The 72,089-nt window shown below is 45.9% G+C and overlaps 2 long non-coding RNA genes across 4 annotated transcripts; both read right to left on the reverse strand.

The window, feature by feature from the left end:
- Positions 1–11,443: 11,443 nt before the first annotated feature.
- LOC144104085 (uncharacterized) lies at positions 11,444–23,102 on the reverse strand. The gene is made up of 3 exons (XR_013308430.1): positions 22,903–23,102; positions 14,145–14,357; positions 11,444–11,563 (listed from the first exon to the last, which is right to left on the reverse strand). It is a non-coding gene; the product is annotated as an uncharacterized LOC144104085 (long non-coding RNA).
- Positions 23,103–32,650: 9,548 nt separating this feature from the next.
- On the reverse strand, positions 32,651–50,424 carry LOC144104205 (uncharacterized). Of its 3 annotated transcripts, none has more exons than XR_013308457.1 (4): positions 50,269–50,424; positions 35,604–35,663; positions 35,482–35,526; positions 32,651–32,848 (listed from the first exon to the last, which is right to left on the reverse strand). It is a non-coding gene; the product is annotated as an uncharacterized LOC144104205 (long non-coding RNA). The 3 variants fall into 3 exon arrangements; XR_013308455.1 differs by lacking the exon at positions 50,269–50,424 and adding an exon at positions 39,987–40,071; XR_013308456.1 differs by lacking the exons at positions 35,482–35,526; positions 50,269–50,424 and adding an exon at positions 39,987–40,126.
- Positions 50,425–72,089: the final 21,665 nt, after the last annotated feature.

Consider the following 72,089-nt stretch of genomic DNA (forward strand, 5'->3'; position numbering starts at 1 on the left):
CTTAGATGCCTTTGCGCCATAAAAATCCATAATCATCATCAGCATGCGTGATGTCTAGAAAAGCAAGAGCTAGAGGGCGTTTTTTTCCTTTGCCGCAATTGCTATCACCTCAGTGATCACTAAGAGGTTGTCTGCTAGACAGCGGTTTCGGCGGAAACCATTCTGTAGCTCTCCCAGGATCTATGTATTCTCTGGCAAGCACTGCAGGCGTGCCCGCAGAACGTGGCCGAACAGCGTGTACATGGTAGACGTCACCGTGATGGGGTGGTAACTCTCTGGAAGGTATTTGTCCGTCCAGTTTTTTCATATGAGCCGGACCCGAGAGCATCCCCAGCTTGCAGGCACTTTACTTGTCTGCACGACATCATTTAGGGCTTCCAGCATGAGCTGCCGTGTTTCTTTTTCCACTCGCTTTAACAATACTGGAGCGATTCCATCCAGACCGGCCGCCGCCTTTCTCGACAAGTGTTTGATGGCTAGCTCCAGCTCCCTCATTGTTAGTGTGCCGCAGGTTTTCGGTGCTACCTGTAAGGATGATGCAGGCTCTTCCTGGGCTGTTGGGGTACATGAATACAGTTCACATGACATAAAAGCTTCCATGCATCCTTTAGCTTGGCAGATTCCAGTGAGGATGTGGGGTCCTGGGAGCGGATGTAGAGCCGTAATTTTTTATCAGCATCATCCTGCAGTTCCAATTTCTCTGAGGAGCTTCCTGTTTACTGCCTGTATCTTTAGATGTACTAGCACGGCCTTGTTTTTTGGTAGTTGGTATACTCATTGGCAGCACCATTATTACCAGCCTGGAATGTGTGCCATTTTCTTCGACGCCGCTTGGTTGCGTCTAGCTTGTTCAACAGTACTTCACAGCAAAATGCGTGTAACAGGTTGGTCATGTATTTTGCTTTCTTTTCAAAAACAAGCTCCGTTGGGCTTTTTCCTGGTGGTGCACTTGGCAGTATATGTTGCCAAGATAGGGTGCTGGAGAGGTTAAACTTTATGCTTGTTCCTTACAGCCACTGGAGCATTGGCTTCAAGTAGTTGACATCTCATGTGCATTTATTCATTGAGACATTCAATATGTTGAGTACCACCTGTTTAAATGCTCCATGTGCTCCTCTTGGTTGTTGTGAGAATTTTATTTTAGTATATGCAGTGTGTGGTTGTCTGCCTTTTAGTCTTTGGATATGGCCTGCTTGTATGACCTCGCATGTGAGTGCACATGTTGCATGGTCCATGCTGTCATGGTGCTACTGTGCAGTTTGAGCAATGGGACTTATATGAAAGCACTTATATGTCGCCTCATGGCTGCATGGTATATGCAGTATGCTGATCAGTGTGCGCCTGTTCGCTACTACTGTGGTACCTCTAGGGGTTGGAATTTTGAGGTGTAATGCTAAGAAAAATCCAGCAGACCTTTGTTTCATGGTGTACAGTTGAAGGGATAGACACTCATTGTCGGTGTATACTAAAAGCATGGTCTCTATGCTGTACAGCTGTACTGCTTGTATCCGTGTTGAGAGCAGTTGTGGTATGACAACTCCTCAGTGCCTGCCACCAACCCTCATGTCTGTACATAAAGGTTTGTCACCATTTAACACCTTTCCAGTATGCTGTTCATTGCTGAATGCTCAGACTGCAAAACATACAGCATGTTCTCACATTCACTGCCATGTGACTGTATTGATAGCCACAAGTTGTCCTCTCGATGTGTGTGTGCCTTAGTGTTTTTTGATCACATTGCTTGGTGTTTTCATTACCATTGAGCGGCTACAAGCATACGATGTGTATGACTTATAACTTGTCTCTGCCACATACTGTGCTTATGAAAGCAAAACTGAAAGTTACAAGCTGGAACATATTAAAGTTAATAGCCTCTGTAAGTGAGCACAAAGGTGATTCATTCCATCTTGAAGAACTTCATTTTTGCAAATAGTTGAATTTTTCAAAATATACTTTTCCCCAAACACATAACTTTGAAAATAATTATGGAGCAAAATAGACCAGCTCTTCACAGACAGCACTGCCGCCTTCTTTAAATTTAGTGCGTCATGGCATTATCCTCTAAACTGGTCCTTTCAATATCCAATATCTAGTTCTGATGTTTAGTGCGTGTCTGGCCATTTATTAAATGCCGCACCCACCCATCATCTTACTTTGTTTACTCATACACACGTGTAGGCACTGAGATGTGTTAGTGAAAATGGTGCACTTGAGACAGCATTAAAATAATCACATATCTATGTCTAGGTATTTATGCTGCCAAGTGCAAGGTGGCTGCAGTGAAAGGTTCCAACACAAAACTCAATATTTATTTTTCGGCATCAAGTTTATCAAGAAGCTTTTCAATGAGGCGCCGTTGCGCCTCTTGGTATAAAAAATTCTGCCGCCTTTCGGCCTACCTGTCACACGAACCACTTCGTGTATATTTACGTGCGCTTACACGGCACCGCTGTCACCCGCTGACGAAGATTTTTGATGAGCGACCGGACAGCAGTCTTGCACGCGCACTGCGCTTCCATCGCTCCGAATTGCCATCAGACTATGTCCTGCCGCATCATTCCTTGCAGCCCCCATGGGTAATGACTCAGCCTTCAGTCTGCCTGCATGTCCCTGGCATAATCAAGAAGTTTGAGATCCCGGTTAGCGGACTGAAGCAACTCGCACTTGCCTACATCTGGTCAGAATACCACAAATGTGTGCACGTCTACACGGATGGATCTGCGTCTCCAAATGCATCAACAGCAGCTTTCGCAATCCCTGCACAACAGACGACCCGTAGATTCATTTTGGGACACAAGTCTACTTCAACCGCTGCAGAGCTTGTGGGCCTTCGGGAATCGATTCGCCACATCTGCGGAGAACCGCCTCACGAGTGGTGCATTTTCACCGACTGTAAACCTGCGCTACACATTTTAGGTTGCTTCCTGCGCCACACAGCCTACCAAGCTCTGGCTCTTGATATGATTAGTCTCGTATCATTTGCTCAGGGAAACGGCCACCGTATAGTGTTTCAGTGGATCCCCGGACACTGCGGACTCGATGGAAATGAGACCGCCGACGCTGAAGCAAGGAGCGCCTTCAGCAGTGGCCTGCGTACAGCTGTACCGTTCTCTATAGTGTACACGACTTGTCTCCTTTCGGAATTGATGAGGAGGGCGACGGCTAGGTACTGGGCCCTGCCAGACACCCACCACATCCGCCTTAAACGGCTAGATCCGACGATGACCTTTTCAGTTCCTCGCGGAATACCTCGCCCTATTGCATGCGTTATCCGTAGACTACGTTTAAACGTGGCATTCACGCGCAAATACTTGCACTTAATAGGACAAGCGGACTCCCCGGAATGTATCACATGTGGCGTGCTAGAGACTATAGAACATGGTTTAGTGGCGTGTCCAGCGTATGCACGTGAAAGACTCATACTCTCATCTGCTCTGAAGCCTATGGACACATCTCTATTCTCTGAGGATTTGATCCTCGGCGCTTGGCCAGATAGTTTTAGAGCTGTAAAGGCAACGCAAGCGCTCTCACGCTTTTTGAGCGACACGGACCTTGTCTCGCGTTTGTGATTGCAGAAAGTGTGCCTTGTTTTTTTTAAGTAGTTTTTCATCTGCCTCCTCCAATCATCATCGTCCCCCATCGTGACCTTCTTTTATCTCCTCTTCCCGTCCCCCAGAGCAGAGTAGCAGGCCAGATATTTATTTTTCAGGCCAACCTCTCTGCCTTTCCTATCAATAAACCCTCTCTCTCTCTCTCTCTCTCTCTGCCGCCTTTCCTCTGCCACCATGCGCCATTCTTCAGCAAGATCTTCACGCTCTTGGCGCCGCTCTTCAGCGAGAGCTTCGCGCTCTTGGCGCCGCTCTTTAGCGAGAGCTTCACGCTCTTTCTGCCATTCTTTAAACCATGCCGCTCTTTCTTCAGTGAGGTTCTTAATTTCGAGCTCCTTGAGCCTGATGTCTTCGGCATGCTTTCGCTCATTCAGCTCTGCCTTCCTATCTTCCAGAACCAAGCGCTGGCTTTCTAAATCGTGCTCTCGTTTTGATCTCTCCTCTAAAAACTGTAGGGTTGATTCATTTTGCCTCTGCAGACCTGCAAGAGATAAACTGAATTCAGGATGATAGCTGAGCACTAGAGCTAAAAAGCACTGCATTATATGACGCAAAAGTGTTCTTTACGTATACCTGAACACACATAAAACACACTCATGCAACTGTTACACTCGCTGAGGACACAGCTGATATATTCTTTGGTTTACTGGAGGCATCGTAACCTGCATGCTATAGGGACTTAAACGCAGGTTTTTATTAATGATGGTCAAATGAATACGCTGATGTTCCTTCATTTACCTCTTAACAGCGTAGCCCGTGTACAGGGGGCACGCACCAGCTGCATGCTTGGGGGGATGGCCCTTGTCCAGGTGATGCAGTTGCCTGTAGTTCTTCAAATGTTAGCACGAAATGGCATTACTTCATGCAGACCGTCCATCATCTGTTTCACAGTTTCCAAGTGTACATTTTAAGCAGTAATCCAACATCCTCATGTGGGCAGATTCATAAAATGATCCGGAGTTCCCGGGTTCGACCCCAACCGGGGCGGCTGCGTTTTTATGGAGGAAAAACGCTAAGGCACCCGTGTGCTGTGCGATGTCAGTGCACGTTAAAGATCCCCAGGTGGTCGAAATTATTCCGGAGCCCTCCACTACGGCACCTCCTCTACCTTTCTTCTTTCACTCCCTCCTTTATCCCTTCCCTTACGGCGCGGTTCGGGTGTCCAACGATATATGAGACAGATACTGCGCCATTTCCTTTCCGCAAAAACCAATTATTATTATTATTATTATTATTATTATTATTATTATTATTATTATTATTATTATTATTATTATTATTATTATTATTATTATTATTATTATTATTTCGGTAGCTGTATTTTTTTAGTGCAGCAGAATATAAACATAAAGTACCGTCCTTGAGGTTCAATACAGCATGCAAGGCAATCCACAACCAGAGTGCTTTCTGCAAACTACACCGCACAACCACTTCAACTCTTACCTAATGAAGTGCTGCAGTTAGCTATCTGGTCTTCCATGGAAGTACAAATTAAAAATGTTTGTTGAAGTAATTACAGGTCACTTATATTAAGAGGCACATTTCTTCATCTGAATAAAGAAGTCCATTTGTATACACTTGCGCAGCTCCAATCGTTCCTGGAAACTCTCAAACACTGACAGTTTCTGTTGTCACGCTTCCCGAAATTGAAGTTAGCAATGCATGCATTTTTTCACATCAAACGTAGGAGAGTCAACAAATATCATGACAGAGGCTGCTGTAAAACAATGAAATTATCTGGCCGTCCTCTCTGTAGTGACACCAATTGACTGATTATAAATACCTGGCTATAAATGTTGGTGCAGATGGCACCATAAAGTATTTGGGTCTGCACAATGAATACAGGCATGGCAGAACATGGCACTATAAATAATGCTGGCATGAATGGTGTGTTCCATGATCGCAGAGAATGGTGAATGAGTTGTCTTTTTGCTACTCATTTACTTTAATCTGCAACCTTTCGTTTACTGTAGCTCCCTACTAATGCTGATTCAGCGGTCGTCCATGCATAGCTTCTGCATCAAAACAAAGGCTAAGCTTTTGGCCAGGTTGCACACTTGATGCTTGGTCACTCATTTTGTGCCGAGGCAAACAGCCAGTCGTCAGGGCAGTTAGTCTCAGCAGACTCACATGTTGAAGTGATCCAGTTTGTCGACGTATTAAGATAAGAAAGACTTACAGAAATAAGCTGTGGTCAAATACTATGTGCTGATATACAAATGTCATCACCCCTCCATGGCACTGACCGCAGCCTTGGTGTGGTTGAAGAGGGCTCTGTCCGAGGCATGGTTTCGCACCTGCTTGTATCTGCTCGATGGAAACAGGCAAACAAATCAATCAAATGCTTCCGTATGTATGAAATAAAAGATTTTTTTCATGTCTACACATTACTACAATGTGAAAGGCCGGTGCATAGCACTGTGAACTGTTTATGCATAACATTGACACACAGCGTAAGGGGGTATGGACGTCACGGGTGCAAGTTTGTTGTCCAGCATGAAGCTTCAACACTGCAGGTCAGAACACGTGGCAAAATGCAAATCAGATGTGTGCGTGGCCTTGTGCCGTGCTCCTCGAACAACTAAACGGTGCGCACTGCGAGTCAGTGAACACACCCTATTATGTTGTAAGTTGAGTGCCGAATACTGCAGCCATTTTTTTATTAAACTTTATGGGCTGCATTAAGAGTAATGAATGACTCAAGAAAGAACATAACATTTTGTGCCCCGCCGCGGTGGCTCAGTGGCTAGGGCGCTCGACTACTGATCCGGAGTTCCCGGGTTCGAACCCGACCGCGGCGGCTGCGTTTTTATGGAGGAAAAACGCTAAGGCGTCCGTGTGCTGTGCGATGTCAGTGCACGTTAAAGATCCCCAGGTGGTCGAAATTATTCCGGAGCCCTCAACTACGGCACCTCTCTCTTCCTTTCTTCTTTCACTCCCTCCTTTACCCTTTCCTTACGGCGCGGTTCAGGTGTCCAACGATATATGAGACAGATACTGCGCCATTTCCTTTCCCCCAAAAACCAATCAAATTAAAAAAAACATTTTGTCCTTATGTACTTGATGTGCTCAACATGAATAAATGTTGAAAATGAATATTGCTAGTCTACCAACCACTGAGTTCTCTGCGTCATGCCCAGGGCTTGCGGGATCGGAGTAATTATTCGACATCATCCTCTCTAAAATTTCTTGAGCCGGGAAAGGCGGCTCATTTTCATCTGAAATGGAAGAAGCATATACGACATGGACCACTGTTAACCAACATGCATGTATGATCAGACTGAGCAGCTGGAAATTACACAGGGACACTAGCACTACATAAGAACACTGCTGCCGTCCGTCACTGTTGTGTTCTCGGCTAGTGTCCTTGTGCCATTATCAGCTTCTCTGTGCGAACCCAGAACGAAACACAAGCACAATTCCTACCACCTTCAGCTGCTTGGAATTTTTTGCTCAAAGGGCATAAATGATCCAGTACATATTATAATGTCAACTGCTGATGCAGGGACATCTGTTTGTAGCCTGTGGTGTAGTAGATAGAACTGTCTCACAGGACCTTTGTTACAATGTTTGGTTTTAGCTCTGCATTCAACGTCGGCCTAGTAATGGTGCCAGGAAAGTGCACTAGCAGAAGTAAAGCAAACAATCTTGGGATCACCTAGCATTTATTCTGGCTCCGCGTTCTTCAACACTATTAAGCCGATGACTACAATTCGGCAAAAGATACAGAGGCAACGCTTAGCCTAGAGATCAGAATGGATGCGTGTACGAACAGTACAGTTTGCATGATAAGCATTGTATCACGCAGTCGGAGCCAGTTATTATATAAATCAAGACTATCGTGTTTCATGAGCTGCCTACATCACGTGGGCACAAAACTGCTTACGGACAACACCAGAAGGTAGCGCGGCCTTACCAGGGCAAAGCTGCCTATCGCATGTGGCGGCACGTGCAGCTTGTTGGGCCGTAAAGTCGTGCGCGAAGGCCTCCATGTCCGCTAGCACAGTGGAACACTGACGGCCTTAATCCTTGCTCGGACCAGCCTCTTTGCAGGGCGCCGATCCTCTGCGCTGCACTGCGCGAGGTTTGTAGTGGCATTCCTCGCCACGTCGCTGACTTCCTGGAACAGCACTTCACGGCTCGCGTATTCTTCTTCTGTTCCAGACCTATATAGTATTAATAGAGTGCCTTCATCAGCATCCTTAAGCAGAGTTGCAGTGCGGTGTACTCAATCGTTTCACTCAGGAGAGATTTAAAGTACTCACTTCCTCAAGTTCTTCAAGTTGTCTGAAACGAAGTTCAAAAGAACCAGGTCGAACCTTTCTTTTACACTTCGCACGCTGAAATCTTTTCCTGTGGCGGCTAACAGCGTCGTGGCGATCTCGGTCCATTTTGCGCCATCGCGCATGGCGTTTATCTCCAAGAGTGCCTTTAAAAATGAGTATGTCGTCGGCCGAGCAGAAGCGCTTGCGCGTTATACTGCGAGGCGCAGGTAAAGGCGCAGCTACGTCTGCCGCGGCCATTGCCTTCCTTCCCTCGGCGCCTCGGGATACTGGGGATAAATTCACGCCTCGATGCCTCGGATATCTCGGGTAGTGTGGCTTATCTCGGGGGACTCTCGGGACGCTTTAAGGCTCAGCTTGGCTCGTCTTGTCTGTTTGGATCAAATCTCGTGAGGTGCTGAAAAAAAAATCTTGGCTTGGCTCGTCTTGTCTGTTTCGAACAAATCTCGTGAGGCGCTCGCGTTACACGTGACTTTGCGATATTCCGGTAAATTCGACGGCAGACCTCATACGTCTGCGGAGTGCGTCTCAAACGCCTGGACGCTCCGGTAAAGTGCGCGCACGCGCAGTAGGCATCCGGTAGTACGGTATACGTCTCCGGTAATACGCCTACGGCATTCAAAAAACGTCTAATGCCTCTTCAAAAACGCAATTCTTGCTGAGGCTTAAATAGCAACTTGAAAAAAAGTACAGTCACAAAAGACAAGGGACAAGAAAAGGAGTGTACACGCCACAACGACTGGACTGTCAACTGTGACAGTTGACAGTCCAGTCGTTGTGGCGTGTACACTCCTTCTCTTGTCCATTGTGTTTTGTGACTGGTTGTTTCAAGCTACTATGAACCAACTGGCCCGCATTTCAACTCTTCTGCTTCAATAGCAATGTTTTTTTTTTGTTTCTTGTTTAAATAATCCCAAAACTCTAAAACTCAGCCATGAGTTTGATGGTTCAAAGGTGGACAAAAGCGCCTCTAGTGAATGCGGGGTTGTCTTAGAAACGTGCATGCAAATTACAGAAGTCGCAGTTAAGCGAGTAGCGAAGTACGTTTCCGCTACATTTATTCTGCGCTTGGCGCGCATCATCAAGCGGAAACCAAAGAAGACCCCTCCTCACAATGTGCCGCGCTGCTCCGACAGATGGCGCGCCACTCGCCCGCTTCTCCCCTTGGTCTCGTTGCGTCACCTTGGCCGTGCGGGGACCGGTGCGAGGATACCTCAGTACCCTTGCGTATAAGTTTTCTCGTTCTCTCCCCTTCCAACTTTCAGCGTGCGTCACAAGGCGGCTACCTTGTGCGTCACCCCAACCCTCGTGTTTAGGCGACGCGGCTGCTCTTTCCGCTCACAGCGCGTTCCTAGGTGCGGCGTCCGATGCGGAACGCCTATGCCGTGATCGCTGCGCTGTAGCGCGTCTGGTGGAAAAGCGTCCCCTGCGATGTGTGCCGTGCTGCTGGCGAGGAGTCATGCGTCTGCTTGGTGCTCCCAAGCGAGATAAGGACGTTTCGATCGGGGCATTAGCCCCGTGACCGCGTCCGCATTCATGGCGCGTCATTGTGTGATTCAAGAGCATGCCGAGCGAATCAGTGGGCGGTGCCAACGGGGTGCGATACCTCTATCGCTTTCCTCTCTTAAAGGCGAAGCTTAAGCGTCCTCCAACTTTTTTGCTTTTGCTGTGCAGGACGTCAACGACTAATGCTAAAATTATCTACCTTCTAAAGTACTGATCAGCGCGCTAACCTTCTTTAAAAGTCGCTCCCCATCAGAAGTCTTAAAGGAGTATAGACACCTAAATTTTTGGTGCTCGTTTTCTTTTTGTTATAATGCGTAAGGGATCATTATACATTGATTACCACCTGGTATTCTCTCTACAACCTCAAAATAACTTAAAATCGCATTTATTTCTCGTGCTCTTTCGGTTTCAAGAGCCGAATGAGGACTATATGACTTCAACGTGTACTTACAGGTCACGTTAGACATAAAAAAACTGCGATATAATCGCTGCTTCCTCATTCGTTGTCATTCAGGCTCTCGAGAAAAACTGGCTTCAGCACTGCAGTGAATTAAAACGATGACGCAGCGATTTCATGGACACTTTTCCATGCCTCATTTGACACAAAAGCACTCTTCGACAACACAGCCATCCTTCGGCTGTTGAAACCGAAACGGAAAAAGCATGACAGAAAAAGTTCCATTATAAATTATTTAGCGGTCGTTGGCGAATATCACATAGTGATTCATGCGCAGTAATGTCTTCCGCATCATTGTAGAGAAGAAAACATGTTACCAAAGTTAGGTGTCTATACTCCTTTAAATATTGAGCTTTCATACCTAGTTGCTATAACATTCGTCGTTCCATAAAACTCGATTCCTGCCCCTGTCTGCTTTAATCCAGACCGTTTATAATTAACAAGACAGTTGCGCGCATTGCTTTTATTCCATCCAAGGCTCGTATTCAGCGGATTTCTCTTGTTACAGCCGGAACTCACACTTTCGACAGTAGGGTGTTTATTTTTGTTCTTTCTTAACCCTTACAAGAATTTCTACCTAGTTTTAATTAAACACTTATTGACTTTTGGCTATAAAATATTTTGCGATACAATTCAGAGCTCATATACTTTTTCTGTTGAGTTACAATTTGAAATTGGCCACCGTATTTGAATTGACTGCTTATTAACTCGATAGATCCAAATTGAGATTTTATCTACTAGCAATACGCCTTTTACTGACTGTTTATAAACCTGCAGTCCACATTTAATTCCATGTCTATTAACACTTAATTCATAATTGCCTGTAAGTTTACATTTAATTGACTGGTTTATTACTTGCCATCCTTATATATTGATCTGCTGTTCACATTTCATTGTCTGATTATTGAAAGCTCTAAATGCATCCAGTCGAGAGTTTATTGGGTGTTTATTACCTTGCCACAGTGTTCCAAGCTGTATATATAGTGCATCCATTTTGAGCATGTGGTGGTCTTAAAATTGCAAGACTGTGATATGTGATACTCTTGCACAAAAGAAAATTTGCATTTATCGTGTCTGGTGTTCCAAGACCGGTATTTCAGACATGGTTCTTTGACGTGGTGTAGTGTGTTCTCATCTGGCGTGGCCCGGCCGGCTCATACCAGCTCTGGCGTGCTTGTGTTTCCTGTTTCCTGGTGTGGTCGGTGTACCATTCCGGTGATATCTAAGAAAGGAAGCATCCAGAAAGAAATTTATTACCTAATTTTCTTTAAAAAAATGCTCAATGTTAGGACATACTATCGTGAACAAAATCAAGAGACCTCCACAAGTGTATACTAAAATGTGCGAGATTGCATACGGGCCTCGGTCTCAACGACAGGATTGCTTCACCAGGCGGCACCCGCATGCATTTTGACACAGTTCGTTACGCGCTCACAGGGGTCTCTTAATTTTGAGCACTATAATAGACAGGAGCATGCACGTAATTACGTGATTCGTGTTCTTGCCAAGCATGAAGAGCAAGCACGTATTGAAAGAATAAAAACGTTCATATTTGCCCAAGAACACCGTTGGGTTTATTGGCAGGCGAAAGCAGCAGTTGAGTCACTCTGGAGGCCGCTTGCGTCATAGCGTGCATCTTTTCCTAGAAAGTGAATTATCTTTCATTGCCTTGATGGCGACTTGAATCCAGCTGTGTGTAGTCACAGTGCCTGAAGATTAAGAGACAAAAATTATGTTTATTATGAACTACACCACTATATTGATCACTGTACGAAGGTAAATAGCAAGCGCTGCCATTAAATTTAGCGCTGTGGTGCAAACATGTACTCCACACTCAATATGGCTGAACCGATTAAATATAATTATGAACAGATTGAGCCTTCTGCCTTATAGTAAATCAATGCTTCTCAAATAGTGCACTAAACTTAATTTCAGTGTGTTTTTATTGCATTCGCAGCTAATTTCACATATTTACACGCTCTCAATGCTTCGCGAACTGAGCTTTTGCCATATTCATGATGTTGCAACTCATATTGCAAGCTTTTCGAGACAATGACAAACAATCTAGCATATCTTGCAATTTCATTCACTACCAGGCCCACAGATTATAATGGTTTGTAACCTGCAGAAATAAATTGAACACATAGAAAAACAGCTGCAGGACACTGATTTTGGGAGAAATTACAGAAATGATTAGAAGACGCTCATAAGGATGTTCACAAATCGATATATGCTGCAGTTCGTGTTAAAACAGATCTCATAAGAGTACATTTCATGGCGAAAAAATCCATGACCTGACACTTTTTGCATCTCCAGAGGGTACTGAACAGTAAAGCGCTGGCTGGCTGTTTCTATTAGAAGACCATTCTTCGTCATTGCTATTTTGGCAGAGAAGCATAAAGAGTTGACTAGAGGAATGTGGAAGTAAAGATGTGCAAATTTATATCAAACATTGTGCCCACACAAACCAACAAGGCTAGGACGTTAAGCAGTGAAAAAGAAACTTTGCCTCTGTGCAACTGAATGAACATTCAACAAACTGCTTTGAATCCTGGCACTCAGAAAACCACAGCAGATGTACAAACCAAAGCTGGCAGATTATTTTTACGATGAGTATATGCAAACCAAATGTGTCTGAGAACACCAGTTTTGTTTACGTATAGCCTGTTGTTCACATCAAGATCATCTGGGGCAGGTCATTGCATAGTACCTGCAGGAACTTGCACACATACAAAACCTCACAACAGACTACGATTACTGGGCATTATTCGCTATGGTGCCTGGCACTCCATGCCTTGCGGCAAGATGCACTTCTGTTGGTCAATCCATGTGTTAAGGCTTGAGTTATAAAAAAAATGTCAGTGGACTACAACTTATGTGAATAACCTTAACAAGGTGCTTTACTGGTTCTGAGCAGGCAGATCACTTGCAGGAGGCACATCCTGCAGCAAGTCAGATAGTAAAACTGCAAATTGTGTCGCTTTGGGACCCCGGAGTGGAACACCCCGGATTAATTTAGACCACCGACGGTTCTTTAACCTGCGCCGATTTCGCATGGCAGACAGGCGCCTTTTCCGAAGCAGCCGTTTTTACTGCCATGCTAAGTACATGACGCAAAAGTAGCGTTACCAATACCTCTCCCACCATGCAGCGCTTCCAGCTAATTCTCTACAGAACCACGCTGGGACATCCCTGCTAAGTGTAGCACAAAGTGGACAAGACATGGTGTCATATTTAATAGCATAAACTATTTTACGAAGCGTGCAGCAGAACTAGCTATACTCGCAACAGTTTATTGTGGGTTTGCAGCCAAGGTAGGCAGGAAAGGGAAGGAGGCGCACATTTGTCCACGAACTGTGGGGGATTGGTTGGAGATGGTGCAGGCTGGCGAAAGCTGAGATAGGTCACTCCCCATGACAATGGAACAAAAACCTGTCCCTCTTCTTGCCTGCCTAGCCACAAAAAGCTCTCCTGAAGTATAGTAAGCATTGGCTCGAGCACACCAATGCTTGAGTAAAACCTAGCCGCAAATTTTTTGACATGTTAGCTCAAGTAGCCCAAGGTGATTAGAACATGAATGGCAACAATGCATGCATAAGAGCTAGATAATAGGTCAGCCAACATTCATTTCAAGCTAATTTTCGTGTGAAATACTCTTAGTGATAGCTACAAGTTGTATCGCTTACTAATTTTTGCCGTAGATTAAGTGGAGACAACTGGAGGATTAAAAGAAGAGGGCCAAAGTGGCATTACCTATGAATGCCGACACTGAATCAGAATCCCTTCGGTCTCAACAATTCTAAAATTCCAAGCTTCACAGCACATGACTGCCAAGTCTTCTTTCTAAAGTATGACAGCTAAGTATTGATGAAAATTGTTAATTTCTGGATAATTCTACTGCTCATGCGCTGCCCCATATCTCTCAGAGCCTCATCACATAGGCTTTTTTTTTCAATTCAATTCAATTCTTTTATATTTGCAGAAATAATGGAATATATCCTTCACACGAAGGATATATTCCTTAAATATATATTCCCCAAATATATTCCATAAATATATTATCCTTCACACGACCTACCTATTGTGCCCATGAACTAACCCCCTTGCAGAAACCTTCACATGGTGACATACCTACAATGAATCAGTCACTAGCTCTCATCCCGTATGTTTGTCATCGTTTGTCTTGTGCTTCCTAATAAACCGCTAACAAAACCTGACTTGCAATGCTCGAATACATTGAAGGAGTGAATATATACTTCTGTGCGAAATCTAGCTAAAACCAGTAATTACCTGTGAGTGCACCCATTTTCACTTGATTGAGCGCCTTCTGCATGGCCTTTTCCTAGCGTTCCAATGTCACCCCCCTGAGGAGTTGCCAATGAAGCTGCGTTGCGCCACTGATTCTCTTGTCCAGACCATTTCTTGAGAAATACTGCATCTTTTGGGATTCCGTCCAGGGTGTGTATATGGACTTCTCCATCTTCAAATAATAAATGAACACACCTACATGAAAAAGAATATATGCATAAAATCTAGATGCTATATTGACAGTAAGAAATGAAACTAATGGCATTTCTTGATTGCATAGTGTCGTATGGAAATACGTTTTAATGCCTGTTAATGAGAAGTAAAAAATAATGTAGTAATTTTAAATCAACACAAAACTTACCCCTTTATATTGACCGAGTCATGGAATAGCATTAGGCTATGGTAGCAGAGAAAATACAGAAGGTTACTGCATGCTTTGCCTTTTTATGTTTGCAGCTCTAACTTTACAAATCCTTTAGAAAATGACTTCAAACTTATGAAAATCCCAGATTAGTGTGTGTAATACCAAAGACTCCAAAATAAAATAGAATGCAACAGTACGAGCACTGTCTGTGTTTCACACGGGAGGCTGTGCCTGCTAAGAGCAATTCTGTAATTCCAGCTCTTCAAGATGCCCTTATCAAGGAAGGCACGAATGCTGCTTAACCTGCAGTAATGTAAAATGTCCTCAAAATGCCGGCCATTTCTGCATATTTGAGCAGTCCGAAATGAATGGAACTTCATGTGACAGCAATCATTGAGCTATCAATACAAGCAAACAACTTGGTGCCTCCTTAAGCAGAAGCAAAAAACGTGGGAACTTAAAAGTCAATTTAAAACTGATAACATTTAGGCACGGGTTTGTATGATCGCTCACATTTATGCCTCCGGTTACCTGCATTTTCCGCACACATTTCTTTGAAGAAAAGTTTTTAGGCAAGGCGATTTGGTTCTCAGGCATAACAGCATACAGATTAGTTCACAACGAACAGCACACAAGCACAGCTGCTGGACTCGCAACTGTTTCCTTGTACGAAACCACAACGGAATACATAGCCTGTGCTATTCATAGCCAGAAATATAAAATAGAAATGAATCTTAAGCAAGAAAAATGAGACAAATGCTGCTTAACACATTATATGATATCATAGTACATGCTATAATGAAGTAGTTAAATTAGTCACTTTGCAACTGATAACACTGAGACGTGAAATAGCTAAAAAAATTTAAATGTGATAAAGCAGGAACCGTAACCCAAACTAACAACACACTAGTAGACAGAGGAAGTAGAAACACTAATGCAATAACCAGCACTACAACGCACTGGCCTTCAGAACAAAACATGATGGCCTTAGTCACGTCAAGATGCAGTAGTTGTTGGGCTGTTGGTAAGCCATGATCTAAGAGGAACCATCGCTAAAAGGGCAACGGAAAAGATAGAAGGAGGACGACACGGACAGAGGCACTGAACTTCCACCTTTTAGTGCAAGTTTAAAGTTCAGCGCCTCTCTCTGTGCCGTGCTCCTTCTATCTTGTCCATTTTACTTTTAGCGCTGGTTCTTCTGAGATCAAGACTCAGAGCCATGCAAAACAAGGCAGTTTCTTAGCGTGGCAGAAGCACACACAGACTCTAGTGCTTCTAAAAACATGTGCATGTTACAAGTGAAGTCAAATGATTCGTTATTGCTATGCCATTTTTCACTGCGACCATTGCCGCTAGGTGCATGAGAAAAAGAGGTAATATTCTTGCATGTTTTTTTGTGTTTGCTTTTCTTTGTATTTGGCTGTATTCTATATCTGACTGTGTGCAATACAACCCACGAATTATGGAAAACACATATATTCCTTGTGGAATATATGTGTATTAGTGCAAGTATACTCACTGAAAAAGTAAAAAATGCACCAAATCTCGCTGAGGGAACGTTTTGAGTTGAATATGCTGAGTGATGCAAAAATGACTACTTAGCATGCACCCTTTTCCATTTACCACTTTCATCTTTTCTGTGCATAGACTGTGTGAACAGTACACAGTACTTATTTAGCACTCTGATCCGGTGGCAGTACAAATATAGTAAATACAGTGAGAGGCTATACATTGCAGCCAGATTAATATTTGCCCTTTACGAGAGAAACTGTCAGAAAAGCGGGTCTGAGTAAGACTCACAGTTCAATTACTTCTTTGCCTGTACTATAATGCCTTTCATCTTTTGCGCCTCAAGTGAAATCAGATGCCTTTGTTCAGTGCCATGTGACACTGACCTTAAAGCAGAAGGATGACAGAGTTATCCTACTGTCAAGATATCGTGGGCGGCTGTGGTGTTGGTTGGCGCCGAAGTTACAATTAATCGGGCCAACCTGCCCACCACTGCACTCTCCGTAAGTTCGGAGGGGGAGGAGCGACAAACTTCTCCACCCCGCGTGCGAAAGATTGTGATTCGACTGCTGACCGGCGATAGGGGCCACGCCTGATTAGTCGTTGACCGGAGGCATGAGGCGTAGGCAAGTTCCGTAGCGAAATAATTTAATTAGGCAAACAACAACCAAGTATTACAATATGCCCGACAAGGTAACGCCGTACACTGACGTGACGCAAATAACAGAAGCACCAATTGAACACCTTAACACAACAATTAACACAAAGAAAGAAACATCGGGGCGATTGCTACACAAAAATGTTACGAGACGGAAATACAGTACAAAGGATTACAACGAGAAACACAGAAAGCAAAAAATACAAAGATAAAACAGTTGAAGTGAGTGGTGAGAAACGATGGCTTAGCTGCGGAGTGGCAAGTTCCGGTCGCAGGGAGCGTCGGGCTGCGGTTGCTCGTCGAGGGGCTGACGAACTTGGGCCTCGCGTCTTCGGGACCACCGTCGCCGCGCTCTACGCGTCATATCTCCGCCAAGGCTCCTTACCGACCACTTCCCTGGCTGACCTCACTCTCGACCGCACGCACTGTAATATCCAGACCAACTGCCAGCCCGGGGCGTTCCCGTCGCCCCCTTCGCATGGCAATGAATGAAAAAAAAAACAACGCAGGGAAAAAAAAAGGGCTCTTCAGGAGCCACGCACAGAGGAATGCAGCTCCTAAAAAGAAAAAAAAGAACACATGAAGGAATGTCGAAAGAATTCGGCACAATGCATTAATCCCACGAGGAGTCATTGGGGGCCGCGAAGAGTGCCGGGGCATTCAATCCGCTTCTGCTGTTCCCAACACGTGCAAGCGCTTGCCACCTGTATGGCAACAATACTAGGAGGGGGGGGAGTAGTTTTGAGTGACCCCTACAGCGCTATGGTGAGAATGCCGTTCCCCCGCGGGGAGGGGGAAATAGTCGTTGACGCCGCTCCGCGACATGTTTCTGGGAAACAAAGGTCAAAGCTGGACAGGGCAGGCACGAACTTTGTGACACAATTCCACGAAAAGAATGATATTCTCAATAACATTCACAAACAAAACACAAATTTCGTGCATGCACACACGCTCCTGGCGGACAAGCCACCTCAGATGAAAGACGGGCCCATCACTGTCACCAGCGCGCACCACCTCATCGTATCACCAGTTTTCCACGAAGGCTCGCAGGATAGCGCACCGACACACGCCTCACGCACTGCCACACCTCACGCACTCACGTCCCAGTTAATCAAAACAGTTCGACACTGCACATTCGGTTGTAACAGTCCAACACTGAAACACGACCATACGCAAACATCTTGCGCTGCATAGCATTTCAAATCACTACCAACAATGCGCAAAATAACACTAAAAAGAAATTTCTAGCTAAGAGTGAAACTGGGCCGTCGCAACCCGTTTAGTTCACCCCATGGCTATTCACACCCGGCTGAGGTAGTCTGCGCCGACGTTATCTATTCCCTTAATGCTCTCGACCCCGAGGTCGTACTCCTTTAGGAGCAGCGCCCAGCGAAGCAGCCGTGAATTCATGAACTGAGCCTCGTTCCGATATTTCAGTGGCTGATGATCTGTCTGGACGGTGAATCGTTTGCCGTAGAGGTAGAAACTGAAGCGCTTGATAGCCCATACAATGGCCAAGCACTCCTTCTCAACTGCTGGGTACGCCTTCTGTCTGGGAAATAGCTTGCAACTCGCGTACGCGACGGGATGCAGAAGTCCGTCTTTTTCCTGCAACAGTACTGCCCCAACCCCTTGATCTGAGGCGTCGGTACGCAGTACAAATGGCGTGCTGAAATCCGCAACCTGTAGGATGGGGGCCTCTGAGAGCAGTTGTTTCAGGCTGTTAATGGCTTGTTCTTCGTTATCCCCCCACCTAACGCTGTTTGGTGCGAGTTTTTTGGTCAGGTCTGTCAGAGGTGCGGCAACAGTTGCGTAACTCGGGATGAATTCACGATAGTATCCCGCTACGCCCAAAAAGGCTCGTACTTGGCGTTTGGTTATCGTTCGTGGGGCTTGGCGGATCCTGTTCAGTGTTGATTCCATCGGGCCAAGGGTCCCCTTTCCAATCGTGTGACCGAGAAAACACAGTTTATCGACGCCGAGTTCGCATTTCTTCGGGTGTAGGGTCATCCCGGCCTCCCGGATTAGCGTGAGAACCTGCTCCAGTGACTTGACATGGTCCTCCCACGACTCGGTCGCTACGAGCAGGTCGTCGTAGTAATGATAGACGTTGTCTATCCCGTCTAGGAGCTTCCTCATCAGTTTAGCAAAGACGGCTGGGCCGGTCTTGATGCTGAAAGGCATGTTCCTGAATTGGTAAAGGCCACTGGGAGCCGAAAACGCCGTCTTTTCCCGTGAGTGATCGTCCAGGGGGACCTGCCAATAGCCCTTCGCGAGGCCCATCATAGAGAACTTTTTGCCTCCCACCTCCGCGATGAGGCAGTCGGCGCGGGGGATCGGTTCGGCGTCGGCAACCAGTACCTCATTTAATCTCCTGAAATCTACGCAAAAGCGGTTCGAACCGTCGGGCTTCTTTATCAGGACTGTTGGGGCATTATACGGTGAGCGTGACTTCTCGATCACGCCCATCCGCAGCATCGCGGCAAACTCCCTCTCAACTTCCTGACGCACTGCGAAGGGAAGCGGGTACTGCTTGACCTGGATGGGCTTGTTGGTGGTAGTGGCCAAGTTGCACACGGCCCACGTGGTGTATCCGGGCCGATCGGAAAGCAGCTCCTTATGTCGAGAAATGAGGGACTGCAGCTCCTGTGCCTGTGGTGGGGTCACTTTCTAGGATGCCGCGACATCGCGGTGGTCGGCTTGTTCCCCGAGAGGCCACACCAGCGCCCCATCGTCTATATTGGAGGCTAGCGACGCAACCACCGGCACGTGAGAGTCGGTTTCAGGGACCCGACTGAAGTATTTCTTCAGCATATTGACATCGAATGTTTTTGGGTTGCCCTCAACATCTACCACATAGTCGACTTCTCCCTTTTTCCCTTTGACCACATAGGGGCCCTTCCATTTCATCGTGAGCTTATTGTGCTCGGTGGGGAGCAGTAAGAGCACCTGGTCTCCAACCTGTAATGCACTCGATTTAGACCCGCGGTCGTAATACCGCTTGTATCGCTCACCTGCCTCTTCTAGAGCCTCATGTGCCATCTGACAGGTCGTTTCGAGCCTCTCTCGCAGGTCTGTCACATACTGGTAGGTCGTCTTGGTCTCCTCTTCCAGTTTGACCCCCGTCCACAATTCCTTCAGTATAGTGAGGGGGCCTCGTACGTTCCGCCCGTACAAAAGCTCGAACGGGGAGAACCCAGTGCTTGCCTGGGGGACCTCCCTGTAGGGGAACAAAAGCGGCTCGATAAACCGATCCCACTCCTTGGGCTGTTCTGAGCACATGCGGCGGAGCATCTTCTTGAGCGTCCTGTTGAGCCTTTCCACGAGGCCGTTGGCCATCGGGTGGTAGGGCGAGGTGGTCTGCAGGCGAAGAGACAGCAGACGGCCCACTTCTGCCATGAGTTCTGAGGTGAAATTCGACCCTCGGTCGCTCAACATCTCCTCCGGAACACCCACTCGGGCGAAAATTTGTAAGAGAGCTTCGGGCACCCGCTCGGTCACGATGCTGGGCAGGGCGACGGCCTCTGGGAACCGGGTCGCATAGTCGACTAGCGTCACGATGTAGCGATTCCCCTTCCGAGTTGTGGGCTTGAGGGGCCCAATAATATCGATAGCCACCCGGCGAAACGGCATGTCAACCAGAGGCCTTTTCTCAAGGGCACCTTTATGACTGATCCCCATGGGGCTGTCTTCTGGCAGCTGTCGCACGACGCCAGAAACCGACTAGCGTCACCATGCACGCCGGGCCAGAAGAAATCAGCCAGAATGCGGTCACAAGTCTTTTTGTGCCCCAAATGACCTGCCATCAGTCCGCAGTGTGTGAGGCGGAGAACCTTGTTTCGGTGCTGAAAGGGGACAAAAAGCTGTAAAGTACCCGAGCCTGACTGTGGTAGGAACTGGCGATAGAGCATGTCATCTCTTAGCAGAAAGGTGTACGAGCCCCCTCCCTTGCACCGGACCTTTCCCTCTTCCCTCTGCATCTGAAAACAACGCCGGAGGGTCTCGTCCGCTTGTTGGTCTCGGCTAAACTGCGTCGGGGTGACTTCTGCCATCGCGGTTGGTACTCGTAACTTGCGGAACATCTCCGACGATTGCTGCATGGACTATTGACGGGTGGTCACGGCCGCCGCGGGTGCGGGCTCGTCCGGGGTACTTGGCTGTCCCTGTACGGGACCCGATGCACCCGCTTCGGCCCCTTCGATACTCAGGGCTATTCCCCTCCAAGTCGCGTCGGGCTCGGACGGATGCTTGACGGCGTCGATAATCCCGAGAATTAGGTCGAACAGTGGCGATTCCATACATCCGGCCAGCACCTCTCCCCTATAGTAAGGCGTATCAACTTGAATTCGCGCCTCGGGTAGCGTTTTGGCCGAGCGGTCCACCAAGTAAACGGCTCGGTGTCGGCCAGTAAGTTGGTACTTTTTTACAAGGTCTCGGTTGACAATAACAATGTTACACCCCGTGTCTCTCAACACCTTTATCCTCTGCCCAGCAATGAGGCCTTCAACGACGGGAAGGACCTCGGACTCTTGGGCCCTGCCGAGGTTCACCACTGGCAGGAACTGGCCATCTTTCAGCTCTAGATAGTCGTTTTGAATTCAGGCCGACACGTCCTTTGCTCCCGGGCGTGCCCGGTTGCCCTTCTCAGGATTTCTCCGGCTCTCCTTGCAATGCGCTGCGACGTGCCCCGGTCGAGCGCAAATGTAGCAGCGTGGTGTGGATGATACTGCCACGGGTAGCGGTTTTCCCTGGTGGTCCTTGCGCTCAGCGTCGGAGGACTTGTCTACGGGCCGGTCCTCACGTTTTAGTTCACGCCGGCCAAAGTATGTGGATCCCCTAGCAGTGACATAGTTGTCTGCCCTTTGTAGCAGCTCATTCTGATCACCCGCCGTTTTCTTCAGGAAGGTAGCCATCGACGGCGTGCAGGTCTCTAGAAACTGCTCGCTCAAAAGGAGGCTCTTGATACCCTCGTAGGTCTGCTCGCACGAAGAGAGCTGTACCCACCGCTCCCAGTAATTCTCTAATCGGGAGAAGAACTGGGACGGGGTTTCGTGCTCGTGGGGGGCTTCTGTCCGGAACTTCTGTCGAAATCCCTCCTCCATCAAGCGGAAACCAAGCAGAAGAGCTCGCTTGACCTTGTCATACTCTACCGCATCCGCTCCCGGCATGCGGCCAAAAACGCTCAACGCCTCTCCCGCAAGGCACGTGCTAAGGGCAGTAGCACACTGGTCTCTCAGCCACTTCTGCGCCTCTGCGACTCGTTCGAACCGTGTCAGGTAGGCGTCCAAGTCGTCCGTTTTATTTTTAAACGGCGCCATTAGCTTATGTGGACTGACGACCGTGAAACGCGATGTAGGTTCGCTTTGAACCGAAGCGGAATCTGAACTAGCGCTCCCGCCACCCTCGCCTCTCGCGTGGAGAATTTGTAGTTCAGCGTTCAGTTCGAGCATTCGACGAGCGGAGCGCGCCTTGTCCCTTTATTCCTCCTCGAGCAGCCGCTGCTCTTCTTCTTTCATTTGCTCGCGCTGTTTCGCGGGATCATCTCTGAGGAATTCCTGGAGGGCGACCCCCTCGAAGCCTAGCTGCTTCCCGAGAGCAATTACTTTTCTAACTCTGCCATTGCACCAACGGTACTTTGTTCTCAGTTCTGACAGTACGTGAGATATTACTTGAACGCCATGCCTCGCGGTCACGGCCAATCGTGGTCAGCAAGTCCGGTCGCGGACGCCAGTTTGTCAAGATATCGTGGGCGGCTGTGGTGTTGGTTGGCGCCGAAGTTACAATTAATCGGGCCAACCTGCCCACCACTGCACTCTATGTAAGTTCGGAGGGGGAGGAGCGTCAAACGTCTCCCCTCCGCGTGCGAAAGATTGTGATTCGACTGCTGACCGGCGATAGGGGCCACGCCTGATTAGTCGTTGACTGGAGGCATGAGGCGTAGGCAAGGTCCGTAGCGAATTAATTTAATTATGCAAACAACAACAACCAAGTATTACAATATGCCCGACAAGATAGCGCCGTACACTGACGTGACGCAAATAACATAAGCACATACTGAACACGTTAACACAACAATTAACACAAAGAAACATCAAGGCGATCGCTATACAAAAATGTTACGAGACGGAAATACAGTACAAAGGACTATAACGAGAAACACAGATAGCAAAAATACAAAGATAAAAGAGTGGAAGTGAGTGGTGACAAACGATGGCTTAGCTGCGTAGAGGCAAGGTCCGGTCGCAGGGAGCGTCGGGCTGCGGTTGCTCGTCGAGGGGCTGATGGGGGCTTGCGGATACGGGCGAACTGGGGCCTCGCGTCTTCGGGACCACCGTCGCCGCGCTCTACGCGTCAGATCTCCGCCTAGGCTCCTTGCCGGCCACTTCCCTGGCTGACCCCACTCACGACCGCACGCACCGAAATCTCCAGACCAACTGCCAGCCCGCGGCGTTCCCGTCGCCCCCTTCGCATGACAAAGAATGAAAAAAACAACACAGGGAAAAAAAAAAGACTGTTTAGGAGCCACGCACAGAGGAATGCAGCTGCCAAAAAGAAAAAAAAGAACACATGAAGGAATGTCGAAAGAATACGGCACAACGCCTTAATCCCACGAGGAGTCATTGGGGGCCGCGAACATTGCCGGGGCATTCAATCCGCTTCTGCTGTTCCCAACACGTGCAAGCGCTTGCCACCTGTATGGCAACAATGCAAGGAGGGGGGGGGGAGTAGTTTTGAGTGACCCCTCCAGCGCTATGGTGAGAGTGCCGTTCCCCCGCGGGGGAGGGGGAAAAAGTCGCCGACGCCACTCCGCGACATGTATCTGGGAAACAAAGGTCAAAGCTGGACAGGGCAGGCATGAACTTTGTGACACCTACTGCTACGACTGTTTACGAAGAGTGCTACGTGACACAGGTATTAGTGTAGGAGGATAACACGGTTTTCCTCCTGTTGTAATATCGCCTTATAATGGTGCTCTGTAGCCCCACCACTTTATACTTTATACCACTTTATACTAAGCATAAAAGGTTTAAGATTTGATGTCGAGCTATTGAGAAGAAACCCACCTATATTATTTCAAAGAGGAATGCCAACATATGCCTTCAACGCTCTGGTTCAATGCAGACAAGTGCAACACTGATCTCAACACCGATGCCTAGAAAAACACACTTTAGAAAACTCAGTACATAGATGTGCTCTGCAATACACGTTAAACGGGCACAGACAAGGAGAACAGCCCCGTATTTGGAGAGCGGAGACATCTTCTTCAATGACAGCTCTTTTCAGGCCTCTTCACTACTGAACAGCAGGCACTTCAACTGCATAACATAAATTCGATTTCAGTCTGTGTATTCTCTGGAAGATGAAGTACCCACAATGACTTGTACTTATGGGTAAGGATTCATATTGCTGGCCTTTGACACAAACACAAGGCAAAGTTTAAACAGACGAAAGTGCACTTGCTCACACTTGTCTCCATGATAAGCTCTGCAGTGTTTAGGTTTCTTCAAAAATAATAACCCGAAAGGGCTGTATGAAAAGGTTACAAAAGGTTACAGCTGCGCATGGGCAGCTGCAGCGGCACAGAAAAGGCACATCTCTGACTGCTCGTGTACTTACAGATCGCACTTCTTGAGCGGATTGTGATAAGCTTGGCTTTCCTGCTGCTTCCGTCACATCCAGCTGACCTGGACCTGCGCACATCGGCCACCGCCGGAGTTCTGCGCTTCGCCTCTGCTGCTATATAAGAAGCTGCCATCGACTTGCCTGGGCACATGGGCAGCTGCAGCGGCACAGAAAAGGCGCATCTCTGACTGCTCGTGTACTTACAGGATTGTCACTGAACACTTGAACCTATCATACATAGGTTACCCTGTGCTGCTGCAGCACTGCCCTGTAGCTTGTCAAGATGGGTAGTGAGCAGGACGATAGATGCTTTGAGTATGGCAAATCTGTTGAACCTGATGATGACTGCATGGTGTGTAATGAGTGCTTTTGCTCGTATCATTTGGGTTCTTGTTCAGGCATTTCAGAAAGAACGTACAAATCAAAGGAGGAATCTGCACGAAAACAATGGCGTTGCCCAACCTGTCGAGGGTTCAAAATTGCTGTGATTGCAGAACTTCAAGAAAAAGTAAAGTCGCTCACAGACACTGTTGTTTCTGTGGAAGAAAGCGTTCAGGTGATGTCTGAAAAGTTTGACAAATCACTAGCTGAGCTTAGCCAACATGACCATAGCCTGGCTGATATGAAAAAGCGGATTGAACAGTTTGAGACTAACCAAAGCAATGGACAGATTGAGGAGATCAGGAAAGAAATCAACGAACTAGAGAGACATAACAGGAAGTTAAACCTAGAAAATCACGGCATACAAAAAACAGATTTTGAAGATCTTGTCAAAGTCAACGCCTCTGCTACTTCTCTTGAGCATCCGCAGCTTACGACTAGTGACGTCACAGCAATTCACCGATTGCCATGCAAACCCGATAAGACGCCTGGAATCATTGTTCGCTTCGCTCGGCAGGCTGTTCGTGATGACTGGTTCAAAAACCGAAAGAAACTGAAGGATGCACATGAAAATGAAAATGTGTACATCCAAGATAATCTGACTAAACAAACCCGATCACTTCTCCGGGAGGCAAAGCAATGGGCACGTGACAAGAACTATCGCTTCGTTTGGCAGAGTGGCGGCAAAGTTCTCGTTAGACAGAAAGAAGGTGACACAGCCATTGCTATCAAGTCTAAAAATCACTTGATGACGCTTGCATAAGTGTTTCTACAAGTGTCGCGACCAATCTATGCATATTACTCCTGACAAACTAAAGTCGCATCTTGGTAGTAAGCGTCTCAAAGGTTTAAAGGTTTTTCATTTGAATATTCAGTCTGCCGGAAATAAACATCAGTATTTATATTTGTTTTTTGATAGTATTGGCTTTTCTTTTGATGTCATTATGCTCTCAGAAACCTGGTATACTAGTAATGACAATGTTTTTTCAAAACCCGGAAATGAGGTGTTCTACCTGAATCGCTCTTTACGCCGTGGTGGCGGCGGTGCCTTGTTAGCGAAAGAAAATCTCAGGTGTGACCTTTTGCCTGATTTCACCTCTTCGAAATCTGAATGCGAAATGTTAACAATAGCAATGTGTAGCCATGTCTTTTCTGTCGTGTACCGACCCCCTAATGGTGATCACGCTACATTCTGTGCTTCCGTAGAAACTCTGTTTCCATACTGCATAACTAATAAGCTTAACTTAATTTGTGGTGGGGACTTTAACATTGACTTGACTTCTAATACTCGTGAGTCAAAAGAAATGATATGGTTATACGAGAGCTATGACCTAAATAATGCTATTTCTTCTCCAACTAGAATTACTAGTACGTCTTCGACGCTAATAGATTTCTTTCTCCTCAGCTCCTCCATCAAAACTTTTGCATATGGAGTCATAGCTTGCGATCTTAGCGATCACTTACCTGTATATGTAGTCATCCCACATCATGAAAAAGAAACTAGCCTTCCGATCCCTTCTAGAAATGTTTCATCCAGAAACTTGGAAAATTTGAGCCAAAAAATATGAACTGTATCTTGGGAGAACGTGCTTTCTTCATCTGATGCAAACATATCTTTTGATATCTTTTTAAACTTGTTAAGAACTGCTTACGAAACAAGCTTTCCATTTTTGAATTCTTCCAAATCGAAAAAGATCAGAAAATCATGGATTACTCGTGATTTACTTGCTAAAATAAAAACAAAGTATACAATGTACCAAGCATTTCTTAAGCAACGGGATCCCGAATTGCTTAAATCATTTAAGAAGTATCGTAATAAATTAAACAAGGAACTTAAGCATGCCAGAGATAACTATTTCAATATTCTTTTCTTAGGATCATCCAAAAACGCGTCCGTGACATGAAAAAAACTAAACTCAATATTTCAAAACGTGTAGGCATCAAAAGGAATTAGTGAAATGGTTGTGAATGGCACAACGATTTCAGGAACTGATCTAGCTAATGTTTTCAATGACTACCTAGTAAACTTGAAGTTTCCTGCACCGTCAGGAGACTGCACCCAATACTTGACTGGCAGTTGTCTTGAGACAATTTATTTGAGTCCAGTTTCAGAAACGGAAGTTTTCTCTATTATCATGAAATTAAGAAATACTAGCTCCAGTGATATCTTTGACATTCAAGTCCGACCGATTAAATTCATTGTTGAATTATTGCTGTCCCACTTGCCCATATTTTCAATATTTGTCTGTCAAGTGGAGTATTTCCAGCACAGCTACAGTGCGCAAAGGTTTGCGTTCTACACAAAAAAGGTGACCAAAATAATTTAGCAAATTACATACCAATTTCTATTTTACCAATTTTTTCCAAAGTGCTTGAAAACGCCATCCATTGACGTCTGGTTTTATTTACAGATAAACATAACATCCTGACTGACTGTCAATACGGTTTTAGGAAACATTGTTCCACCGAACTTTTGCTTCATCAAAAAGTGTTCATTCTAAAAAAACTTGAAGAAAAACGATACGTACTGGGAGTTTTTGTAGACTTTACAAAGGCATTTGATTCTCTTAACCGGGGTGTTTTGCTCAGAAAATTAGAATTCTACGGAATTCGTGGTGTTGCCTTGAAGTTAATGGAATAACACCTTAGTACTCGCATGCAGTCTGTTTCAGTAAACAACAGCACCTCCACATTTAAATGTACTTCGTTTGGTGTCCCTCAGGGCAGCATTTTGGGCCCTTATTTATTTAATATATACATAAACGATGTTGTTAACATTGATGATGATACGAAATTCCTGATCTACGCAGATGACACCAGCCTGTTTCTCGAAGGTGACGATTACGAAAAACTTGTTAATCATGCAAACAACACTTTAAGCAAATTTCATGATTGGTCTTCCTGCAACGGCTTGGTTATTAATACCCAAAAAACTAAAGCAGTCATTTTCCGAGCGAAGGGCAGAGACATTGTTCCAAATAATATTCTTCAAATACAGTGTCAGCCGATAGAAATTGTGACAGAATTTAAAACTCTAGGCGTTATTTTTTTCAGAGCATATGCTGTGGAACTCGCACACTAATCATGTTATCACGACCCTAGCTCGCACTATAGGATTAATCTACAGGCATCAAGACCTATTTCCTGTAAGCACAAGACTGCTAATTTATCATTCACTGTTTTTATCGCGCATAAATTACTGCTTTTTAGTGTGGGGCAAGACAACCTCAACAAATATCAGGATACTGATGGTAATGCAAAATAAAGTAATCCGGAATATTTCATATTCTTCACCAGACTACTCAGTAGACAGCTTGCTTAGAAAGTTTAGACTAATTAGCATAGAGAACTTGTATAACTATCATCTTTGTAAAAAGTTAAGGGATGAAAAGAAACAAGGCATTAATCTCATAACTAATCTGGCAAACTTGCAAATGAATACCCATTATTATACAACTAGACATCCTGAGCACTGGGAAGTTCATCGTAACCGCACTAATTATGGTGAACAAATGTTACGACACACAGTACCAAGTGTATTAAATTATTTTTTTCGCAAAGAAATTGATGTGATGAGCATTTCGAAAACAGAATTCAGAGATTTATTCCTTTAGTTGTTGAGAAATAGGATTGAGAAAAGGGTAATTACTTTTTTTTCCTCTTTCTCAAATGCTACAATTGTACTACCTATGCACTACCTTTTAAGGAATTTTTTTTTCTCAGGTTTGATCTGTATGCTCTGTGTACCTGTTAATTCTTCTGTTTGGTTTTATAACTGCTGTTCTTTCAAATCTTTCAAGTATTTTCAATCATGCATACCTACACTGCGTTTCGTACCTATACATTTCACGGAAATTGTCTTTCACCAATTTTAGTGATGTATAAAATATCCATCAAAACATGTTTTTTTTTGTGTGTGTGTATGCTGATCTGTATATGTATATTGTATGAGCTGCTGTTGCCTATGTGAACAAGGGTGGGTGGGAGCCTGTCAAGTTGCTGTTCAGCAGCTTTTTCTTCCATCTCCTCATGTTTTGTACAATCATGAAAATAAACCGTATTCGTATTCGTACCTATTTTCGGGCTGGTTATTCCTCGACGTCCAACAATTATTTTTCTCCACGGTCGCCTGCCACTATCATTTTACAGCTACGCTGATAATCGAATAGGCAGTTCTCTCGTTGGGGAAGCCGCATAACTCCTCTATTTACGCGAACATGCGTCCATGTAGACTGTTGTTGATTGTGACTTTTTGAGCGTGTAACACACCGCTGCAAGGCGACTGCACTGACTGTCCAGCCTTTGGGGTCTAGGTGTTCATTCTGCTTTTGATTCCAACGCGATTAAACGCCTGCCGCAGTGCCATGTCGCTTGGTCTGTTGTTACGAACACGAGTAGCGAACATGAGCAGATGACGTATCGACCAGAGCAGTACATCGGATGTCGAGCCCTGACGCGTACTCATGTCGCATCAGAGACCGAATGGCGCGCGCTACCGGCAATGAAGGCGGGCGGTTAGCTCAGCTCGACAGCCTGTGCAATCATCTCGCAGAGGTGTGCTCAAAGCTCACGAAGCCACATCATGAAACTATATCGTTGTGTATACGCGCAGCACATGATGCAACGCTAAAGAGGCCAAGCGGGGTGCGCTATCGGCCAACCGCTGCGAGCGCATAATGAAGAAATACATGCGTGCAGGTAGCAGAGCACAACCACGTCGAACAATGATTTTATGTTATTTTCACGGCGTTCGCGTTGAAACGGATGTATTATGAACACAGACAGGCCAGGTAGTTAGTGACTCTGTGTAGAGTGCATTTTGCCGCTGCAGAAATAACCGTGCACAATGTCTACGGGTAACAAACGCGACAGCGCCTCAGCCCTTTCGTTCTCTCTTTAGCTGGTTAATTTGCGCGGAGGCAAATTGCGCGCATTCCTGCGTAGCACTACGGGACTTACCTGAAAACGAATTCTCGACGCCTTCCAGTTTCCGCTTTCTTCTTATGTAATGCGGTTTCGGTAAGACAAAAGACGCAGCGGCTTCCATTGTTGAAGTCCAACCTAGTACAGTCAAGACAAAAAGCCAGCACGCTTCCCGGCGCGGTCACTTCTTCACGAAGTACAAGAAGGGCTGGAGATTGTTCTTCAAGCGACGCCAAAAACTACGATCACCAGTCAACCCAAACACCGTGGTCCGGTTCGAACCCTGGTATTCCGGAACAGTAGCCGAGCGCCCTAACGACTGAGCCACCGCGGCGGGTCGCGTTGTTGTTCGATTGTGCGGTTTTGCGCCGGTTTGCGCGCTTCTCGGGGTCACTTCACGTTTTTGTTCACGTATGGTGACGTTCACGTATGGTGACGTTCACGTATGAAGACATTTTTAACATTCCTTGACAATTGGGAGAGGCCTGTAAAAAGTGGTCGTGGTTTTCTGAGCTCCTCAAAAGCCGCTGTATTCGTTTGAATATTTTCAGCACACTCCAACTGTTGGCATACCTGACAGGAAAGCAGAAGTACAGATATCTGATGATTTGAAAGCTTAGCAAAGATCCTCTTGAGAATCTGTTCGGATGGAATCATAAGGCAGACTTCAGGATGCAACCAACACCTTACACTGACCCAAATTTGAATCATAAGCAATAGCCTTTCATTTCATGGGCTCATATATAAAATGAGTATCGCCAGGTGATCATCCTGAGGCAGTGCTAGATTATCTGCTAGACTTTGAAGACAGATGTGATGGAGAATGCCCAGATAGCAGCCTTCAAATGCAGTGTCAAGGCCTTCCATCAAGAATAGAATTCAGCTCCAGCATTACTCCCTCATGCAATGCCCCTTGTGAACTTCTGAGGAATGAATAAACATGTACGCAGACCAGAAATAAAGTTCAATTGAAGGTCCGCTTAGCCATTTCGGTGACACCCACGCGAATGTCGCGATAATAATTCAATTCGTCGGCGTGGCTACAACGCCTACTGCGACGCCTGCCGAATGCGCCACTCGTTTTTACCGGTGAAGACGCGTGAAGCGCCACCCCACACCGCCGCGCCCTGTCGACACCGGCGGGGTCACTCTGAGCCGTGCCTGTGAGCACCCCGTAGAGTATCTGTTACGGGTCCAATTGGACTTGTTTTTGGAAATGTGGCGGAAAGTTTGAAGGTTGCTTCACTTGGGCCGCCGGTTGGCCCGGTATTGCACTGCCTCCGGGATCGGCCTTGTTTTTAGCGCGTCTTTACTATCCTGTCTTTCTATCCCATCTTTCAACTCTCCTACATCTAGCGATTGTGGCTCGGCTTGAGCCAGTTAGCAGGCCTGTGCATTTTCCTTTTCTTTCTTCCTGGCAACAACAGACAGACAGAGCACACTACACAATATTCCAGTTCACTATACCAGAACGGACGGCGTTGTCAGCGCGGTAGCGTAGTACCCGGATGAGACGTAACCTGATGAGACGTGACCCGCCAGCCTGCTGGCTTTATTTGAACGGCGTAAGCGGCGTTAGGAAGTCCGCGAGGGGCGGGCGCAGTGTACATGTTGCAGTAGGTATGCTGCATATTGGCCTCTCCATTGCTGTGCTGAATATTGTTCTCTCGAGGCATTTCAACATTATATATATTTATACACCATGCACCAATCAAGATGTTGCAATCATGGTGTCGGGGGACAACAGAAATCTGGTGGGTTGTCTGAAATATTAAGCTGGTAAACTAATTTCTGATAACTAACTTCTTAGCTATCACATATAGGCAACTGGTTGCAATTAGATATTTGTTGCCGGTCGATGGTGATAGCGATATCAGTTTCTAGAATTTCGAAAACTCATTTACCCTCGTTGGTGTGTCTGGACAAAATTTGGCTGCTTCGTGCTATAATACATGCGCTTTCGAAAGCCTGAAGGCAAAGCAACCCCTCCAGTGCACGTAACTAGGCAAAAAAGCTTACCTTTGTCGTGCCGCAGCGCCGAGGGTAATCGCGTTTTTGAAATTCTAAAAACTTATATGGCTAATAATAACGACCGGTTGCTAATATATAATAGCAGTTAGATGCCTATCTCTGCTAGTTAAAAGTTAATGATAACAGTTAGTTAACCAGCTTACTAAACGCGATTCACCGGTTTTCTGATGTCCGTCAACACTGGTAATGCCATGCCGCAAAAGCCATAGTTTTACCCCAAAAAGCCTAGCTTTGAATAGCACACCATTGTGCTGTCACATTTATGGATCAGTAACACGAGTTAGCTCTCTGCTACGTTGTGCAATATTAATCTAACCTGAGCAAACGTTTAATACCTCAGTTCTCTCATGGTACCGAAAAAAGAATATTGTTTTCAGTTATACGTTAAATTCTACATTGCGAAGCGACTTCCAGAGCAATATTATTCAAGTCACCAGCTACAACCAACTTCAACGTCGTGACCTATCCTATAGCTGATATAACATGAACAAAATCTGTTCAGCTGAAAGGAATCATTTTAGATGTGGTTACGGTTGGTTCCATAATCAGTAAGAAACCAGCTTGTAATTTGATTTTTGGTGCTTAGTTTAAAATAATTTGCAGTAAATTATTTTTGTATTGGGTCATATTAGTCAAGAACATATTCACTGTTTAATGACCTGAGAAAAGTTGACTGCGAACTGATTTTTGTTGCTTCAATTTTAATTAGGTTGTTGCAAATTAACTTTCTATTGGCTAATATCAATCAAGGACATATTGACATTTTAATGACTTGTGAGAAATTGGCTGTAAATTGATTTTTTGTTGCTTAAGTTTTAATTCACTTGTCAATTAACATCATATTGGGTCATATCAGTCAAGAAAATATTGACCTTTAATGACTTGTGAGAAATCGGCTTTAAATTGATTTTTTGTTGCTTCAGTTTTAATTCAACTGTAGTCAACTCTACATATTGGGTCATATCAGTAAAGAACATATTCACTTTTTATAGACCAAACTCAATAGGATTTGAGCTTTAATAGACTTTATAGACTCCATAAACACTCCATAAACAGTTAATTGCTTCTCAGTGTTCATTTTCGTAATGGATAATGCTCAGTCATTTTTGTCTGGCTCAAATTTTTGCCCTTTTTCTTGTCATCGTCTTCATCAGGTGGTTGGCCATGTTTGTCCTTCTCATCGCGTTCGTCAGGTTCCTGCAATGGGCGAGATGGAGACGAAGATTTAGTCAATTCGGAAAAAAAAAATTTCTGCCGCATTGGGTGGACCTTATTTTTAATAACAAGCCCATCCACGGCGGCTGGGTGCCATCTATCGTGCACGGCGGACCAGCAGACGCTGGGGGCCTGTTAAATGGAAGACAGCCAGTGGTCCTACGAGGGCTTTGGCAGGTATGTGAACAATTCGCGTACTACTATTCTCGTCACTGTATGGCTTTGTGTTGCCGGAGTCGTCATCTGTACCAACTAAATCTTCCCAGCTGAAATCACGTCAGGCCAGCAGCGCTTTGGTGGCGCTTTGCCACAATTGCACATTTCTCACATAACGTGGGTGTTGGATGGCGTCTTCCATTGGCCTTGGCTCATAAACCCTGTCTTAACGAAGCAATTCTTGATGATGTGCTAAACGAATCAGGAGACTTTTTCATCAAACGGCGGGAAACATTGATCGAATTTCGATGGAGACGAAATTCTAGAGGCTCCTGTGTTGCGCAATGTCAGTGTACGTTTAAGAACCCCAGGTGGTCTAAATTTCCGAAACCCTATACAGCGGTGTCCCTCATATCCTGAGTCGCTTAAGGATGTTAAACCCCCTCCTACGTCAACAGCTTCTTTGCAAATTGCTAATAACATGCACTGGTGACGTGCTCCCAATAGGACACCTCGATCTCGAGAATTATGCCCCTCTTAAGTCACTGGCTTTACCATTCGGTAGCAGAAGATCGTGGTCACCGCATTCAGAAAAAGCAGCAGGCTGTGCACCGCACTGTCGATGAGTCCGAGCATAACATTCCTTGTTTATTTTCGCCGTGTCAAAACCAATCTTAACAATTTACCTGTCATTCAGTTGCCTCCGCCTTCCATCGGTCTAGTTGCACTCTCGCCATACTAGATTCGTGCCTCATCTATTTTTTCTACTTCTACCTGCAGCGCACGAGAACATACTTTACAAATCACTCCGACCTGCGAGTCTTCCCGATGACGAACGGCATCCAGTTCTAGCTGTCGTTCATATTCATGCACAGTAGCTGGGCAACGCGAAGCTTGCTGCACATTCCACTTGCACTCGGCGTTTACCTTCAAGGGAAGAAAAGAATAGCTGTGCCTTCTATAGAGAAAATGTTTCCCAGAATGGCAGTTGGTTCATGTGGGTGCTGTGCCGCGAAAAAACCGCAGCCAGCTGCCCTCATCTTCTGTGCGAAAGACGAAAGCCAATATTTCTGTGAAGCACGGTCTCATCAGCTGGTCGCTCTGACATTTCATTGCATCCTTCAACGTGTTCCTTTTGAGATGTGGTGTCTGAAAGCAGCCAGTTTGTATTGTCGGTTTCGCTTAAAACTGTGCCGGGATATGCAGCAACTGATATAGTCCAGCAAGATACTTTGAAAATGATTATAAAAATGGTTAATTAGAAATTTTGCCCCAGTAAAAACTGTCTGCGTAACCGCAAGTATCAATGCATTACTGGGGCAGTGCGATGACGCTGCTTGGTCTGGTGTAGCAAGTGGATAACCACCCGGCGTCTTTGGTTCAAGGGGTTTCAGTTGCACGCCTTCAACATGCCCGGTGTTTAACTAGGCGCTAAATATATTGCATTATATGTGCAGTTTTTTTGCTGGTAGTAGGCGATAGACAGTAATTACAGCGACCTTGGACCATCGTCAACATCAGTACTGCAAGTATTGAAGTTCATCTTTTCACTTTCGGACCAAAAATCCCCTTTTTTATAGCCCAATATTTTGAAGCGATGGTGTTACAAGCCTCCTCGAGCCAGGTTCATCGGCGCGGTACATTTGGCATTCAAGAGGAGGAGGGAAATGTGTCAGCCACGTGACGTACCACCTGACTCGCCGCCACCGTTGCGCTGACCGCCTCCTCACCAGCTATGTCCACGTGACTCGCCGTTCGAAAGAAAGGGACGCAGCGCCGCTCTCGCGTGCATACATGTGCACACTGCCACGTCGCAGTTTCTCGCTATGGATGTCGCGAATCGGCGGCGATCGTCTACGCCGTCGGGACAGTCTCGTAGATGAGGGGCTGAGTCTGTTCATGCGGCTGACGCTGCCATTTAATGCTAAGTATTCAGCTAGAGGTAGGGAAATCAATCGTGCAAAGCTATCGCAGAGACCGAATAAGAGCGGGAGCATCGACTGGCTCAGCGGCGTTTGAAAGATGCCGAAAGGCGACAGCGAACCGCTTTGGAGGCAGCCGCTGCTGCTTCTGTCTCCGCTGATACTGCGGTTTCGGCAACGGAGGGAGAGGTTGCGTCTAACCTGGCTTAGCGACGCAACAAAACCGCAAAAACAAACCTTTCGCTTTAATAACCGGGCTTAGCCGAGCTAAGCCGGAGTCATTTTTTGCAGACTTTATTACACATGATCGGGCTCCGACACAACACTGAGTTCTTGTAAAGCATTTTTCCTTCTCAATTACTTCCTAAAATAGGAAGGCACGTTTCCGCAACTGAAGTAGAATAGAAGTTATGGAGACATTAAGACATGGCCTGATATATTCCAAAAAATGTGTTGCGGTGAACCAAAATGAATGCATTGCATTGTTTTTATCCCTATTTCATCAACAACGAGTGGTATGTGCAGTTTATGACTCACCGCCGAACGATTTTCCAGTGCTTGGACTCTTTTTTTCAGCGCATCCTGCAAACACAAATCGATGCTAACCTTGCTTTCCCTTTAAAACCGCAGCACACGCATTGGTTATTGCAAAACCTTACCGTCTCGTCTTCCAAATCTTTAATTCGCTCCTCAATTTCTTCCAGCCGTTTCTTCTCAGCCTGCGCACAGAACAATGAGAGAATAAGCCGCAGCCACAATAAGCGACGCACAAGAACGAAAGCAGGGAAAAGAAATGCAGAATTAACCTACTGAGTTATCAGTTTATAAAGACTTGTTCTCATATAAGTATGCGAACATGAATTTCTAGCTTGTCAAGCTTTTAAACAGTAACGAATTTCAGCTCAAAACCAGTTATGCTACTGTCACATCACTCGTAGATCACTGAAGGGTGCCCGACGGGACACACCCTTCGGAAAGCAGGACGCCGAATTTGTTTTCCTTAGCATAAGTGCTGTTACGTCAAATTCGTAGATGAAAACGAGAAAATTCTAGGGGCACTGACAGAATTTTCTGAATGTGAATTTCTTTAACTAAGCTTTCTATTCAGGTATGTGCATACTGCATAATATTGTAGGAGTGCATTGAGCTGGTTGTTTCAAATTCCGCATGTAATTAGAAGCATCCGGATTTCACAGCCTTGCATATTATTTGTTGTACAAGCGTACAAGCACAAATGGCCCTTACACGGTCTTCAGAGATTTCTTGGCATTAGAAACAAACGCTACGAACGATCAATTGGGTTGATACAGTGAAAATGCGATAGCGCCTTTCTTTCACTTGTCAAAAATGTTCCAAATTTGATTATATTTCAATTCAAATTGTATTCTACTTTTGGGAGATCGGGAGTCGGAGGGGGAGAGGATGCGGAGGTGCAGGAGTACGGCTGATAGGTTTGTTAGGTGGCAGGTCTGATTAGCTGAATGGTGTAACCACTGCAGTCGCGCCGTCGTGATGGCGCAATGGTTATGGCGCTCGGCTGCTGACTCGAAAGACGCGGGTTCGATCCTGGCTGCGGCGGTCGTATTTCGATGGAGGCGAAATTCTGGAGTCTCGTGCACTGTGTGATCTTAGTGTACGTTAAAGAACCGCAGGTGGTCGAAATTTCCGGAGCCATTCACTCCTGCATCCCTGATAAGCTGGGCCGCTCTGGAACGTTAATACTCCACCAACCGCAGTCGCCGTGGCTTCGCTCCTACGAGGCTCCTATTCCATCGAATAAAAAAAGACAAGAGCCATGAAATCAAATATCATGACGATATGGCAAAAACTGAAGGCTATCCTTTTTCATTCTTGGAAAACCAGGAATTAACTAAAAAGCTTCCACCGTCTGGAAGACGTTGAAGTGAAGAGCGTTAACGGAGCAATCGACGCCTAGCACCATCAGAGAAATTATGACGGCGTCTACCCGTTGTCGAGGTACCCCCTCAAGTTACGTCCCAAACAGAATTTGCTTCGTTTGGGGTGTCAATGTGGGCCCAGAATTCGGCTTACGGTGCGATGTGGTAACGCTTCAATTAGTAATTTCACGCATAACATCCATACCTATTATTTATTTGTGGTTTTATTTTTATACCAAGATCCATAGGGTTTTATTTGCTTACCAAATTCGGTACACAACTGTCCTTTGATGGGTGCCCCTTGTCGGAGTATGTATTGCGGAAAAAAATGAATATATAGTGGTCTCGTAGCGGTAAAGCTTTCCAACGCGTAATAGGGTAACTTTGGGGGGTTGAAGGGGGAAAGGGATGGGAGGGCACAACCAATTTTAATGCCCACCATCTTGGATTCGAGAAACACAAACTACGTCGCCATTTCGTCCCCTGACGTCATACTCATGTAGTTCCACCTCTATCCACTATATTGGACCATGATGTCTTCATTGGCACGCGACAGGTGGTTGTTTATAGGATGCTACTGCAGATGGCGCTAGAAGTCTCAATGTCAGATGTACTCTTTTCTAGTTGCTGCCACAAATGGCACTGTGATCTCAGGGTGGTAAGGAACCCCACGAAATCTCGAAACGTAATCAGTAAGAGCTCACGCTCTTAAAATTATTTAGTAGGAGAAAACACATCATTCGGAATGTTGGAAATCACCCTGTAATGGACTGCCTTCACTGTGACCTCTTAGATGATGATGTTGGATTCCCGTGTACCCGACACTTGAAAGGGACCAGAAAGTTCAACCTGGATTATGTATCAGCTCAGTCATCATCATTATCAGCCTGACTACGCCCACTGCAGGACAAAGGCCAATCCCATGCCTCTCCAATTAACCCTTCTTCTCTGCCAGCTGCGCCCACCCTATGCCTGCGAACTTCATCTCCTCTGCCCATCTAACCTTCTGCCTCCCCTGCTACGATTCGCTTCTCTTGGAATCCACTCCGTTACCCTCAAGGACCAGCAGTTATCTTGCCTTCGCGTTACATGCCCTGCCCAAGCCCATTTCTTCCTCTTGATTACGACTAGGATGTCATTAACCCGCGCTTGTTCAGTCAACCACTCTGCTCGCTTCCAGTCTTTCAACGTGACACAGAACCTTTTTGTTTCTATATCTCGCTGCGCTGTCGTTAACTTGAGCGGAACCCTTTTCGTTAGCCTCCACGATTCAGCCCCGTAGGTGAGTACTGGTAAGATACAGCTGTTGTATACATTTCTCTTTAGGGATATTGGTAAACTGGCATTCATGATCTGAAAGAATCTGCCATATGCGCTCCACCTCATTGTTTTTCTAGTTAATTCCCCTCATGATCCGGATCAGCGGCCACTACCTGCCCTAATTAGATGTATTCGCTTACCGCTTCCACGTATTCTAACTGGACTTATTCCTTTATCATTCATGGGAAAAAGAAAAAGGGCTCATTTTGTGCAGTCCTAAAGTTACTTTGATACGAGCATCCGCGTTACTCCTTGTTACCTTCTTGAGGGTTCTTCGTTGTCATCGCGGCGAGTTCATCTTAACGGGACCCAGAAAGGGGCTCTCAATAAAGTTGCGATATGTCTGGAATGTAGAAAGACGCCGATTCATAATTATCTTCCAGACAAAATTATATTAATGTGTTTTGTTGAAGCTGACTTATATGCAGACAAAATTTGAATTTCTGCATCTTCGCGCCTTTCCCTCTCCTCTCGCACGCCAGAACGGCGGCGCTCCTCCACCTGCCCTACCTACTCTGCCCCACCTATATCCGCTGGCTGCGGCGCGCGCGGAGTGGCGACGGCCGCAGTAGCGCGTGACGTGTGAAATAATTTGGCACTGTGAACCAATGATTACCCCTGGCTCCTGACGTCACTTGCACGACGTGACGTGGTATGCCAGGTTTTCGCGCGAAAGCCCGGCACCGCGCGCGTCGCCGCGAGGTACGAGAGCGGGGATTTTTTAAAACGTATTGTGAATTTTCCGCTCGCGTTCGAGGTCTCCTACGCGTCTCGGTGGCCTGTACTTTACATAGTTAAACCATTTTAAAGCCAAGCTCAAGCAGCCCTTCCAGTGGCCTTTTAAGACAATACGATATCAAGGCCAGCAGTAAGAGGCTGATGCATATCAACCGCAACAAGAAAGCCAATCTTCCACACCTTCCACACTAGCATACGGCCCGGCTGACTAGTGTAGTAAGCGGCTAAACGATTCGAAAACGTTCCTCTAGTTTCGGATTCTGGTGCGATGGACTTTACACAGGTTGCAGGAATGGAAGGCAACTTACCTGGTATTTTCTGTCGTGCTACTTACCGCTAGACAAGGAAAGAAAGCGCCACCGCTAGCGACGAGCAATAAATAACGCGCACTTTGAGCTTCCGTTACCAAAATTATTCTTAATCCACGGCTCTCCCTCACCCTCATCCTGATTTTTCGAAGTTATCCGACCCTCCCTCACCCTTACCCTCACTTGGAAAAATTTGCGGCCCTCCCTCGCCCTCACACCATCGGCCCTCCCTCACCCTGGCGAGATTACTGGCGACATTACTGAGTGATAAATACATAAGACAAGCTCTCCAGGCACTATTAAACGACAGGCCAGGTGCTTGTGTGTGCGTGTGCGTGCGTGCGTGCGTGCGTGTGTGTGTGTGTGTGTGTGTGTGTGTGTGTGTGTGTGTGTGTGTGTGTGTGTGTGTGTGTGTGTGTGTGTGTGTGTGTGTGTGTGTGTGTGTGTGTGTGTGTGTGTGTGTGTGTGTGTGTTTTGTCTGAGTTAATGCGTATGACAAGACCGAAAAAATCACAAGTTGAGCCATAAAATTTCACTCTGCTTTTACTTCTGGCAGGCACTACATCAATACATGTGCCCTGCACATACATAATTTCGATGTTATTTATATGCACTGCTAAAATAAGTGCGCGCGTATTTGTGCCTGTATAAAAAAACTAATGTACGCCAAGCATATTTAGAAAACAATGCAAGAAAGTTCTCTATGACAATTAGAAAAAAATCTAAGCGCAGAACAGACTCAGAACAAGGAAAGTGTAGGTCGCTTAATTGCCATTACCTGATGACATTGCGATAGCACTCGGTCGTCTGAATGTCTCTGCTTCGAATGTCTCGCCATTTCGTTCGGTTTACTGCATGCTTGTCTGATGGGGCTTCCAGGTGCACGGATGGAAGATGATGAAGACCACGCTTTCAAAGTAGACCGTGAGAGAGCGGCAGTTTAACACTCGTGATTGCGGGTACATGAAGAAGACAACATTACATGTACAGCTCGAGAGCCTAGTTAGCAGTTCGTAAAGATATGATGTTAAGATTTCTGACAAATGATTTTTCATCTGAGGGAAATTTACGAACAGACCAAGTTTAAATCGGAGTGGCACTGCCTCTAGGCGATGTGCTCATTTTTATCGGCTGTCTAGTGCTCGTTTGGTCTGTCATTTGATACGTATTTCGCGGCAGTCCCCGAAAGCTTTGTAAATAATTTAGTTAATGTAAATAGAACACGTTTTCAAACTAATATATACCATGCTCTAAATAAACTGGATGGGACACTTAAGCTCCGCCTAAAACATATGAGGCGATACCGTAGTGGTTTAGGCTTTCCATTCTGGGCAGTTTGACACCTTTGAACGCATTTTTCATTTTTTCAATTGCTTAAAATGTTTATTGATTGATCAATTGCACACTCTAAATTGAGTTAACTGGCCTCATCAAGCGTTTTCTTTTACTTCGGAGCATTTAGGCACCTTTTAACACCTTTTCCCATTTTTTCATTTTTAATTTATTCCAATAAATAAAATGATTTCATTAACTCGTCATCGCCTATCACACACCAATCAATCATCAGTCACTAGCAGCTTAAGCAAATTGATTTTAGGGCCCGTTGGTAATTCATGATTTGCACGTTATCTTAGCGCGAGACAAACAAGGACAAAAGAGGGACACAGGACGGGCGCTAAATCCCTCTCTTGTCTTTGTCTCGCGCTAAAAGTGCTCGTCCTGTGTCCCTCTCTCATCCTTGTTTGTCTCGCACTAAAAGCGCTCGTCCTGTGTCGCACTCTTGTCCTTGATTTTCTCGCGCTAAAAGCGCTCGTCCTGAGTCCCTCTCTTGTCCTTGTTTTCTCGCGCTAAAAGCTCTCGTCCTGTGTCCCTCTCTTGTCCTTGTTTGTCTCGCGCTTAAAGAGCTCGTCCTGTGTCTCTCTCTTGTCCTTGTTTGTCTCGCTCTAAAAGCGCTCGTCCTGTGTCACTCTCTTGTCCTTGTTCGTCTCGCGCTAGCGCTCGTCCTGTGTTCCTCTTTTGTCTCTTTTTGTCACGCGCTAAAAGCGCTCGTCCTGTGTCCCACTCTTGTCCTTGATTTCCTCGCGCTAAAAGCGCTCGTCCTGTGTCCCTCTCTTGTCCTTGTTCGTATCGCACTAGCGCTCGTCCTGTGTTCCTCTTTTGTCTCTTTTTGTCTCGCGCTAAAAGCTCTCGTCCCGTGTCCCTCTCTTGTCCTTGTTTGTCTCGTGCTAAAAGCGCTCGTCCTGTTTCCCTCTCTTGTCCTTGTTTTTCTCGCGCTAAAAGCACTCGTCCTGTGTCCCTCTCTTGTCCTTCTTCGTCTCGCGCTAGCACTCGTCCTGTGTTCCTCTTTTGTCTCTTTTTGTCTCCCGCTAAAAGCTCTCGTCCTGTGTCCCTCTCTTGTCCTTGTTTTTCTCGCGCTAAAAGCGCTCGTCCTGTGTCCCTCTCTTCTCCTTGTTTTCCTCGCGCTAAATGCTCTCGTCCTGTGTCCCTCTCTTGTCCTTGTTCGTCTCGCACTAGCGCTCGTCCTGTGTTCCTCTTTTGTCTCTTTTTGTCTCGCGCTAAAAGCTCTCGTCCCGTGTCCCTCTCTTGTCCTTGTTTGTCTCGCGCTAAAAGCGCTCGTCTTGTTTCCCTCTCTGTCCTTGTTTTTCTCGCGCTAAAAGCACTCGTCCGGTGTCCCTCTCTTGTCTTTGTTCGTCTCGCGCTAGCACTCGTCCTGTGTTCCTCTTTTGTCTCTTTTTGTCTCCCGCTAAAAGCTCTCGTCCTGTGTCCCTCTCTTCTCCTTGTTTTTCTCGCGCTAAAAGCTCTCGTCCTGTGTCCCTCTCTTGTCCTTGTTCGTCTCGCACTAGCGCTCGTCCTGTGTTCCTCTTTTGTCTCTTTTTGTCTCGCGCTAAAAGCGCTCGTCCTGTGTCCCACTCTTGTCCTTGTTTTTCTCGCGCTAAAAGCGCTCGTCCTGTGTCCCTCTCTTGTCCTTGTTCGTCTCGCGCTAGCGCTCATCCTGAGTGCCTCTCTTGTCCTTGTTTTCTCGCGCTTAAAGCTCTCGTCCTGTGTCCCTCTCTTGTCCTTGTTTGTCTCGCGCTAAAAGAGCTCGTCCTGTGTCTCTCTCTTGTCCTTGTTTGTCTCGCTTTAAAAGCGCTCGTCCTGTGTCACTCTCTGGTCCTTGTTCGTCTCGCGCTAGCGCTCGTCCTGTGTTCCTCTTTTGTCTCTTTTTGTCTCGCGCTAAAAGCGCTCGTCCTGTGTCCCACTCTTGTCCTTGTTTTTCTCGCGCTAAAAGCGCTCGTCCTGTGTCCCTCTCTTGTCCTTGTTCGTCTCGCACTAGCGCTCGTCCTGTGTTCCTCTTTTGTCTCTTTTTGTCTCGCGCTAAAAGCTCTCGTCCCGTGTCCCTCTCTTGTCCTTGTTTGTCTCGTGCTAAAAGCGCTCGTCCGGTTTCCCTCTCTTGTCCTTGTTCGTCTCGCGCTAGCGCTCGTACTGTGTTCCTCTTTTGTATCTTTTTGTCTCGCGCTAAAAGCTCTCGTCCTGTGTCCCTCTCTTGTCCTTGTTTGTCTCGCGCTAAAAGCGCTCGTCCTGTGTCCCACTCTTGTCCTTGTTTTTCTCGCGCTAAAAGCGCTCGTCCTGTGTCCCTCTCTTGTCCTTGTTCGTCTCGCGCTAGCGCTCGTCCTGAGTGCCTCTCTTGTCCTTGTTTTCTCGCGCTTAAAGCTCTCGTCCTGTGTCCCTCTCTTGTCCTTGTTTGTCTCGCGCTAAAAGAGCTCGTCCTGTGTCTCTCTCTTGTCCTTGTTTGTCTCGCTCTAAAAGCGCTCGTCCTGTGTCACTCTCTTGTCCTTGTACGTCTCGCGCTAGCGCTCGTCCTGTGTTCCTCTTTTGTCTCTTTTTGTCTCGCGCTAAAAGCGCTCGTCCTGTGTCCCACTCTTGTCCTTGTTTTTCTCGCGCTAAAAGCGCTCGTCCTGTGTCCCTCTCTTGTCCTTGTTCGTCTCGCACTAGCGCTCGTCCTTTGTTCCTCTTTTGTCTCTTTTTGTCTCGCGCTAAAAGCTCTCGTCCCGTGTCCGTCTCTTGTCCTTGTTTGTCTCGTGCTAAAAGCGCTCCTCCGGTTTCCCTCTCTTGTCCTTGTTTTTCTCGCGCTAAAAGCACTCGTCCTGTGTCCCTCTCTTGTCCTTGTTCGTCTCGCGCTAGCACTCGTCCTGTGTTCCTCTTTTGTCTCTTTTTGTCTCGCGCTAAAAGCTCTCGTCCTGTGTCCCTCTCTTGTCCTTGTTTTTCTCGCGCTAAAAGCGCTCGTCCTGTGTCCCTCTCTTCTCCTTGTTTTTCTCGCGCTAAAAGCGCTCGGCCTGTGTCCCTCTCTTGTCCTTGTTCGTCTCGCGCTAGCACTCGTCCTGTGTTCCTCTTTTGTCTCTTTTTGTCTCGCGCTAAATGCTCTCGTCCTGTGTCGCTCTCTTGTCCTTGTTTTTCTCGTGCTAAAAGCGCTCGTCCTGTGTTCCTTTCTTCTTGTATTTCTCGCGCTAAAAGCTCTCGTCCTGTGTCCCGCTCTTGTCCTTGTTCGTCTCGCACTAGCGCTCGTCCTGTGTTCCTCTTTTGTCTCTTTTTGTCTGGCGCTAAAAGCTCTCGTCCCGTGTCCCGCTCTTGTCCTTGTTTGTCTCGCGCTAAATGCGCTCGTCCTGTTTCCCTCTCTTGTCCTTGTTTTTCTCGCGCTAAAAGCACTCGTCCGGTGTCCCTCTCTTGTCCTTGTTCGTCCCGCGCTAGCATTCGTCCTGTGTTCCTCTTTTGTCTCTTTTTGTCTCGCGCTAAAAGCTCTCGTCCTGTGTCCCTCTCTTGTCCTTGTTTGTCTCGTGCTAAAAGCGCTCTTCCTGTTTCCCTCTCTTCTCCTTGTTTTTCTCGTGCTAAAAGCTCTCGTCCTGTGTCCCTCTCTAGTCCTTGTTCGTCTCGCGCTAGCGCTCGTCCTGCGTTCCTCTTTTGTCTCTTTTTGTCTCGCGCTAAAATCGATCGTCCTGTGTCCCTCTCTTGTCCTTGTTTGTCTCGCGCTATGCCAACCTGCAAATCAATCAGTAGAACCACAAATTACCATGATACGATTTTCCTCACGCAGCCCTCGATTATTTCCGACAAGCGATGCCTTCTACTACTACGCCCACAGCTTTTCGACCGAACGAGCTGTATAATTTATCGAGTAAAAAAGCAGTGGCGAGGACCTTGTGGTTCGAAGCAGTGGCCAGCGGAACTGATCTTTTAGTGCACCCGCGGGTTCGGACCCCGCCGCTCCCCCAGCTATGAAGTTTTTTATTTCTGTAGTGTCTTTCCACAGTGCGATACCTGGTTTCTGCTACACTGAGGCTCTTATGCTGCCGCTTAAAATAAAACATTATTCAGGCCACTTCAAAATCAAACGGGTCGCTAAAATGCAGCGTTTGGGCTGAATAATGTTAATCAATAACTCCCCGAGTCTGGAGTCGACGATTCCTGTGGTTGCCATTTTAGTGCGCTAGCGCTTCCACACCGTCCAAAATTGGTTGTCTGCCTGAAGCCTGCTTCAAGTATGTGGGCCACCTTGGTCGCGTAACGTTGTGACGTCATCACAAGCTTTCCACCGAATTGTGAGCAAACTGCCAACCGTGGCTGTTCAATTAGTGATGAGTCTCGAGAGATTCCTCAGAAACAAAACGGATCTTAGAAGCCCCATCGATGGCACACCAGGCATCGCACGGCAGTGGCGCGTAGCTTAACTGTGGCAACTTTGCACCAGAAGCGAAAGTAGGACACCCAGAGATCTGTAAACATAAATAATGACCAATTCTACCGCAGTAGAAGTCTAAAATGATGCAATATCACGCAAACTTAAATCATATGATATATGAACAAAAGTTAGCAAGTTCAGGTCGAGCAAAACCATATAAACTCAAAATAAGCCGTGCAGAACCAGGGCTCATGGTGCTAGAGCACGATAATCTGTGGTTAAGTCCAGGCTTAACCACCCATGATTTTTTGCTTCTACATCTACGCATTATCCATACACTGAGATTCAAATTCCTACCATGCCTGCAAGGAGTTTGGTTCATAAATTCAGGCGTGTGACACGTGACTACAGGTCTCACCAGGGACAGAAATAAACCAAAAGATGTTCCTGTTACTAAAACGAAAGCTTTACTGGCCTACCAGGAGCGAGAAAACTCGGCTCTGAGAAAACAACTTGCAACAACTGGAGCGTGACGTCACAATTACGTGACATGTTCCTCTCTCTCTCCTTCTCTTACAGCGCGGTTCGGGTGTCCACCGAGATATGCGAGTTACTGCGTCATTTCCTTTTTTAAAAACCAATTTCCGACTCCGTCGCTTTGACATTTAGCGACACTACTGTTTTAAAACGTGTTAGGCGCATGTGCATTTCTTCTGCCGCAAGAACATTCTTCTTTAAACTACACACAGTCACGCTGCCTGCGAAGGCATGGCTTCATGCTGAGGAGAGGCTTGCGCCATGGACGGTGAACTGCAGCCTGTGCAATACACCAGAGACAATTTATCATTGCTTTATTCTATGCATTGATGCTGTATTCTTCTGGGACATTCTACAACGAACAGTTAAGAAGGACATTGATATCACACCCTACACTATCCGTTTTTTGCCTGTGGAGGAAAACTTCGTTGTGCCATATGATCTATTTATATTGCTGGGACTATTTAGTCTCTGGAAGAGCCGCATGAAGGACCGCCACGCTGAATCACCACGGTCGTCAAAATCTTTCTTTCGTTAACAGTGCGCTTTGGTGCAAGGAGTATATGCTGCCCTAGTATATGTCGTCTAGCTAACTCCCCTATCTAGATGCATGTGAGCCTCCCAGACTGTTGATGCTTTGGAAAGCGTTGCTGGTCCGGGCTCCCTCTCTCTTTCATTCATGTGTTTTTTGTATTTTTTTAGAGGAACAAAAAAAAAGGTAAAAGGAAGCTGAGGTCGGCAGGGGTATGGTGGACTGGCGTTTTGTGGCGTAAGCGTGCTTAAACTTTTCTTTTCAGCACTATTTCGATGCAATCACAAAAAAAGGAAGTAGGGTAGTCGTTAGCACGCTCAGCTGCGGAACGGAAGGATGGTGGCTCGAATTCCATCATGCACGAAGATTTTTTTTCTTATCGATTTGAAGAGCTTAACGGACGGACGGATGCGAGCATGAGCCATTAAAAGCCTTCGCTTTAACACAGAAGATATCCAACGCATGACAACTGGTGATACAAAATGTCAACGAAAAACCAAGATAAAAACCTCGCAGCAACCGCCCACAAAATCGAGCTATTAATCTCACAACCCTACCGAGGGTTCACTACTGCTATTATGATTTTCCTCATCAATTCCAATGCTTTAATAACATCTACAGCTCTGATCTTTGCGGACAATCGGTGCGCTATGAAACAGCTGTTGCAGCGCCCTGGCCGTTGCATCCTCGACAGTGCGACACCAGATACGGCTGCCTATTCCGATTTCATAGGCTGTTTTTCTGCTGTCGCAGGCGTGAGAGCAAGGAACACCCAGTCGGCCTGATCTATCGCGCTGCGCATGGGAGAGGAGCAGTGTAAAACGACTGGGGTGCGGAAGGGAACGCCCTTTACGTCTGTGCAATGCGATATCATTTCTCTGCCTTCATAATTTATTTCTCTGTACAGCTCGGCGTTCGTGCTGCAGAATAGCAGGGGTTCAAAAGAACCGTATCAACAGCGTAAACCTTCGGTTACTCCAGTGGGTAAAACGCGACTACACTCAGCCTGTGCAGGATAGCCTCCTTACAGAAAGAACGTCTGTTCTGCCCTACAGGTACCGCATCTCCTTCAGGCTTAAGAGCGTAGCGAACAAGTAGAATTTTGGTATTGTTTTTTAAGCTCTTGTTATGTTTTCAATGAAGAATTTCATATTGCAAAAAACGTCATATTATGATTGGTAAATGCTCTGTGGGTTTGTGGTATAGAGAGTTCGCTTTTCTGAGCGCTTCTTGATGGCTGTGCACACTTTCTATCTTTGTTTTTTTTTTCTCATTTCCTACGATTTCTTCTCATGCCTTCTGCATTCTCAGTGTTTTGCTCTATCTGAACTGAAGATTTAGCTAATAAAGACATAGTTCAGAGTCAACTTCTGCACTTTGTGCTCCTTTTTCGTAATCTTTCGAGTTCTGTGCTGTATGTCACTAAAAATAACGCTCTAACGTTCCAGCGTTAGACAAGAGAAGGTATTTCGCATTTTGAGGACACAGAGGCATGAAGAATCAAAGCACAGCACTCTGCGCTAAGTTTATTCGAGAAAGGCTCTACCGCGGAAATGCGTAGAAAAGATAAAACCCTCTAATAGATCCGAGGCCCAAGATTTCAGTTCACTATTATGCAGCAGTGTCCAGAAAAACGCGCCGTACATTTCTTTGTACCGTGTCTAAACGTTTCGGTATTTATAATTTCTCGTGATGAATTGAGGCTTATCAAACAAATTTCAGTCGGGTGAGGAACGAAACGTCGCTACAAGCATGACAAAGGAGCGAAAGTTGTCCACCACGCTCTACCGGGCGTTTCAGCGAACTCTCAAAAATTTCAAATAGGCTTTTAGGGGTAAAAATATGGCTTTTGTGGCATGGTATTACCAGCGTTGGCGGATACCAGAAAACAGGTGAATCGCCTTAAATAGTAACCTGGTTAACTAATTTTGAATTATTAACTTTTTAACAACTACACTTAGGCGCCTTGTTCCAATTAGAGATTTGTAGCCTGTCGTTACTAATGGCCATATCAATGTTTAGAATTTCGAATACGCGATTACTATTGGCGCTGTGGCTCGACAAATTCCGGCTTTTTCGACTAGTTGCGTAAACTGGAGGGGTTGCTTTGTCTGCACGCTTTCGAAAGCGCATGAATTTTTTCACGATGCAGAAAAATTTTGTCAAGCCGAAGCGGTGAGGGTAATCACGTTTTTGAAATCCAAAACTGCTATGGCTATTACTAACGACCGGCTACAAATCTCTAAATGGAACTATGTCCAACTCTAATCGTTGAAAAGTTAATTATCAGAAATTAGTTAAGCAGTTAAGCGTAGTATTGTCCGCCAACGCTGACAAAACTATGCCGAAAAATGATATTTTTCATCAAAAAAGCCTATTTTGAAAATTTTTGACTGTCGGCCCTGAAACACCTGGTATACTGAAAGTTTGCTCTGCGTGATGATCCGGTACGGGCCGCCTGAATTTCGATGAAGGTGAAATGTTATAATCCCTAGGAATATATCATCTCAGTGCAGTTTCAAGAAATTCTGCAGGATGCAATAATTTCCCAGACCTCTCCTGTGCCGTCTCTCTTTGCCCACATGCAGCTTCGAGACAATGAACCGCAAAAACCGTCCCATAACATACCGTACCACACCAGTTAACTGCTTCAGGCGAATATACCTAACATGGTACTAGGATTCTTTCAAACAGCACGCAAACGCTTGGTTAATATCTGCCTAAGCCTACCCGAACCCCGAAGTATCAGCCCTTCAAAGTTCTTGATGTCTGCTGCGAAATTCGGTTCCCAGAAAAGGAATCAATATAAGCTAAGGGGTGTCTCGTGTAAGTATCGCTAGGCAAAATTTCTTGCATTTTCTGAGTGCTTTGACTATGCGCTTCATTGTCTTGTGCACCTGACGTCTATTTGTAGAAAGTAATACAGTGTTCTGACTATCCACTATTCAAATGAAAGCACTTCATCTTTAAAACTTCGCCCGCGTACAGTATCAGATACAGAGACAGCCTTAGGCACCATCTGCTTTTGGCTCCTATGGCACGCACTGAACGTAAATATAGTAAGCAGCAAAGCGAAAGCAACCGTCATTAACGCGCACCGCCTTGTTCTACTTTGAGAAAGAAATTCAACTGAGAGCGCTTGGGCGCTTTTCCAATGCCTATCGCTTTCTATTTTATAACCTTTGTATTCCATTGCATTATATATATATATATATATATATATATATATATATATATATATATATATATATATATATATATATATATATATATATATATATATATATATATATATATATATATATAAAATTCATTTTCTGTTCTATTGTATAATGTTATTTTAACTATATCTTATTTGCAGCAAAATTGTTTCATTTAAAGCTCTAGATTTACTGAAGGCTTGAACGATCCCTTGAAAGGAGACAGGGTAAGAACCTTGTCAAGCTGCTCCTGTAGCAGCTTTTTGTTCTCACCCCTGCATTTGTTCCTCTAATTAAATAAATGCTAAAAAATTGAATTCCATTGAAAATTGAATTGAAATCCTGCTAGGCTAGCTTAAGACTTTTCATTGGGGAGCAATTGCTCATTGGCATTTACCCAAGCGCAGCTGTACGTTTACTCAGGAAAGCTTCCACACAAACTTCGCAGTAGAAGAACAAATCTCCGCCACTGTTGCTGGGTGAAGGTGCTCTGCTACTGACCCAAAAAACGCGGGTTTGCTCACGGCCGCGGCTGCCGCGATTCTATGCAGGCGAAATGATAGAGGCCCTTCTACTGTGCGATGTTACTGCACGCTGATGAACCCCACGTGGTCGAAATTATTCGCAGTCTTCTACTGCGGTGTCCCACATAACCTGAGCGCTTTGTGAAGCTAAACCTCGTACACAAAACCAAAGAAAATTTTTTTGTGCTCCGATGTTCAAACTCAAGACCACAGGCTCACTGCAGCAGTGCTCTGCCAACTCAGCCAACCGATACACTTAGCGTATAGTAGGGCGAGAGTGAATTTTGTTGTTCCACTTAAGGTGTTTCTACTAAAAGTTGGATCAACAATGTTCGCATTAGCTAAACAATTGCCACATTTTTATAATTTTACTGTTAGAATGATGAACTTAGTCCCGATCACAATATTTGGTGCATCCAGTCCCTGCTTAAATTAGTTGGCAGGGTGGCGGCTCTCAACGACGGTGAGAAATTCTTAAAAAGCAAAAGATCTAAAAAAGTGGTTAGAATTTTTCTGTAGCCGTCTGCCTGCTTAGATGGTTGTTAATCAGTAACTGCTACTGCTACTGGAGTCCACTCCATCTTGGGGTTAGCTATAAACCTGTAGGTACCTACCATTATAAATGAAGCGGAGGAATGTGCCAGCGACGGGGACCTTCTCCACGCTACTTGCAAGTGCCCGAGTTGCTCACGGCTTCGCCCTATATATCACCTCAATTTTCCTCCACATAAGCGATATATCGAAGTAATCCGTTTGCTTTTCCGATGACGCATGAATCGCGGTGAATGTGGTCACCACCTCTTTTGCAACGGTCGCGATTTCCCCCGCTTGTGTAAGCAATGGAAGGCTAACACGAAACAATGCACAAAACATGGCGGTACATGCATGAGGAGATATGAAGGTTGATGTATGCAGCCTCAGTGATAAGATGAAATTGGGAATTGCTCTCTTGCCTGGAGTGGAAAGCAGCATGGCAGGAGGGAAGGCTGTGTAGCCTTCTCTCCTACCATACTGTACATCGTCAGCTGAATGGCACAGTCCGTAGAGGTAAGATTTATTCACTTTAAAAAAGTCCAAAATACCTTCTCGAGTAGCACTTCTCGCGGACTTCGCTGGTGAATAATTTGTGCAAAAAAAAGTATTATAGCACGCTGAAGGTGATACAGTTGTAGGTTTTATTTTGAAATTGATGCGATAGGATAGTCATTCTGGTGTGGACATTTCATCAAGTGATCAGTTTAGTTATTGGATCGTGATATTAACTTTAATTAGCGCCTTCTTCGTTGATAGTGCAGGCAAATGCAGAAAAAATAAAGCTATATGTATTAACGTAGTTATTCCAGTGTTACACGGCCAGCTTTTTTAACAGTGAGCTTTGCCAAATCGTAAGAGGAACAAACGGCCAATCACATCCAATTGGAGGCGCGTACCGGGCTTCGAAATCAAGAAAGTCCAGGGGCTAGATTACGCAACTGTGACAAATTCTGTCACAAGTTATTGACAGTGACGTCAAAATGACGACACGATGAGACGTCACCACGTGACGCAACGAGGAATCGGCCAATTGCAGCAGGGCGGCGCCCCGAGAGCATTCGAGGGACCGTCTGCTTAATTTTTTGTAAAAAGAAATAAGAAATAAGCAACGATGAAAGTAACTAATATTTTATTTTGCCCAAACATTGTGCTTAAAGTTTAAAAATATTAAGCAAAACAAAAAGCGTTCGAAGTTGTGCTATTAAATTGGCTGGTGGGTAACTTTCGGTGCCGCGGGGGTGTGCTGACGGCAGTAAAAAGGCCGCTTTGCACGAAAGCAGCTGTTTCACTCCGTGTTATTGTTTTTTTGCGCGGCGTCTGGAATCGAGCTACTGTGCGGTTGACCGAAGTGCGCAGAGAAATTTCAACGAATGCAGTGAAGGCTACGTGACTACCGAGAGAACTTGCAAGAAACGCTTGGCACGAAATAGACGAAGAGAACTTGTTGAAGTCTGTGTTGTTCGGCTCTTTCGATCGATGACAGAAATGCCAAAAGGTGAGGTGTTGCAGTGTGTGACGAGTGGTTGTTTTTTTTTCCCATTGGGAAACAGAAGACGACCACGAAGTGCAATTTGTTGGGAAAAATAAAGTGCTTTGCCAGCATAAGCGTATTTTATTTATATATAGCTGTGGCACAGAGGTGACCGCGGGAACCCACCCCTTCTGCACGCTAAGTTGATGGCCTGCAATACCTGCAGCACGCATTTGCTCACCGTCGGTTGTGCGATGCCGACGTGCGCCTCGCTACCAACGGCAGCCTGAAAGCCGCCCGTGGCAATGAACCGCAGTGCACACAGCACCTGCCACCGCACCGACAGCGCACTCGCACGCAAACCTCCCAGTTCATCGGCGAGTTCGTCGCTTAGCCACTGCACAGTCTGCTTCTCCAGTCGAAAAAAGCGTCCAAACAGCTCGTCCGGCAAATCAAACGCGTCTTCGTGCGCCCTCCTTCGCCGTTGCTCGCGCCAGCGCAGCCGCCTCAGTCGTTTCGCCGCGTACACCGTCGCCATTTTCTGTCACAAAGGCAACTATCAAATTGTCGGCCTCAAAACTGTGACAAAAAACTGTCAAATAGCGGCTGCATAAATAGGTGTGCAACGTCATCACTTCTGCCACATCCGTGACGTCATCTGCAGCCACCCATGACGCAAAAAAGCAAAATGGCTGCCGGCCACGACCGACCAATAGGAGCGAAGCTTATTGACACCTTTGTGACAAGTTTTTGAGAATTTTCCTAACTGACAGTTACGTAATCTGGCCCCTGATGAAGGAGGCACCGAAGACAGTACTGTGGAAAGAGCTGTGTTCAGCCGCTTTGGGGCCTTTGCAAATTGCGCTGGTTGCTGCCAGCGTTAATGTACAACGTTTCACGCACGCGTTTCTTTCTAACAGAGCTGCACAAATTACTGAACTTTCTCGTGTAACTCCTGCCTTCGTGATAGGAGCCCGCCCTCTTCTGGACGCACAAATCAGGGGAAGAAAAGGGATTCCTAAATCATCAGGACTCGCTTTCGCTGTGAGCTACAGGATAGCGCTAGGTGCTTTTCCGCCGTCCATCATCATCATTGTCGCTGCTCCTCGGCCGCTTTGCCTCGTCCATAGAGCCTCCGCGATTATTTTGTGTTTAGCTATATATAGCGCACGCTCTGCCACGCTCTTCCTTGTCTCATAGGTGTCGCGGTTTCGAGTTATAAACTGTTTGCTCTCGGCAAGGCACCTCATATTGTTCACTGCGGCGTTCAAACTGGAAGGGATCGGCTACACCGTGGAACATAGTTATCGGGCAGCTAGGTTCACGTACTCCGTCGACAAGAAGCAAGCGCACTGTTGACGTGTCCAGAACTATGACCTCGAAGCGACCGACCGAATGGGAAGGGCTTTCTGCTGAAAACCATGCAATATGCGAAAATTCAACAGCAGCCCGTTATAGTCACATTTACTTCACCAGGAGCACAGCTAGGTGGCGTCGTGGAGGCAATGCAAGCCAAGGATGAATTCATCGAATGTGAACTGGCACCAACTTTTCGCCCGATTTGCTACAAGACACTGGCCGTGTATGCGGACAAGCTTTTGAAGTTCCATCGGTTTGTCAACGCGCACCAGGGAGAATACATGTACACTGTTTGATAGATCGCCAATACGGATTGGACTCCTTTCTGGTTCGATGCGTCAGATCGTTGCACTGTTGTCTACAAGAGTGCTAAAAGCGTAACTGTGCGCACTACAGGCGCTGAAGACAAAAATTTACGGCGATGATCTGAAGCACCGCTGACAGTAGGAAATTTCAACCCTTCATGGTGTAGAAGACGAAGCCTGTCCCTAAAGAGGTTTCCCCAAGACATCGTGGTCTGCGTTCATGACAAGGGATGTGCGGACGGATTGGTCTACACTGAAGCTGTACTTACAAGTTTGTTTGTTTTTTGAAAAATCTGCGCTCTTTTTTCGCAGTTGAATCCTGTGTCCCATGCAGCTGCATTAATATCTTTTACTTGTATAACAACTCTTTCTATATGCAAGGGTACTACTCTATGTGGTCTGCATCGCAAGCGATACATTTGTGCTAGCATCAGTTCGTCTACTTGCTGACAAGTAAAGTCAGTGGTCGCAGTTGATGTTCTCTCACTGCATGGTTTGTCTTCAACGCCTGTATTCTTTGTTTAAACTTCTCAATCCACCTAAGCACATTGCTCGGGTCAGTGATGTCATCTCCATAAACATTCAGTATCAGTCTGTGGCTTTCGAACAGCCTTCATCCATGCGTCGTCAAAAGCTCCTTGACAGCTTGTTGTTTCTGTTAGGAAAGTATTCTCTGCAAGCAGTCACAAAGATCCACTGCTTTGGTTTACGGGAGTTTAACCTCCCAAAGAGACTCAGGCTTTGAGATACCCCGTAGGGAAGGGATCCGGAAATTTCGACCACCTGACGTTTTTTTAACGTGGACTGACATCGAACACTACGCGTGTCTCAAGCATTTCGCCTTCATGGAAATTTGACCACCGCGGCCGAGATCAAACCTGCGTCTTTCGGGTCATCAGTCGAGGGCCATAACCACTGAACCACCGGATCCTCAAGTGAAAGTTTCATGTATGCATCCTAACAACGCTATGGGTACGAACTTCTCAGCAGTACTAATTTTTCGCACAGTCCACACCAGCAGTTTTTCTCTGCATCGTGCTTGCCGATGGATTTATAACAATGAGGTTTAGAGGGGCATACTATGGATAAACGATTGTTTCACCGTTGCCGTCAGGTCCAGCTATAAATAAAAAAGTACTTGAAGACAACCGGTTTCCCCTTCTATAATCAGCAGAATGTCGTCGAAGGTGGCTCAACCATGAGACACTGGGACCACGGAGTGATAGAGGGTGTTCTAGCCCTGGTCACGTGCTTCCGTGAGAACTGGATGCGAATGCGCTCATAATAAAAGGAGCGAAGTACAGCTTTCTCTCTTTCTGAGCTTTATGAGGCGCAAAGATGAAGGCTTAAATCGAAATTCCTAGACTTTCAAGTATCACTTGTGTGAACTGTCATTCCAGGACTAGCAGAATGCTTTTGTCATTTGCTGCAGCTGTCTGAGTGGTTACGGCGCTCTGCCATTAATGCGCCACTATTGCTGAATTGCAGTCGCAGATTCAGAGGAGTTCTTAACGAATTTTGATGCTCAATTCAGAGAAAACGTTTTTAAACGATATTTAGGGATTGTGGGTCGTATGGTTACATTCGCTGAACGGGAGTGGTTTCTGCGCGGTTTTCCCGATGCATCCCGCGAAACGTGCGCATTGCAGTGGAAATGGGGATGCGCCTCCTCCCGGCATCTCTATGTATTTACTTTCACAAGACCCTACGTTCGCAGGCTAGTGTAAAAGATACCGGATGACAGGGGTGCCATAATCGCTTCCGGCTCGCTCCAGCAGGAGCGCTAGTGTTCCGAAGGTGGATTCGAGGTAACGGCACCGCGTCGGAGTAGCTTAATAAAAAAACGGGGGTCCTCTTCGTATCCCCGATTATAGTTACGAGAGACAATACTACTTCGTGACCCATCCAATCGCACGACGACCTCATTTAGACAGAGAATAAATGCGCTACTACCCATGTGCTCAGACATAGGCGCAGGCAAAGTACCTGCGGTATTGAGTTGTACCTTCAATCTGCAACCACGGCGAGCATCAGAGCTGCTAGCACGACCATCGAAGGGAAAATTTGCACAATATGTCACTATTTCTAATATGTACGCTGCCAAAGTTGCCGCAACTTCATGGTTGCCTTTGTTTGTACGTATCGCCACTTACGCAGCGTCTGCTCAAACACCTCGTTCTACCCGATAATTAGTGCGCCTTTTTTGTTATCTGCCGCCCCCCTTTGTATCTTGAATTGCGCTTGATTTAGCGATCAAACAAAAAGGTAGTAGCCTCCTTTTATGCAGCTGCTCTTTTGCCAACAAAGAATGCGCCATATCTGAGGCTTATCAGCAGGAGCATCGTCGCACCGGAAATTGAGTCTCGGTCAAAATATACATCAGCATCTGCTCTGTTACTCCACCTTTGGGAATTCCCCTTAAACGCTCTGTACAAATGGTCTTCAGATGGCAGCCAAATTATTTTTTTTAAAATCAACTCACTGCCAATAACGGGGAGGGCTTCAAGCGCTGTGCAAATATGTGCTGACAACGGTCGGCGGACCGACATAGACGACTAGTGCCTTTCAGAAAGAAACCGTGAGTGCACGAAAGCTGGTGTGTGTTGTAAATTAAAGCACTGCTCCAGAAGTTTCGAAAGATTTTTCAGCTTGGAAACACGTTAGATGACGCATCTGATCAGCAGTAAGCTTTTAACTGGCATCGAATAATGGAGGAGGAGCAGACATAAAATGTTATAGCTTCTTCAAACCTGGACAATGGTAATAATGTTAGCAGTTTATGACGATTATAATCCATTCTAATTGCCTTGTCTTGTAGCAAATGACACGGGCAAAATATATATACAGCGAATGTTTACGACCAGCTCGAGACCTGCCCATTCGTGGACCACATTCGATGCACGGCTTATCAAGAGACACTAAAGGCAAAAAAATAAAGGAACAACTCTGTTCATCGTGTCTGTTACTTGAGCACCTTTAATTCTATTGTGTTCTTTGCCCAACACAGAAAATATGTTTACTCTCTGTACGCTTCATAGTGAAAGCTCCCTAAGTGTTCTGCACTCGATTTTTTTGTGATGAAATGAAATGACCGTTCATGGCTGTGCCACAAATTGAATTCAATTACCGAGCGCACATTTACAACATATTCCGCAATTTAAAGTAAGCGGTATATTGAACACAAAAGCGCAGTGACCACTGTGATCAACAGTAAGGACAAAAGCTGTCTACAGCGGAGGCTCCGTCGCATTAGTGCTTCAACTCCTGATCAGAAGGGAGTGGGATTGAATCTCGGCAGCGGCAACCGCAGCTATACAGAGCCGCAATGAAAATAAAAAGAAAACGCATGTATGCTTTGCGATTTCAGTGCACATTCAAGACCCCCACGCGGTGTAATTTACTAGGGTGCCCTCAACAGCGGCGTTATTCGTATACCAATATGCCGATTTCGAGAGTGAAATCATCACTGAAAGGAGCAATATTTGGGTTTATTAAGTTGCCTTATGGTCGTTCTCATTCATTTCTTGGAGCAGCGAACTTTTTGAGAAGGGAGTAACGTTCCAATTAGTGTCAACATGCAAAAACTTAGCACTGCAGAGACTGCATTGGAGAAATGCGAAAGCATTAGTGTTTTTGCCGTGACGTTGGTGGCTCTTGTACTTATGGCGTCATAGGGAATGTTCTAAAACTATTTCAAAACCTGTATATCATCCATCATCCAACTTCTCACGCACCGACATTCAGGGCTCCGTTTTTTCGCTTTATTCTCATTGGCTGCAGGCCTGGCGTCAATGGACGTATAAGATGAAGTTATACACCTATGGCATCACCATATGACGTCACAAGGTATCACTAATGAGCCCAATAATTGCCGTGATTAATCAAAGTCAATATTTTAATCTGTTATTGGCGCTCAGTCATTAACATAACCAAAGTGAGTAATGTATTGGTATTATTAAATATGGTCGTTAATGAGAAGTGTTGATTAATTACATATGTTAATGACTAATGCCTATTGACTATGGCTCGATATTGTTTAATCACTGGCTTTATATACTTCTCCGCCTCACTCTTGCTTCCCCGTCTTACGTACACATTTTGCGGACACTTCAGGTGCCAATATAGCCTAGTAATGCTTTCGCATTAATAATAGGCACGAACTTGGTAAAGAGTGACGGAGTGACAGTTTGTACTCAACTACATCTGAACTACATAAAGATTGTAACAAATATCTCAGCTGCGCTGTTTTGCCATTTGGCTGCTACTTGCTGCTTCTGCAAAAATGCGTGACGAAAACGCTCAAACAAGAGCCAATGACACAAAGGAAAATTATAGTTTGTGATTCTGCCACCACCCTCTCTTCCTGGTGCTAGCTGTAAGATATATTACAAATTTGTATCGTGGCATAAACTAAAAGCTTTTCTAGTACTTTAAACGAAAAAAGTTATAACGTTTTGCGTTTTTCCTTTTCCCTGAAAATAATTTTTTTCCTTTTACTTGGCTCTTTATTTTCTCCTGAGAAATATTTTCATTTAGCTTTTCCAATGTTCAAAATCTTTTTGTGTGTAGCGTTTGCGAGCTGTCCGGAATCGTTTTTAAAGGAATGACTTATTTGCCAACATGGATTAGCTCCCTCCTTCAACATAACTGGGCGTATTCTACAGCCTTATAAATTCACGCAGTACTATATGTTTGAATCTCATAGCAGCAACTGTAAACGAAAGAATTATTCGAACAACAATTTCGAAAAGCATGCCATCTCTGCTATCATAATCTGTTACAAGTAAATCCTAGAGAAATTTTTTTATTATAATTCACTATCGTTAGAAACATTGTGCTTACGCCACTTTCTCTGGGCTCCATGCCCGGAGACACCTTTCTTTTTGCTACGCAGCAGAGGCTAGGCAGGAAAGAGAGAACGACGGGCCTTTTCACCGGGGCCGGGCTCGGTCTAGTGGTGCGGATGGGTGAAAGGGACGAAGATAGAAAGATAGTGCGGGGTCGCTTGGGCTGAAGAGCCCACTCCCCACGGCACGGAGACAAATTCTCGCCTTCTTCGCTTTCGTGCCTGTGCTCTGCTGCATTTCCAAAAAAAGTGGTCCCCGTGCATAGTATAATGTAGCCATCAAATTTGGTGGTTTTTCTTGGTGTTGGCTTTGAAAAGGAATAAAATTTCATCATCATGCTAACTCTTTAACGACAGAAATATTTATTTTCAATCGCGCACTATGATTAAAACTGGACATTAGATTCAGTCAGTAATAATCCACTCATTCTACTACTATATTGTTTGTCGCCTTCTGGTATATATATGCTTCACAGATCTATAGTTTAGAAGAGCGACTTGACGGGCTAGTTGGTTTTGCGTGGTGAAGGAAGAGCGCTAAGTACGGGACAGCAGACAAACATGAAAGCACAAACACGGGCGCTGTTATCAACTGAATTTTTATTTTGGAGCACAAAGATATGTCAGGTGGCAGTAAGGGGGGCGGTACATTGAGGCATGGGTGTTCAAAGGAAAAACAGTGGATAGTCACCTCAATAACAAAAATAATAAAAATCTGAAGCTGAGAATGACGGATGGGTGAAGGCGATAAAACCGATAAAAGCTGCACGGTGTAGAGGGCAGTCACGCAAACTAAGAGGGAACAGGTGAAGGATTAAAGAGGATACGAAAGTATGGCGCAAAAGAGGGGTTTTAGTGTTTAAAACTGATGGAAACGGTAGTAAAATAACGATAAAAATGTTGCGGTGTAGAGGGCCAAACACATAAAAAGGAAAAGGCAGTCAACAAATCTGAAGATTAAAAGTGGCCAAAAAGGGTTAAAAAGTCTGTTAGAGCCAAAAACGAAGTAGGTTGGCTGCTAAAACACAGAAATACCAAAGGTCAAGCCACCGCTAAAAAAGCATGGCCAGCTGCCCTTATGAACATCAATTCTTTCTCAGATAGGCAGATAGACCGAGTGCTGACACAGCAGTCCATGGCTTCAATTATCTCCATCGACAAACGATCTCGTCCTTTTCCGATAATCGCGCATCCATCGTACACTTGGGTGCAGGTGTCGCATTTACATTTCTTGAAGTGTTTGGCAAGGTTCCCGGAGATAGCAATACTGCTCATGTTATTTCTGTGTTCTTGTAGCCTGATATTTATGCATCTCCCCGTTTGACCATTGTATTTCTTTCCGTAAGACAGGGGGACTGAATATATGACGCCTGTGGCGCTATCTAGGGAGATAATTGAAGCCTTTGAAATCTGTCGTGCCAAAGACTACTGTGTTAGCACTCCGTCTATCTGCCTATCTGAGAAAGAATTGATGTTCCTAAGGGCAGCTGGCCACGCTTTCTGAGCGGTGGCTTGACCTTTGGTATTTCTGTGTTTTAGCGGCCAGCCTTCCCCGTTTTTGACCCTAACAGACTTTTTTACCCTTTTTGGCCACTTTTAATCTTCAGATTTGTTACTGCCTTTTCCTTTTTATGTGTTTGGCCCTCTACACCGCAACATTTGAATCGTTATTTTACTACCGTTTCCATGAGTTTCAAACACTAAAACCCCCCTTTTGCGCCATACTTTCGTATCCTCTTTAATCCTTCACCGGTTTCCTCTTAGTTTACGGGACGGACCTCTACACCGTGCAGCTTTTATCGGTTTTATCGCCTTTTCTCATACGTCATTCTCAGCTTCACGTTTTTATTATTTTTATTATTGAGGTGACCATCCACTGTTTTTCCTTTGAACACGCATGCCTCAATGTACCGCCCCCCTTGCTGCCACCTGATATATGTTTGTACTCCGAAATAAAGATTGAGTTGATAGTCAGCGTCCGTGTTTGTGCTTCTGTTATAACTGCAATGTTCTTTTTTATCAGTTATCAGATGATGTCGACTGCCACACGTGCCAATCTGGTTGCCTATCTTGTTTTCTTACTTTGTTTCCCTTTCCCTCCTTTCTTAAGCTGTCTTATATATTTGGACGTGCACTGCAAATAAACGCCCATTCTTCCAGTTTGTCAGCTTGTGTCTGCCTCGACTGCGTCAAGCGCAGTGTCCGAGCTACGATGTAACAGTGGCGACGAGAAACGGAAATCAAAACCCCTGGCAAAACCTTGAAGCACCGAACGGCAGCTACTCTACGGAGCGACGACTCGAAGATGGCACACCAGCAACTGCCCGACTTCGACGACGAAAGAGACAACTGGAAGGCCTATGATATCGAGGCATACTTTGAGGCAACGGGCGTGACGGAGTCGGCAAAGAAACGGGCGCTTTTGGTAGCAGCTTTAAGCACGCGCACCGTTCTAATATTAGCAGGACGAGTAGCGGCGAAGAAGCCGAATTCTTTGGAGTACGAAGACGTCGTGAAGGTCCTGAACGAGTTTTTTGATCCCAAGCGCCATGAAATTACCGAAAGTTTCCGCTTCTTCAACCGCTGCCAGCTTGACGGTGAGTCCGTTCAAGAATTTATCACGCAAATTCGTCGAATTGCGGACAACTGCCATTTTGGTACCTTGCTCCACCGAATGATACGGGATAGAATTGTGTGCGGCATAAGATCGAGTGCCCTGCAGAAGCAACTCCTGACAAAGAAAGATCTGTCCATAGAGGACGCTGAAACGATGGCACTGGCGGCTGAAGCTGCAGATAAGGATGCCAATAAAATGGCCGCAGACACATCGGCGGTGTTTAAAATGAAGGTGCAGTCAACCTCAACGGAATAGGTACTGGCCGAATGTGGGCTTTGTGGCAGCACAAAGCACAACAGTAATGCCTGCCGTTGGAGTAATGCTCGTTGTTATCACTGCGGTCGACGTGGTCACCTAGCAGTAAAATGCCGGAACGAAGAAAGCGCAAGATCTCGAACTCGAGAAGGAACCCGGGGATTTCGAGGCAGAGTACTGGCTGTTAAGGAAGGGGAAACCGATGAAGACACAGAGGATAGCATGCACACTTGGACGTTAAAATCGGCACGGGAGGTAAATGTGAAGCCTCCAGTACGACGCACCTTCACATGGGGAGGTGTGGACGTTTAGATGCTCATCGATACGGGTTCCCCAGTATGCGTAGTGTCCCGACAGCTATTTGAGCTGCACAAAAACGCTAGGCCTTGGCTACGGCCTTCACGCATGAAGTTATCATGCTACCTCGGAAAATTGCCAGTTCTTGAAGAGCTCCTCTTGCCGGTGTAGTCCGACAGTACAACTGTAGAATGCACACTGGTGGGGCTAGATTGCCCCGGTCCACGCTTATGTGGTCGAGACCTAATTTCCCTCCTGAGCTACGCAGGCTCCCCGGTCCTTAGCCTCTCAGCCAAGCCGCAGACCGCACAGTCGTCTACCATCACGCAGGTCACTGCCGACGTGCTCGCCGCGTTTCCAGATGTTTTCAGCTCGGATCTGGGCCTCATCAAAGGACCCGTGGCACACCTACAGCTGAAGGAGGGAGCCACGCCGAAGTTCTGTAAGGCGCGATCTATTCCCTTCGCTCTACGCGACAAGGTATCTGAAGAGCTTGATAGGCTTGTGGCATTAGGCGTCTTGTCACCAGTGCCGCATTCCGAATGGGCTACGCCCATTGTACCCGTCCTTAAAAAGGACGGCACCGTTAGGATTTGTGGAGACTTCAAGGTCACTTTAAATTCGGCATGTGAGCTAGAGCAGTACCCGTTGCCAGTAATCAATGACATGTTCGCGTCCTTAAGCGGCGGAAAACATTTCAGCACACTGGACTTACGAGACGCATATAACCAAGTCTCTCTCGATGAGGAATCGCGCCAGGTATGCGTGATTAATACGCATGAAGGTCTGTTCTGCTACAACAGATTACCTTTCGGCATTGCCTCTGCGCCAGCCATTTTTCAGCGCAGAATGGACACAGTTCTACAAGGCTTATCAGGCGCGCAAGCTTATCTGGACGACGTCTTGGTGTCCGAAAGAGCAGGAAGTGACGACGTGCTAAAAGCCGTTCTACAGCGTTTCCGCGACAGTGGCGTTAAACTGCACCTCGACAAATGCAAATTTCGGCAAGAGTCCGTTACATATCTCGGCCATCGAATCGATCAGCAAGGGTTGCACCCAATAGAAAAGAATGTAAAAGCTATCGCAGAAGCCCCTAGCCTGAAAAATGTAGCTGAGCTTCGTACTTTTCTCGGCATGATCACTTTCTACTCAAACGTTTTGCCGAACATCTCGTCCCTGCTCGGTCCGTTGTATCGGCTGCTGGAAAAGAACACACATTGGCTCTGGAAAGAAGAGCAACAAACGGCGTTCCTCAAAGCAAAACGGTGTTTGCAGCAAGCAGGGCTGTTGGTTCATTTCGACCCTTTACAACCGCTGAAACTAGAGTGCGACGCATCGCAAAAAGGAATCGGCGCAGTGCTTTTTAACACGAAAGAGAACGTCAACCGAGACCAGAAGCAGAAAAAAATTATTCGCAACTTGAACGTGAAGCAGTGGCCCTCGTATTTGGAGTAATGAAGTTTCGTGATTACCTTCTAGGCCGATAATTCATCCTGGTTACAGATCACCAGCCGCTCCTGGGCCTGCTGAGACCGGACCGGCCCACGCCGCCTCTGGCTGCTGCTCGCATACAGCGCTGGGCGCTGCATTTGGGAGGATTTCGCTACAAGTTACAGCATTCGCCAGACAAGCAGCTCCTGAATTAAGGCGCACTTAGTAGGTTGCCACAAGAAACTTCGGAGCCAACCACGGAAGAGAAGCCACCTGACTACGTTCTGGCACTCGCAGGTGTCCAGGAGGGGGTGGTCTCGGTAGAACTGCAGGCGCTGACGGCAGGTGACGCAGTACTTTCAAAGGTCGTGCAGTACACAAGGGACGGGTGGCCTCCAAGCGCTAAAACATTAGAACGAAGCTTACTTCCCTTTTACGACCGCAGACTGGAACTGTCATTGGCCCACGGGTTGCTGTATTGGGGCCGTAGAGTTGTCATTCCAGTTAACGCGCAACATAGAATGCTGCACATGTTGCACGAGACACATCAAGGATCATCGGCGATGAAATCAATTGCTCGGTCAGCTTTCTGGTGGCCCGGAATGGACCATGACATAGAACAACTGTCAGCGGGGTGCACAAGCTGCATCCAAAATCGGTCAATGCCAGTATCTGCTCCGCCAGTGAACTGGCCGACCTGCCAAGAAAGCTGGTCAAGAGTGCATATAGATTTCGCGGGGCCAATAAAAGGACACATGATCCGTGTTCTCGAAGATGCTCGCAGCAAATGGATTGAGGCCGTACCAATGAAACAGGCGGCCACGTCTTCGACTATTACTTGCCTGCGCAGCTTCTTTAGCAGGTTCGGCATTCCTCGCACCATTGTTTCAAATAATGGGGCGCAGTTCACTAGCCATGAATTTACTGATTTTGCGAACAACAATAACATAACCCACCTGCGCACGGCTGCGTTTCATCCACAGTCGAATGGCCTAGCAGAGAGAGCTGTCCGAACTCTTAAAGATGGTCTGAAGAAGATGAACCAGGGCAGATTAGAAGACTGCCTTTGCAGACTACTTTTCAACTACCAGACAAGCCCCCTTGCCTCGGGCAAATCTCCTTCGGAACTTCTTCTGGGCTACCAAATCCGGTCCTGCCTCGACACATCTTTTCCTCCTTTGGTTGCAGGAAGATCGGGAACATCGGATGAGTGGACCCTTGCACCAGACACAAATGTTTACGTCCGTAACTTTGGTAAGGGTGATAAATGAAAGACGGGCACGATAAAGTCAGCAGATGGAGCTGGGATGGTGACAGTGGAAACGTCTGAGGGCCTCGTTCGGCGACACGTGCATCAAGTTCACGCAAGGAAAGACCCAACGGCCACACAAGACCATAGGGAAAGTGCAAGCTCGTCGATCTCGAGAACTCCGCAAGAAACTCCCGGAGCAGGGCCAAAAGCAAAAGTCGAAACGCGTGAAACACCACCACAGTTATCAGTTATCAGATGATGTCGACGGCTACACGTGACAATCTGGTTGCCTATCTTGTTTTCTTACTTTGTTTCCCTTCCCCTCCTTTCTTAAGCTATCTTATATATTTGGACGAGCACTGCAAAAAAACGCCCATTCTTCCAGCTTGTCAGCTTGTGTCTGCCTCGACTGCGTCAAGCGCAGTGTCCGACCTACGATGTAACAGCTTCCATGTTTGTCTCCTGTCCCGTACTTAGTGCTGTTCCTTCACCAAACATCTATAGTGTTTCACTGTGTTCAGAATCAAGCCGTCCTTTTATTAAACTTCCATTCGCATTATAGCTTTGACATTCTAATATTCTTCGAACAAAAAATTAACTTGGCTTGTTTATCACGCTCGTAGGAGCAATACTAGTGCTAACGATTTCTATTCAACACGATTGCTTACTTTTAATAACACGAGATTTTGCGAACATAAAAATTTGCTTTTACCAAAGATCTACACTGATCATGAAAAGCAGACATTTTTTCCCACCATTTCTGCATAAAAGTTTTTGCTACTATCTTGAAATCATCTCACCCGGAAACATCCTACCGAACGCCAACGCGAAGAAGGCCCCCATTTAGACAAGCGGCGCCGACAGTAGTCGGCGCCCGTACCGCTGTTATTTCTACCGCTCCAGAGTTGCTGGTCCACACTCCCAATCAGCTTGCGCTAATTTATGCGTCAAGCAGCTTAGCAATGAAGTACAGTGGCTCTTTGAACGGGCGGTATACCGTATTCACACGCGAATTCGTCGATACGGTGTACAGGTCTTTCATAGAACGAAGATAACTCGTAAAACAAGCTCGAATGTCGTATATAAACCATCAGAAGCTCCAAGCCGCCAGAATGCAGTTAGGGTGGTCCGCACAGCGCACCAAATATCGGAGGTACGGCGCGGCCATCAGAAACGGCATGCACTTCGGAGACGTCGCACTGCGCCGAATACGATGGCTTTTCTTTACGCACAACGGAAGAGAAAGCAAGACATTCAAATGCCGCTGTTTATTCCAGTATTGTTTGGCAGACACTAGCAACATCCGCAGTGTCACCGGCGTACGTTTGCGGGGGAAATCATTCACGGGTGCCCACATACCTTGCCGGTTTTGGATGCGAAAATGCGCTGTCACCGCTTTCCCCACGAGCTAGACCACTGCTTGCGTACGGCCGCAATTTTTTACGCCTCTACAGAGCGACGGCTCTCACAGCCTTCGGAGAACGGTTGCCAGGTTCCGGAAGGGAGACACTGTTTTAAGCGGGAGTAATTTCGGCTTTAGCTCGTTGATGCTGTCAGGCAACCGCGCTGTAAGGCTCTGTGCTTATATTTCCATCGACCGTATCTCACAATGCCGTATTTACTCGTGCAAGACCTGATTCTTATTCATTTTTGGAATTTTGGTCGGACGCTGGCCTTACATCGGTCAAGCACGTATGCATCATAGAATAGTTGTATAGGCAATATAGCATTGCCGAGACTTCTGGGCTGTGCGGAAAGCAATGCAAAAGTTGACAAAACAGCTTTATTAGCTGATTGGTACATTTCGTTCAAACTGCATGTTTTAGTAGAGTAACTCTTCTTCTATAATAGCCGTTTTAGTTTCCTATTACATATTAATTGTTTTGCAGATGAGTAATGAGATGAGTCCTGGTGCCGCGCAATTCTCTACCGGGTTTGAAAAAAAAATCCACGTATCGATGGAATTGCATAACCAGGTCTGGGGTGCGGCCTTATCTCGGTGATCAGAACCGACAAAGCACTCCCTCACCAGAACCGGATTTGGCCACCCTGGTGTAATAATTGGCAAAAAAAAATTAATGTGGGTAAGCCCAGCTAATCCAGTTTATACAAAGCGAAAGCGAAATTGAGGTCTCCACTGACCCACGGAGCAGGTTGTGCGCCTTTCCTTTCGTGAAAATGAACGGTTTTGCAAAGTTGTCAACATCAACTAATTCTATGAACGCCGTCGGCTCACTTGTTTTGTTTGGTTTTTGAGGAAAGAAAATGGCACAGTAACCGTCTCACATATCTCGGTGGAATCCCGAAGTGCGCCGTAAGGGAAGGGATAAAAGAGGGAGAGAACGAGGAATTTATAATTGGTTTTTTGGGGAAAGAAAATGGCGCAGTATCTCTCATATATATCGCTGGACACCTGAACAGCGCCGTAAGGGAAGGGATAAAGGAGGGAGTGAAAGAAGAAAGGAAAAAAGAGGTGCCGTAGTGGAGGGCTTCGGATTAATTTCGACTACCTGGGGATCTTTAACGTACACTGACATCGCATAGCACATGAGAAAGAGGAAAGAGAAAACTTAAAATTGAAATTTGGATTTTGAGGAAAGGCGCGGCGCTACGCAACGGCGGAACACCTGTGGCTCGTTGCTGCTAGTGGCGCATGCGCAGTAGTGACTAGGGAGCGAAAGAGAGAGAAAGATGACGCATAGCGCGCGGCAGTGGCCACTTGCGCCGCGCGTGACGTCACGCGCGGCAGCGGCGAAAAGTCAGGCGACGGAGTCGGCGGCGGCGACCTGCGCCGTGCGTGACGTCACTCGTGCTCCGACATACGCCGGCTCGCACGAAGCGCGGTGTTGACTAGCGTAGTGAAGCTTTTCGCTTCAAAACCTTCTATGAACAAACCAATTAACCCTCGGCCTTCAGTCCCCCGCGGCTGCGGAGCAACTGACCACGGCGGCGGTCAGACCTGTGACGCAGCGGAGGGTGCTAAGAATTTCTGGCTCCAGACAGGCCGCCATTGGAATCTGAACCTGGCAATGTTTAACGCTCGAAATTTATCTAGTGCAGCTAGCCTACCAGTGCTGTTCGAGGAACTAGCGGGAATTAAATGGGATGTGATAAGGCTTAGCGAAGTTAGGAGGACAGGTGAGGCGTATACAGTACTAAAGGACGGACACATACTGTGTTATCGCGGATTAGAGGGTAAACGAGAACTAGGTGTGGGATTCCTCATTAATAGGTATATAGCTGGCAACGTATAGGAGTTCTATATTAATAACGAGAGGGTAGCCGATATTGTAATTAGGTTGAATAGGAGGTATAAGCTGAAAGTGGTGCAGGTCTACGCGCCTACAACCAGCCATGATGACCAGACTGTTGAAAGTTTCTATGAAGACGTGGAATCGGCAATGAATAAAGTAAAATCACGGTACACTACTGATGGGCGACTTCAATGTGAAGGTGGGCAAGAAGCAGGCTGGTGACCACGCGGTAGGCGACTATGGCGTAGGCTCTAGAGATAGCAGGGGAGAGTTATTAGTCGAATTCGCGGAGAGAAATAATTCACGGATCATGAATACCATCTTCCGCAAACGAGAGAAATGGAAGTGGACCTGAAAGAGCCCCAATGGTGAGACTAAAAATGAAATCGACTTCATAGTATGCGCTCAACCTGGCATCGTTCAGGATGTGGCCGTCCTCGGAAAGGTGCACTGTAGCGACCACAGAATGATAAGGTCTCGAATTGGCTTGGACATGAAGAGGGAACGGAAGAAGCTAGTAAAGAGGAAGTCCATTAACTAGTTAGCTGTAAGATGGAAAGTACAGGAATTCAGGATATCGCTGCAAAGCAGATATTCGGATTTAAGTGAGGAAGGCGATCTTGATGCTCATTCAATGAACGATAATCTGACAGCCATCATTGCGGAGTGCGCTGTAGAAGTAGGCGCTAGGACAGTTCGACAGGATACCGGACAGCTATCTCAGGAGACGAAAGATCTGATTAAGAAACGCCAAAGCATGAAGGCGTCTAGAACTACCGGGAATAGAACTGACAGAGCTATCGAAGTTAATAAATAACCGCAAGGTAGCCGACATAAGCAAGATTAATATGGAGAGAATCAAGCGTGCTCTAAACAACGGAGGTAGCCTAAAAGCGGTAAAGAGGAAACTAGGCATAGATAAAACAAGATGTATGCGTTAGGAGACAAGGAGGGCAATCTCATTAGCAATATGGACAAGATAGTTAACGTAGCTGAAGAGTTGTACACAAATCTGTACGGCAGCCAATGTAATCATAGCTTTAATAAGAGAGACAGTAGCGCACAGCAATGCGTCATCCCGCCAGTAACAAGAAAGAGTGTAAATACAGCCTTAGGAACAATGGAAAGGGTAAAAGCAGCTGGGGAGGATCAGGTAACAGCAGATCTGTTCAAGGATGGGGGGGGGGGGGGGAGCTCGTGCTATGAAAACTAGCCACCCTGTATACGCAATGCCTAATGACCTCAACCGTACCAGAAGCTTGGAAGAATGCAAACATTATCTTAATTCATAAGATGGGAGACGCCAAGGACTTGAAAAATTACAGACCGATCATCTTACTATCCGTTGCCTGCAAGGTTTTTACTAAGGTAATCGCAAATAGTCAGGGAAACCTTAAACTTTAATCAACCAAATGATCAGGCTGCATTTCGTAAACGATATTCCCCAATAGATCATATTCACACAATCAATCAGGTGATAGAGTAATGCACCGAATATAACCACACTGTATATATAGCCTTCATAGATTACGAGAAAGCATTCGACTCAGTGGAAACCTCTGCAGTCATACAGGCATAGCTTAATCAGGGTGTATAAGAGCCTTATGACGAAATCCTGGAAGATATATATAGCAGCTGCACAGGTACTATAGTCCTCAATAAAGTAAGCAATAAAATTCCAATAAGGAAGGGCGTCAGGCAAGGAGACACGATCTCGCCAATGCTATTCACCGCCTGTTTACAGGATGTATTCCGAGGCCTAAACTGAGAGCAGTTGGGAATAAGAGTAAATGAAGAATACCTAAGTAATCTGCGATTCGCTGACGACATTGCCTTGCTGGGTCACTCAGGAGGTGAACTGCAAATCATGATCAATTAGTTAGACAGGCAGAGCAGAACGCTGGGTCTAAGAATTAACATGCAGAAAACCAAGGTATTGTTCAACAGTCTAATAAGGAAACAGCAGTTCACAATTGGCAGCAAGGGCCTGGAAGTGGTAAGGAAATATGTCTACTTATGGCAGGTAGTTACCGCTGATCCGGATTATGAGAGGGAAATAACTAGAAGAATAAGAATGAGGTGGAGCGCATAAGGTAGGTTCTCTAAGATTATGAATGGCTGTTAACCAATTTCCCTCAAGAGAAAACTGTACAACAGCTGTATCTTACCGGTACTCACCTACGGGGCAGAAACGTGGAGGCTAACGAACAGAGTTCAGCTTAAGTAAAGGACAACGCAGCGAGCCATGGAAAGAAAAATGATATGTGTAACGTTAAGAGACCGGAAGGGGGCAGGGTTAGTGACATCCTAGTCGAAATCAAAAGGAAGAAGTGGGCTTGGACCGGGCATGTAATGCGATGGCAAGTTAACCGCTGGTCCTTAAGGGTAACGGAGTGGATTCCAAGAGAAAGTAAACGTAGCAGGGGCGGCAGAAGGTTAGGTTGGCGGATGAGATTAAGAAGTTTGCAGGCAAAGGGTGGATGCAGCTGGCAAAGGAGAGGGTTAATTGGAGACACATGGGAGAGGCCTTTGCCCTGCAGTTGGCTTAGCAAGGCTGATGATGATGATGATGATGATGATGAAGAAACCGAAGCAATAACTTCGGGATCCTTCGAGTGATATATATTGCATTTGTGACCTATATGCACTTGATCTGCTTAGAATGCAATTATAATTCGTAGAGCGCTTTCATTGTGGGCAGAGTTGTGTGACAGAACTTGCATATGCAAAGCAGTTAGCGTGCATTCCCGAGATACGATGATCGAGCAAAGCACTACTTTATTTAGACTTGCCTCATATAGTTTTTGCCCTCTAAAGAAAGTAGGCTTATCAGATCAAATCAAATCAAATCCTTTTATTCAGCATTTTTTACCATAATAAGCCAGGAAAAAACATTGGGACAGGAACAAAAAGATACTATCCTAGTAGCTTGACAGGGTTCCTGCCCCTGTCTTGGCATGGGTAGCTGACAACAGGCACTTATGTACAAAACTTAAATAACGCCATAATCATACACGCGCTCAAACACAGCATCGCATAAGTCATTTACAGGTCAGATTAACAACAACAATAAGACAGAAAGCATAAAAAGGATAGAACATTCAAATGCACATTTGTGTCAAATACAGTCTTTGCCACTCCGGAATCATAAAAAAAATAGCAGAGTTACATGCTTTGTGATATGAGGTATTCTTTCCATTTTTTTCTTTGAGATGTTACATATGTCAATATAATTTGCTTCCAATAGATTAAGGTACTTCGATATGTGGTACTGTAGTCTGTGTAGGCCACAATTTGTGCGTGAAAACGGAATTGACCAGAATACTCTTTTTCTAATGGGATAGGGTGCTTCTGGATTTTTCCTGAGCTTACAAAGCTTTATAAAAGTGAGGCTGTCATCTTTTATGGCTTCTTTGTATTTCATAATGAGGTTAAATTGGTGGACATGCTGTGAAGGAAGCACATTAAAGGAGGAAAATAGTACTTGTGTATGGGCATCATAGGGAGCATTTGCTACGTGACGAATGGCTTTCTTCTGCAGTAGACGCAATTTGTTTATGTTGCGTTGGCTTGTGTCAGCCCAGATAAGGCTAGAATAATTGATATGGGGGAGAAACAAGGAATTATAAAGCATAGGTTGAATTTTCACTGGAAGCATGTGCCGGAACGGAGAAAGCAAACCCGTAGCTTTCGCTAGCTTTCCTGCCACATGGTCCAAGTGCGTATTCCAACTTAAGTTTTGATTAAAGATTACCCCTAAGCTTTTAACTTCACTTGCTAGTTTTATTTCCTCTCATCCAAGCTGCATGTTGAAATCCCTAGTAATATTTTTGATGTGAGTTCCTTGTAAGCTTTAAAACAAGTTGGCGCGAAAGAACTGCTGAAATGATGCAGCTTCGAAAAGGTTCAGATGAACTTGCAACCTGTTGTGGAAAAAAAAGCTGCCTTCTTTTTGCTGCTTGAAAAAAAATTACCTTTCCAGGTATTCAAAGCAACTTGAAGAGGCCGCGGAATAATATCTAAGTAGTGCTGAAGAGCGTCTACAGAGGTATTCCTACTTTAGATGATTTATCCGGCGATAAGATCTTTTTTGTTACATTCACCGTTGCAAAAACCGTCAAAGCACTAAAAGAGAGCTCTCAGTTCTCGACTGATTGCCTCCAACAAAATATTGAAGCTGCCCAGATTTTGCAGTAAGGGGCCTAAGGAAATAAAAACGTTTGTTCGCGCAAATGAAGCAAACTCATTCCTCGAAACAAACTTAGCCTGCGAAAGCATTTAACCCATACTTGGTGTGAAACAGGACATATAAGCACCACTACCAAGTGGAACAAGAACTCAACCTTTTACGCTTCAAAAATTATCCGCAGCAGATATCTCTGAGATCGTTATTAACTATCTTCGCTCAACTTAAGCGTAGTTGCTCGCTATCCGATTGCAGAGAGGAGGCCAAAACTGACGCCACGGCTCCGTGCTTCACTATCCCACCGACGTCGTTTAAAGCGGACGCTGCCACGTCATATTCTGTACCAGGAGCCACTTCTGAGTAGTTGTAGGACTGGTCTGATGTCATCACGTGGTTGCGGGTGATCCCGTCACTTACGCTTATGCTGTAACCGCTTAATGGTCCGTTGGCTCCCATTTGCACCAGCATCAAGTTATAACTCCGAGATTGTATCTTCATGTTCAGTGGTATGAATGCTGCTAGAAGTCGTTAGAGAAATTAGTATAATTTTGACTTAGGAGTGTGCTATGATTGTGGTGCCAGCAAAATGCAATTTAGCCTAAATAACAGACAAGTAATATTAGGGGAG

Source organism: Amblyomma americanum, chromosome 9 (genome assembly GCF_052857255.1).
Source record: "Amblyomma americanum isolate KBUSLIRL-KWMA chromosome 9, ASM5285725v1, whole genome shotgun sequence".
Taxonomy (NCBI): domain Eukaryota; kingdom Metazoa; phylum Arthropoda; class Arachnida; order Ixodida; family Ixodidae; genus Amblyomma; species Amblyomma americanum.